Source organism: Cervus elaphus, chromosome X (assembly GCF_910594005.1).
Source record: "Cervus elaphus chromosome X, mCerEla1.1, whole genome shotgun sequence".
Taxonomy (NCBI): domain Eukaryota; kingdom Metazoa; phylum Chordata; class Mammalia; order Artiodactyla; family Cervidae; genus Cervus; species Cervus elaphus.
Genome location: NC_057848.1, coordinates 129,500,065 through 129,572,153, shown reverse-complemented (window position 1 = coordinate 129,572,153; position 72,089 = coordinate 129,500,065). Strand labels below are relative to the sequence as shown.

At 38.8% G+C, this 72,089-nt stretch overlaps 2 protein-coding genes across 3 annotated transcripts; one reads left to right on the top strand and one right to left on the bottom strand.

Moving 5' to 3' along the window:
• Nucleotides 1–26,034: 26,034 nt before the first annotated feature.
• LOC122690701 (5'-AMP-activated protein kinase subunit gamma-1-like) lies at nt 26,035–27,477 on the bottom strand. Its single transcript, XM_043897606.1, has one exon. The coding sequence runs from the start codon at nt 27,447–27,449 to the stop codon at nt 26,661–26,663; it is 789 nt and encodes a 262-aa protein (XP_043753541.1). The 5' UTR covers nt 27,450–27,477; the 3' UTR covers nt 26,035–26,660.
• Nucleotides 27,478–42,061: 14,584 nt separating this feature from the next.
• Nucleotides 42,062–64,564, top strand: LOC122689938 (zinc finger X-linked protein ZXDB-like). Of its 2 annotated transcripts, none has more exons than XM_043896781.1 (2): nt 42,062–44,574; nt 64,507–64,564. In XM_043896781.1, the coding sequence occupies exons 1-2, from the start codon at nt 42,136–42,138 to the stop codon at nt 64,546–64,548; spliced, it is 2,481 nt and encodes an 826-aa protein (XP_043752716.1). In that variant the 5' UTR covers nt 42,062–42,135; the 3' UTR covers nt 64,549–64,564. The 2 variants fall into 2 exon arrangements, with proteins under 2 accessions (XP_043752716.1, XP_043752718.1); XM_043896783.1 differs by lacking the exon at nt 64,507–64,564 and adding an exon at nt 44,684–48,102.
• The last annotated feature ends 7,525 nt before the right edge of the window (nt 64,565–72,089 follow it).

Genomic DNA, 72,089 nt, shown 5'->3' with positions numbered 1-72,089 from the left:
TTCCCTTTCTCCTTTGCCGTTCACTTCTCTCCCCCCCCTCCCCCCGCTATTTGGAAGTCTCCCTCAGACACCCATTTTGCCTTCCTGCATTTCTTTCACTTGGGATCGTTTTGGTCACCGTCTCCTATACAGTTTCACGAACCTCAGTCCACAGTTCTTCAGGCACTCTGTCTACCAGATTTACTCCCTTGAATCTATTTGTCACTTCCACTGTATAATCATAAGGGATTTTCTTGAGGTCATACCTGAATGGTCTACTGGTCTTCCCTACTTTCTTCAATTTAATCCTGAACTTTGCAATATGGAGTGCATGATCTGAGCCACTGTCAGCTCCAGGTCTTGTTTTTGCTGACTTTATAGAGCTTCTCCATGTTTGGCTGCAAAGAATATAATCAATCTGATTTTGGTATTGACCATCTGGTGATGTCCATGTATAGAGTCATCTCTTGTGTTGTTGGAAGAGGGCGTTTGCTATGACCAGTGAGTTCTCTTGGCAAAACCCTGTTAGCCTTTGCCCTGCTTCATTTTGTACTCCAAGCCCAAACTTGCCCTGTTACTCAAGGTATCTCTTGATTGTCTACTTTTGCATTCCAATCCCCTATGATGAAAAGGACAACTTTTTTGGTGTTATTTCTAGAAGGTCTTATAGGTCTTCATAGAACTGTTTGACTTCAGCTCCTTTGGCACTAGTGGTTTGGGATTAAACTTGGATTACTGTAATATTTGAATAGTTTGCCTTCAAAATGAACTGAGATCATTCTGTCATTTTTGCGATTACACACAAGTACTGCATCTCAGACTCTTTCACTGCCTGTGAGGGCTACTCCATTTCTTCTAAGGGATGGTTGCTCACAGTGGTAGATATAATGATCATCTAAAAGCAAAGACATTACTTTCCCGACAAAGGTCCATATAGTCAAAGCTATGGTTTTTCCAGTAGTCATGTATGGATGTGAGAGTTAGGCTATAAAGAAAGCTGAGCACTGAAGAATTGATACTTTTCGACTATGGTGTTGGAGAAGACTTGTGAGAGTCCCTTGGACAGCAAAGAGATCAAACCAGTCCATCCTAAAGGAAATCAGTCCTGAATATTCACTGGAAGGACTTGTGCTGAAGCCCCAGTACTTTGGACACCTGGTGCGAAGAACTGACTCAGTGGAAAAGACCCTGATGCTGGGAAACATTGAAGGCATGAGGAGAAGGGGATGACAGAGGATGATATGGTTGGATGGCGTCACTGACTTAATGGACATGAGTTTGAGCAAGCTCCAGGGTTGGAGATAGATAGGGAAGCCTGGTGTGCTGCAGTTCGTGGGGCCACAGAGTTGGACATGACTGAGTGCCTGAACTGAATTAAATTCGTCCATTCTCATCCATTTTAGTTCACTGATTCCTAAAGTGTCGATATTCACTCTTGCCATCTCCTGCTTGGCCGCATCCAATTTACTTTGATTCACTGATCTAACATTACAGGTTCCTGTGCAATATTGTTATTTACAGCATCCGACTTTACTTTCACCTCCAAACACACACACAAATGTGTGTTGTTTCCTCTTTGACTCAGCCTCTTCATTCATTCTGGAGCTGTTTCTCTGCTCTTCCCCAGTAGTATATTGGACACCTACCAACTTGGGGGGCTCATCTTCTGGTGTCATATCTTTTTGCCTTTTCATGCTGTTCGTGTGGTTCTCAAGGCAAGAATACTGAAGTGGTTTGCCATTCTCTTCTCCAGTGGACCATGTTTTATCAGAACTCTCCACCATGACCTGTCTGTAAGAAGGAAAGAAAGGGGTGGGGGAGAAAGGAAGTGACGATTGATTTTAAAATGATGATTATATAGCTGATTCTCTTCGTTGTACAGCAGTAACTAACACAACATTGTAAAGTAATTATATGCGGTGGTGTGTGTATGCTCAGTTGCGTCCAACTCTGTAACCCCATGACTGTAGCCTGTCAGGCTCTTCTGCTAATGGGATTTTCCATGCAAAATACTGGAGTGGGTTGCTATTTCCTCCTGCAGGGTATCTTCCTGACCCAGGCATGGAACTCAGGTCTCCTGTGTCTTCCGTACTGGCAAGCAGTTTCTTTACCACTAGCACCACCTGGGAAGCCCCAACAAAATAAACACCTTTTTAAAAATACTTGCAGAAATTAAAAAAAAAAAGCAAATAAATGATGATTAAGAAGATAATTGAGGTGACTAAAACACACTTTGCTTAACCCTTCATAAAGTGGACAGTTTCTTTTGGAAGAGCTGCATTCTCAAGAGGAAGGCAGGAAGCTTGTATAGGATACAGAACAAGGAAGAGAAAAATGGAAACTACCTGATTGGCTGGGTCTGTGGGGTCACTGTTGTTTGGGATGCAATGAGCAAGGAAATAAGTTGGGAAGCCAGCGCTGGCTTGGCTTGGGGTTGGCTGACCGCATGGCATGTGGTTCTGGTCAAGAAGAGCATTTTACAAGGACACAAAAGTTTATTATGCTTCAGCTTACTGATATGGCACCCAGGAGGGTGTAGCTCCATGTTGGACCCTCACGATCTGGGGGGCTGACTGGGCTCTCTGGCCACTGCCCAGCATCTCCAGAGAAAATGGGACTATGTTACTGACCTCTCTCCCTCTTCACTTGTTTTCACTCATTTGTTCTGCTTTAGTGTGCTGCATTTTCCTCCCCCCACCCCTCTCCCTCATAAGTTCACTTTACATATATTCTCAGAAAACAAGGGAGAAAGAAAAAGTGATCCCAGGTAAATCCAGCCACTCACGAGCTGGGACCCTGAGTCTCTGGCTCCGGCGGGCGGGGCGGGTGGGTTGGGGTCCCCAAGCTACATCCCACCCATGCGGGAGCCCATGGCTGGCTCCTTGGAGGCAGAGGTGGAGGTAGAGTTGATCGGGCTGACAGTCAGGTGGCTGAGGTAAAACTTGTCAGCTTATTCTCAGGGGATGTGGCATCAGGGCTCCTTGGTACCTGAGTCAGCCTCCTGACCTGGAAGCAGCTGTTGGCCTCTACTCTTCATGGTGGTTGTGGGAGAAGACTCGGAGTCCTTGTGAGATGGGGAGTCAGGGCCTGGGTCCCTGCATGCCACTGGCTCCTCACCCACCCTTGTCACCAGGCCCTGCTTCTGGATGATGGCATATCCTCACAGCCCTTGCCTCTACCCTCCTCCCAATTTCTGTATGTATATATATGTATATATACACAAACACACAGTGGAATATTACCCAGCCACCAAAAAGTAATTACAATTTTGTCATTTGCAACTGCATGGATGGACCCAGAGGGTATTCTGCTTAGTGAAATAAGTCAGAGAAAGACAACTACTCTATGTTATCACTTATATGTAGACTAATAATATTAAAAAGTAAATATTACAAAACAGAAACAGCTTCACTAATATAGAGAAAAACTAGTAATTACCAGTGAGTGAAAGCAGTGCAGATGGGCAAGATAAGGGTAATGAATTGAGGTACACCCTACTATGTATATCTTACAGCATAGGAAATATAGGCAATATTTTATAATCATTTTATAATCACTATAATGAAGTATAAAATGTTTAATCACTATGCTGTACACCTGAAACTAATATAATATTGTAAATCAACTGCACTTCAATAAAATTTTAAAAATCAGAAAGGAAATAGCACATACACGCACAGACACACACACACACACACACACACACACACACACACACAAAGAAACTGTGCATCAAGAAGTGAGTGGAGTCAACTATTTAAAGTGATGAAAAAAATCTATACCAATCTATTCTGGATGAATTTGAATTGTCTTTTAAAACTGATTGAGTTACTTTGCTCACAATCCTATATGCAAGGCAGCAAAAGAGACACAGATGTAAAGAACAGACTTTTGGACTATGTGGAAGAAGGTCAGGGTGGGATGATTTGAGAGACTAGCATTGAAACATAAATCAGATGACCAGTGCAAGTTCGATGCATGAAGCAGGGCACTCAAAGTCGGTGCTCTGGGACAATCCAGAGGGATGGGGTGGGGAGTAAGTTGGGAGGGGAGTTCATGATGGGGGGACACATGTGCAACCGTGGCTGATTCATGTCAATGTATGGCAAAAACCACCACAATATTCTAATTATCCTCCAGTTAAAAGAAATAGATTAATTAAAAAAGTGATTGAGATACAGATTTTCTTAAACAAACAAAAATTGAGAGCTCTAGTTATCAGTGGTCTTGCATTTTAAGAATTAGTTTTGTACATCTGTGTCTCTTTTTCTGTTTTGCATATAGGGTTATCATTACCATCTTTCTAAATTCCATATATATGTGTTAGTATGCTTAAAATCTTCAGAAAATTTGGAATGTTATATGTCAGAAAGTATGTTATACATAAATAAAAGAAAGGTGCTAGAGAAGAAATATATGAGGGCAAAGAAAAATAATATTTTCCTTATTCTTAACAGACAACTGTGTATTCAAAATCATAGTAGTAGCCTTGTAGGAAGTGATTATGTCTTTCAGATAAGTGAAATGAATGATAAAAACTTCATAAGGGAAAATGAGGAACTGAGAATACTCTGTTTTAAGGCCCTTCAATTACATGTGGAGTAATATAATGCTACTTGAAAAATGTGTTTGAATTAGCTTTAAATGTATATTGCAAACACAAGGGAAACAAAAATATGTCTTAAATAAAGTACAATGATATGCCAAGAAAGGAGAAAAATGAGATGACATAAAATGCTGAATTAAAACAAAAGAAGGCAGATAAATTGTGTAAGACCAAAATGAAAAGAAAGAGCAAAGCTATAAATAGAAAAGAGTTACACATAGTACTTATTTTTCCTCTTTCTGACTTACTTCACTCTGTATGTCAGACTCTAGGCCCATCCACGAATGACCCAATATCATCCAAGAATACCCAATATGGCTGATTGATATTTCATTGTATTTATTTACCACATCTTCTGCACTGTCATGTGTAAAACAAATAGCTAGTGGGAACCTGATTTACAGTGCAGGGAACTCAGCTAGGTGCTCTGTGATGACCTAGATGGTTGGGAGTGGGGTGTGGGAGGGAGACCCAAGAGAGAGGGGATATATATATACATATAACAGATTCACTTTGTTGTACAGCAGAAACTAACATTGTAAAGCAATTATACCCCAATTTAAAAAATAAAGTAACAAAATTGGTACATATCAATCCAGCTATATCAATATTACTTCAAAAGTTAATGGCCTACATCATCAAAAAAATCTACAAACAATAAATACTGGAGAGGGTTTGGAGAAAAGGGAGCCCTCTTGCACTGTTGGTGTGAATATAAATTGATCCAGCCACTGTGGAAGATAGTATGGATATTCTTAAAAAACTAAGAACAGAACTACCATGTGACCCAGTAATCCCACTACTAGGCATATACCCTGAGAACACCAAAATTGAAAAAGACACATGCACCCTAATGTTCACTGCAACACTATTGGCAATAGCTAGGACATGGAAGCAACCTAGATGTTCATCGACTGATGGAATGGATAAAGAAGCTTGTATATACAATGGAATATTACCCGGCCATAAAAAGGAATGCACTTGAGTCTGTTCTAATGAGGTGGATGAACCTAGAGGCTATTACACAGAGTGAAGTAAGTCAGATAGAGCAAAACAAACATCGCATATTAATGCATATATATGGAATCTAGAAAGACGGTACTGGTGAACCTATTTGCAGGGCAGCAATGGAAATGTGGACATAAAGAACAGACTTGTGGACACGGGGATGGGTGGAGGAAGGAGAGTGTGGAATGAATGGAGAGAGTAACATGGAAACATACACTACCATATATAAAATAGATATCCAATGGAAATTTCCTGTATGACTCAGAGAACTCAAACTGGGGTTCTGTAACAACCTAGAGGTGTGGGATGGGGTGGGAAATGGGAGGGACATTCAAAAGGGAGGGGACATATGTATACTTATGGCTGATTCATGTTAATTCATGGATGAAACCAACACAATATCATAAAGCAATTATCCTTCAATCAAAATAAATAAATTTTAGAAAATTTAATGGCCTAAATACACCAGTCTAAACACCGAGACCGAGAGTGGACCATAAAAACACCAAGCCATATGCTTTCTATTAAAAAAAAAATCACATTAAATGTAGAAACACATAAATGTTGAAAGTAAAGGAATGGGTCAAGATGGTGGAGTAGGAGATAGCAGCTTCTCTTCTTTGACAAATAACAGTAGTTACCCAGGAATAAAAAAAATAGTTCTGTGATAGCTCATGAGATCACTTATGTTTTATTTTCTTTTATTTTGTTCCAAAGTGGGAAAAAAACCTGAGAATAACTGCCACTTTCAAATTCCTGCATTATCCCATCCCCCAGGCTGGTACTACTCAATACCAGGAGGTAACTTCCCAGCCTGAGAGAGTTTGGAAAAGGAGAGTGAGCAGCTAGCCTTCCCAGCCATTCTGTGCACTACACTAAGAACCTGCTTTGGGTTGACCTCACATATAAATGGGACTTCCCTGATGGCTAAGTGGTAAAGAATCTGCCTGCAGTGCTGGAGACAGAGGAGACATGGGTTCGATCCCTGGGTCAGTAAGATCTTCTGGAGGAGGAAATAGCAACCCACTCCAGTATTCTTGCTTGTAAAATTCCATGGACAGAGGACCCTGGTGGGTTACAGTCCATAGGTTTGCAAAGAGTTGGACACAACTGACCATGCACACACCTATAAATAAAAACTGAGGTGTACAGAGATGGGTAGGAACAAGGAAGAAGGGCAGGGGCTACCTGTATCAGGCCCAGGGCAGGAGTGACTGTGGTTCCCAGTGGTTTGTTCTGTGGTTCCCATCAGCCATTGCTACTGACGTCCTCAATGAAAAGTGAAAGTGAAAGTCACTGAGTCATGTCCGACTCTTTGTGACCCCATGGACTATACAGTCCATGGAATTCTCCAGGCTAGAATACTGGAGTGGGTAGCCTTCCCCTTTTCCAGGGGATCTTCCCAACTCAGGGATCGAACCCAGGTCTCCTGCATTGCAGGTGGATTCTTTACCAGCTGAGCCACAAGGGAAGCCTGATGACCTCAATAGCCTTACCATATGCTGCAGATATACCGAGCTTACATCAGTCAGGACCTCATCAGAGGATCAGAGAGAACTGATCCATAGAGGACCTCAGGATCTTTTACCACTGAGGATCCCCAAACTTTTCACATTCACAAAAGCTTGTTGCCTGAGTCCCTCCCTGCTCACTTCTTTTTCCTCAGCTGCCCAGTCCAGCACCTCCACAAAAGCCCTTGGCCCTGGGATTTGTACTGGTAGTCAACTCTAGCCTCTAAAGCTGTGCCTTGGCCAAATCCCACTATGAGAGGATCTGCAGCTAGCACTTCTAGATGAACAAGGACATGACAATAGCACAGGGTCTTGCAGTTTCTCATGTGCCCAGATCTGGCATGATTCTTGTCACTGGATTTTACTGCTGTGCATGTACCTTTGACTATCCCCTGCAGCAGCACACTGATATCAAAGGCCTCTAAGATGCTCATGGGCCTATATCTGGCCCTGTCTACTGTCACTGGCCTGTATCACTGTATACATGCACAGCTAGCAACTACAGCCTTGCATCTGCATGCCCTACGTTCTGTCACCAACCTCTACAGCTTTGTATACATTTGACTAGCTCCTCTGGTACATGAGTGCACACTGACAGCCCAGGCCTGCACAGCTGTTTGTGCATCCAGATCTAGCCCCAACTGCTGTCACTGCACCACCAGGCACGCCCACAGCTAGCACTTACAGTTCTACACTTTCCTAATACTAGCTCCAACTCCTGTCCACATCCTTCACTGACATGTGTGTGCTCATGGTAAGCCCCTGCAACCACACAAGGACATGAAGGACATGCCAAGAGGCAAGATACAGATGCCTCTGTATCAGGAGCTAGTCCTAATCCCTGTTGCAGGCCTGCACCTCACATGAGCCAACACCTAAAGGTATGGGCATGCCCCTGCACTGTTAGCTTCTATTCCCTTCACTGGCCACTGCCATTATTCACATGCCTGTGGGTAGCCCCTGTAGCCACATGAGTTCATGTCAACAGCCCAGGTCTTTACAGCTGCTCAGGTGCCCTGAGTCAGCACAGACTCCTGTCACTGGCCTATGCCACCATACCTGAACAGAAGTAACTCCTGCAGACATACAGCTGCACAAAATCTTCCCCAACTACCTTCAGTGGAGCACTGGCCATACAGGATATCTGTGTATAGCCCCTGAAACCATAGAAGTGCACATTGACAGATTGGGACATCACAGTTGCTCATTTACCTGTAGTTGGCCCCAGCCCCTGCCACTGACCCTGGGCCTCACCACAGCTCATGTGCCTATAGCCAGACCCTGCTACTATGCAGGAACCCACAGCTCATCCACATAGCCAAGCATGTGCACTGGAGCCATTGGTTCTGGCCACCACCACCACCTGCCCACATTCTTCACTGCTGTATCTGGAGGAAATGATGAGGACTCCATCAGTCTTTGCAGCCACAATGAACCCTTCACTGACTTTCACTGTCAAAGATCACATAACTGTCCACATTTTGGACACCACCTTCACAAACTGAGAAGACATCACATCCCACTTGGCATAACATTTCATTAGATCCAGGGCCACAGCACATTCTAGCATTCCACCCAAGGACAGCTGAGTGACCTTCCTTACTAAAGACAATCTGTAAAGTTTAGACTAGTTTGCTGCCACTTCAAATTTTCAGACACCTATGAAGGCTACAGGGATCACAAAGAAATAGGGAAACATGATTCCCCCACAGGAATACAATAAACCTCCAATAACTGGCCTAAAAAAAGTGGAGAGCCATGAACTGCCTGAGAAAGAATTAAAAATAATTGTTCCAAAGAAGCTCAGAAAGCTACAGGAGAAGAGATATACACAATTTAACAAAATCAGAAATACAACGCAAGACAAAAAATTAGAAATTCAACTTTTGTTTTTATATCAATTTGTTTTAAGAACAAAATTTTGGAGCTAAATAATAGAATGAACTAAAAATGGAATGTGCATGCATGCTAAGTCGCTTCAGCTGTGTCTGACTCTCGTGACCCTATGGACTGTAGTCCTCCGGACTCCTCTGTCCATGGGCTTCTCCAGGCAAGAATACTGGAGTGGGTTGCCATGCATTCCTCCAGGGCATCTTCCCTATACAGGGATTGAACCCATGTCTATTATGTCTCCTGCATTGGCAGGTGGGTTCCTTACCACTAGAACAACTTGGAAAGCCCAAAAATGTAATAGACAACTCCAATACCGACTCAGTCAAGCAGAAGAATCAGCGAATGTGAAGACAGATCATTTGAAATTAACCAGGTAGAATGAAAAGAGGAAATAGTAGAAAGAAATGAAAAAAACTGATGGGACTTAGGTAACACCAACTAACTAAACGTCATTTGTATTGCAGGAATCCCAGAAGTAGAAAAGAGAGAGAGAGAAAGGGAAGATAGATTATTTAAAAAATAATGAAATGAAAACTTTCCAAATCTGGGGCTTTGCCCAGATGAACATCCAGGCACATAAAATATAAAGATCTTAAATTAGATTCAACTCAAGGAAGACTTCACTAAGGCATTAAAGTAAAACTGTCAAAAAATTGAAGACAAAGGACAGAATCTTGAGACAGTAAGATAAAAGAAGCTTGTTACACAAAAAGGAACCCCCCATAAGGTTATAAGAGGGTTTCTCAGAAGAAACCTTGCAGGTCAGGTGAGAGTGGGATAATATATTCTGACCGAGCTGAAAGAAAAAATAAACTGCCAGCCAATAATACTTTACCTGGCAAAGTTACCTTTCTGAAATGAAGGTGAGAAAAAGATGCCTCCAAATAAAAAGCAGAAGATTATTACCCCTAGAACTGCCATATTGGAAATATTAAAGGGAGTTCTTCAAGTATAAAAGAAGGAATAATAACTAGTAACATGAAATCATGTAATGGTATAACACTGGCGAGTAAAGGCAAACATACAATCAAATTCAAAATACATTAATATTCAATCAGTTCAATTCAGTTGCTCAGTCCTGTCCGACTCTTTGAGACACCATGGACTGCAGTACTCCAGGTCTCCCTGTCCATCACCAACTCCCGGAGTTTACACAACTCATGTCCATTGAGTCAGTGTTGCCATCCAACCATCTCATCCTCTGTCGTCCTATTCTCCACCCTCCTTCAATCTTTCCCAGCATCAGAGTCTTTTCAAATGAGTCAGCTCTTCACATCAGATGGCCAAAGTCTTGGAGTTTCAGCTTCAACATCAGTCCTTCCAATGAACACTCAGGACTGATGTCCTTTAGGATGGACTGGTTGGACCTCCTTGCAGTTCAAGGGACTCTCAAGAGTCTTCTCCAACACCACAGTTCAAAAACATCAATTCTTCGGCTCTCAGCTTTCTTTATAGACCAACTCTCACATCCATATATGACAACTGGAAAAACCATAGCTTTGACTAGATGGACCTTTGTTGGCAAAGTAATGTCTCTGCTTTTTAATATGCTGTCTAGATTAGTCATAACTTTCCTTCCAAGGTGTACGTGTCTTTTAATTTCATGGCTGCAGTCACCATCTGCAGTGATTTTGGAGCCCCTCAAAATAAACTCTGCCACTGTTTCCACTGTTTTCCCATCTATTTGCCATGAAGTGATGGGGTCATACACCATGATATTAGTTTCCTGAATGTTGAGTTTTAAGCCAACATTTTCACTCTCCTCTTTCACTTTCATCAAGAGGCTCTTTAGTTCTTCTTCACTTTCTGCCACAAGGGTGGTGTCACCTGCATATCTGAGGTTATTGATATTTCTCCTGGAAATCTTGATTCCAGCTTGTGCTTCATCCAGCCCAGCGTTTCTCATGATGTACTCTGCATATAACTTAAATAAGCAGGGTGACAATATACAGCCTTGAGGTACTCCTTTTCCTATTTGGAATCAGTCTATTGTTCCATGTCCAGTTCTAACTGTTGCTTCCTGACCTGCATACAGATTTCTCAAGAGGTAAGTCAGGTGGTCTGGTATTCCCATCTCTTTCAGAATTTTCCAGTTTATTGTGATCCACACAGTCAAAGGTTTTGGTATGGTCAATAAAGCAGAAATAGATGTTTTTCTGGAACTCTCTTGCTTTTTTGATGATCCAGCGGATATTGGCAATTTGATCTCTGGTTCCTTGGCCTTTTCTAAAACCAGCTTGAACATCAGGAACTTCACGGTTCAAGTAGTTTTGAAGCCTGGATTGTAGAATTTTGAGCATTACTTTACTAGTGTGAGATGAGTGCAATTGTGTGGTAGTTTGAGCTTTCTTTGGCATTGCCTTTCTTAGGGATTGGAATGAAAACGGACCTTTTCCAGTCCTGTGGCCACTGGTGAGTTTTCCAAATTTGCTGGCATATTGAGTGCAGCACTTTCACAGCATAATCTTTTAGGATTTGAAATAGCTTAGCTGGAATTCCATCATCTCCACTAGCTTTGCTCATAGTGATGCTTCCTAAGGCCCACTTGACTTTACATTGCAGGATGTCTGGCTCTAGGTGAGTGATCACACCATCGTGATTATCTGGGTCGTTAAGATCTTTTTTGTACAGTTCTTCTGTGTATCTGGAGAGGGAAATGGCAACCCGCTTCAGTGCTCTTGCCTGGAGGATCCCATGGACGGAGGAGCCTGGTGTCCATGGGGTCACACGGAGTCGGACACAGCTGAGCGACTTCACTTTCACTTCTGTGTATACTTGCTACCTCTTCTTAATACCTTCTGCTTCCGTTATGTCTATAACACTTCTGTCCTTTAATGTGCCCATCTTTGCATGAAATGTCCTCTTGGTATCTCTAATTTTCTTGAAGAGATCTCTAGTCTTTCCCATTCTATTGTTTTCCCCTATTTCTTTGCATTGTCCATTGAAGAAGCCTTTCTTATCTTTCCTTGCTATTCTTTGGAAGTCTGCATTCAAATGGGTATATCTTTCCTTTTCTCCTTTGCTTTTGGCCTCTCTTCTTTTCACAGCTATTTGTAAGGCCTCCTCAGACAGCCATTTGCTTTTTTGCATATCTTTTTCTTGGGAATGGTCTTGATTCCTGTCTCCTGTACAATGTCATGAACCTCCATTCATAGTTCATCAGGCACTCTATCAGATCTAGTCCCTTAAATCTATTTCTCACTTGCACTGTATAGTCATAAGGGATTTGATTTAGGTCATACCTGAATGGTCTAGTGGTTTTCCCTAGTTTCTTCAATTTAAGTCTGAATTTGGCAATAAGGAGCTCATGATATGAGCCACAGTCAGCTCCCGGTCTTGTTTCTGCTGACTGTATAGAGCTTCTCCCTCGTTGGCTACAAAAATATAATCAACTTGATTTCAGTGTTGACCATCTGGTGATGTCCATGTGTAGAGTCTTCTCTTGTGTTGTTGGAAGAAGGTGTTGTCTATGACCTGTGCATTCTCTTGGTAAAACTCTATTAGCCTTTCCCCTGCTGCATTGTATACTCCAAGGCCAAATTTGCCTGTTACTCCAGGTGTTTCTTGACTTCCTACTTTTGCATTCCAGTCCCCTATAATGAAAAGGACATCTTTTTTGGGTGTTAGTTCTAAAAGGTCTTGTATGTCTTCAAAGAACCACTCAACTTCAGCTTCTCTGGAATTACTGGTTGGGGCATAGACTTGGATTACTCTCTCTCTCTTTTTTTCATTTATTTTTATTAGTTGGAGGCTAATTATTTTACAGTATTGTAGTGGTTTTTGCCATACATTGACATGAATCAGCCATAGGTTTACATGTGTTCCCCATCTTGAACCCCCTCCCACCTCCCTCCCCATCCCATCCCTCTGGGTCATCCCAGTGCACCAGCCCCGAGCACTTGTCTCTTGCATCCAAGCTGGACTGGCGATCTCTTTCACACTTGATAATACACATGTTTCAATGCTGTTCTCTCAGATCATCCCACCCTCACCTTCTCCCATAGAGTCCAAAAGTCTGTTGTATACATCCATGTCTCTTTTTCTGTCTTGCATATAGGGTTATTGTTACCATCTTTCTTTATTTTCCAATTATTTTTATTAGTTGGAGGCTAATTAAAATATTGTAGTGGTTTTTGCCATACACTGACATGAATCAGCCATGGATTTACATGTGTTCCCCATCCCGATCCCTCCTCCTGCCTCCCTCTACATCCCATCCCTCTGGGTCTTCCCAGTGCACCAGCCCTGAGCACTTGTCTCATGCATCCAACCTGGGCTGGTGGTCTGTTTCACCCTTGATAGTATACTTGTTTCAATGCTATTCTCTCAGAACATCCCACCCTCGCCTTCTCCCACAGAGTCCCAAAGTATGTTCTGTACATCTGTGTCTCTTTTTCTGTTTTGTATATTGGGTTATCATTACCATCTTTCTAAATTCCATATATATGCGTTAGTATACTGTATTGGTGTTTGTCTTTCTGGCTTACTTCACTCTGTATAATGGGCTCCAGTTTCATCCATCTCATTAGAACTGATTCAAATATATGCTTTTTAATGGCTGAGTAATATTCCATTGTGTATGTACCACAGCTTTCTTATCCATTCGCCTGCTGATGAGCATCTAGGTTGCTTTTATGTCCTGGCTATTATAAACAGTGCTGCGATGAACATTGGGATGCACGTGTCTCTTTCAGTTCTGGTTTCCTCAGTGTGTATACCCAGGAGTGGGATTGCTGGGTCATATGGCAGTTCTATTTCCAGTTTTTTAAGGAATCTCAACACTGTTCTCCATAGTGGCTGTACTACTTTGCATTCCCACCAATAGTGTAAGAGGGTTCCCTTTTCTCCACAGCCTCTCCAGCATTTATTGCTTGTAGACTTTTGGATAGCAGCCATTCTGACTGGTGTGTAATGGTACCTCATTGTGGATTTGATTTGCATTTCTCTGATAATGAGTGATATTGAGCATCTTTTCATGTGTTTGTTAGCCATCTGTATGTCTTCTTTGGATAAATGTCTGTTTAGTTCTTTGGCCCATTTTTTGATTGAGTCATTTATTTTTCTGGAATTGAGCTGCAGGAATTGCTTTTATATTTTTGAGGTTAATCCTTTGTCTGTTGCTTCATTTGCTGTTATTTTCTCCCATTTTGAAGGCTGTCTTTTCACCTTGCTTATAGTTTCCTTCGTTGTGCAAAAGCTTAGGTCCCATTTGTTTATTCTTGCTTTTATTTCCAATTATTCTGGGAGGTGGGTCATAGAGGATCTTGCTGTGATTTATGTCGGAGAGTGTTTTGCCTATGTTCTCCTCTAGGAGTTTTATAGTTTCTGGTCTTACATTTAGATCTTTAATCCATTTTGAGTTTGTTTTTTGTGTATGGTGTTAGAAAGTGTTCTAGTTTCATTCTTTTACAAGTGGTTGACCAGTTTTTCCAGCACCACTTGTTAAAGAGGTTGTCTTTTTTCCATTGTATATTCTTGCCTCCTTTGTCAAAGATAAAGTGTCCATAAGCATGTGGATTTATCTCTGGGCTTTCTATTTTGTTCCATTGATCTATATTTCTCTTTTTGTGCCAGTACCATACTGTCTTGATGACTGGGGCTTTGTAGTAGAGTCTGAAGTCAGGCAGGTTGATTCCTCCAGTTCCCTTCTTCTTTTTCAAGAAAATTGGCTATTCGAGGTTTTTTTTTATTTCCATACAAAATGTGAAATTATTTGTTCTAGTTCTGTGAATAATACTGTTGGTAGCTTTATAGGGATTGCATTGAATCTATAGATTGCTTTTGGTAGTATACTCATTTTCACAATGTTGATTCTTCCAATCCATGAACACGGTATATTTCTCCATCTATTTGTGTCCTCTTTGATTTCTTTCATCAGTGTTCTATAGCTTTCTATGTATAAGTCTTTTGTTTCTTTAGGTAGATATACTCCTAAGTATTTTATTCTTTTTGTTGCAATGGTGAATGGAATTGTTTCCTTAATTTCTCTGTTTTCTCATTGTTAGTGTGTAGGAAGGCAAGGGATTTCTGTGTGTTAATTTTATATCCTGCAACTTTACTATATTCATTGATTAGCTCTAGTAATTTTCTGGTAGAGTCTTTAGGGTTTTCTATGTAGAGGATCATGTCATTTGCAATCAGTGAGAGTTTTACTTCTTCTTTTCCTATCTGCACCTCTTTTATTTATTTTTCTGCTCTGATTGCTGCGGCCAAAACTTCCAAAACTATGTTGGATAGTAGTGGTGAGAGTGGGCACCTTTGTCATGTTCCTGATTTTAGCGAAAATGCTTTCAATTTTTCACCATTGAGGATAATGTTTGCTGTGGGTTTGTCATATATAGCTTTTATTATGTTGAGGTATGTTCCTTCTATTCCTGCTTTCTGGAGAGTTTTTATCATAAATGGTTGTTGAATTTTGTCAAAGGCTTTTTCTGCATCTATTAAGATAATCATATGGTTTTTATCTTTCAATTTGTTAATGTGGTATGTTTCATTGATTGACTTGCGGATATTAAAGAATCCTTGCATTCCTGGGATAAAGCCCACTTGGTCATGATGTATGATCTTTTTAATATGTTGTTGGATTCTGTTTGATAGAATTTTGTGATTACTCTTATATTGAATGGTTTGCCTTGGAAATGAACAGAGTCATTCTGTCTTTTTTGAGATTGCATCCAAGTACTGCATCTCGGACTCTTTTGTTGACTATGATGGTTATTCCATTTCTTCTAAGGGATTCTTGCCCACAGTAGTAGGTATATTGGTCATCTGAGTTAAATTCACCCATTCCAGTCCATCTTAGTTCACTGATTCCTAGAATGTCAATGTTCAGTCTTGCCATCTCCTGTTTGACCACTTCCAATTTGTGTTGATTCATGAACCTAACATTTCAGGTTCCTATGCAATATTGCTCTTTACAGCATCAGACCTTGCTTCCATCACCAGTCACATCCACAGCTGGGCGTTGTTATTGCTTTGGCTCCGTCTCTTCATTCTTTTTGAGGTTATTTCTTCACTGATCTCCAGTAGCAAAGTGGGCACCTACCGACCTGGGGATTTCATCTTTCAGTGTCCTATCTTTAGCCTTTTCATACTGTTCATGGGGTTCTCAAGGCAAGAATACTGAAGTGGTTTGCCATTCCCTTCTCCAGTGGACCACATTTTATCAGAACTCTCCACCATGACTCATCCATCTTGGGTGGCCCTACACAGCATGGCTCATAGTTTCATTGAGTTAGACAAGGCTGTGGTGCATGTGATTAGTTTGGTTAGTTTTCTGTGATTGTGGTTTTCAGTCTGTCTGCCCTGGAATGGAGAAGGATAAGAGACTTATGGAAGCTTCCTGATGGGAGAGAGGGACTGAGAGGGAAACTGGGTCTTGTTCTGATGGGCGGGGCTATGCTCAGTAAATCTTTAATCCAATTTTCTGTTGATGTGTGGAGCTGTGTTCCCTCCCTGCTATTTACCTGTGGCCAAACTATGGTGGAGGTAATATTCAACGATGTATGTAAATCATATAGGTCATGTAAAGGTTAAAAACAAAATAATTAAAAAATATAAAGCTACTATAATTTGCTAATGGATATACAGTATAAAAAGATGCAAACTGTGATACCAAAAATATAAAATGTGTTTGGGGAAAAAAATGTTGATATTTTCTATGTTAACAAATTTATGTTGTTATCAGGTTAAATCAGACTGTTATAAATTATTTTATGTAAGCCTCATTGTAACCACAAAGTGAAAACCTATAGTCAATACACAAAAGTGAAATAAATCAACGTATATTACTACAGACAATTACTAAATCACAAAGACATAAAGAAAGAAAAAAAAACGTAACAAAGAATCTATAATACTCTCAGAAAACAGTTAAGAAGTGGCAAAAGTCCTTAAAAGTGAAATTGTTAGTCACTCAGTCATGTCTTACTCTTGCAACTCCATGGAATGTAGCCTGCCAGGCTCCTCTGTCTCTGGAATTCTCCAGGTAAGAATACTGGAGTAGGTTGCCATTCCCTTCTTTGGGGAATCTTCCTGACCCAGGGATTGATTGAACCCCGGGTCTCCTGCATTGCAGGCAGATTCTTCACTGCTTGAGTCACTAGGGTAGCCCCCAGTAAGTTTTACTAACTAAAAATTATTTTAAATGTAAATAGACTAAATTGTCCAATGAAAGGACATGGTGGTTAAATGGAATTTTTTAAAAAGACTCAACCATAAGCTGCCTACAGTGAACTTGTTACAGATTTAAGGGCATACATATGCTCAAAGTAAATGGCTGAAGAAGATATTCCATGTACACACAAACCAAAAGAGATCAGGGTTAGTTATATTTATTTCGGAGAAAATAGATTTTAGGACAAAAACTGTAATAAGAGAGAAAGAAAATATGTGGTCAAAATATGTGGCCAGTTCCTCAAGAGAAAATATCTCCAGTATTAGACTATCTAAATAAATAAGGCAATTCATAACAGATCCAAAGGTAGAAATAGGCAACAATACAATAATAGTAGGGGAAATCAGTAACCCGCTATGAGCAAAGAATAAGTAACACAGACAGAAAAAATCACTAAAGAAACATTGGACTTGAACAACAACTTAGATCAAATGAACCTGACAGATATATGGAGAACTTTCCATCCAAAGCAGCAATTCATATTCATAAGAGCTTGTGAAATATTCTCTAAGATGAATAATATGTTTGGCACAAAATAAATCTTAACAAATTCAAGAAGACTGAATATATATCAAATATATATATATATATATATACATATATATATATATATATATAAAATATATCAAGTATCTTTCCTGACTCCAATGGTATGAAACTGAACAGAAATTAATAACAGGCAGAAAACCTGAAAAATCACAAATATGTGGAAATTGAACAAAACACTACTGAAAACCCAATGGGGTGGGAAGTGAGAGGGAGGTTAAGGCGGGAGGGGGCATATGTCTACCTATGACTGATTGATGTTGCTGTATGGCAGAAACCAACACAATATTGTAAAGCAATTAGCCTCCAATAAAAAAATAAATAAAGTAAAACAAAAATAGGCACAACCTAAAACAAATGTAGACACACTCTGGGATGCAATGATGTATCAATATATACAAATCAATAAATGTGATATACCACAATAATAAAAGTAAAGGACTAAAAAGTAGAAATTAATATTAGACTTAATTTTAAGAGCTAACACCATGACAGGTCTAGAAGAAATGATAAGAAAAAAAACTAAGGGAACTTGGATTGGGCAAAAATAAATAGGTAGCCAAAACTATGAAGTATAATAGACAAAATCAGTAAGTAGGATATCATCCAAATTAAAACAATTCATTCCAATAAGGACACTATTAGGAAAATGACAGGTAAAACAAAATGGGAGATGATACCTGCAAATATATAACCATCAAAGGTCTTGTAATTAGAATATATAAAGAACTGTTAAAAATCAGTAAGAAGTAAACTAAACAAATAAAATGGGAAAACATTTGAACAGACACTTCACCAAATAAGATAAATTGGTGGCAATTAAGCATATGAAAAGATGCTCAACAATATGAACAATTGAGATATTCATTAAAACTAAAATTATATATCACAACACACCTATTAGAATGGTTCAAATAAAAAAAAAACTCATCATATGAGTAAGTGGTGAGGTTATATGTTACAGATATTTGGAAACAGTTTGGTGGTTTCTTAAAATGTTAAACATACAGTTAACATAGTGCTGCTCTTAGATATCATCTAAGTGAAATGAAAGCATAGGTCTCTCAAAGACTTGTACATGAATATCCATAGCAGTTTATTTGTAGTATTCAAAACTGAAAACAGCCCAAATAGTCATATGATGAAACATCATGCAACAACAACAAGAAATAACTTATTGTTCAAAATAACAGCATTGGAAAACAACTCAAAATAATTATGCTGAATTAAAAAAGACAAAAAAGAGAATATAGTATATTATTACATTTATGTAAAATTCAATAAAATGCAAAAGGCATTCAGTGAAATGAAGACAATAATGAAAGAAAGCAGATCAGTGGTTGCCTAGGGACAGGGATGGGCTAAGTAGAGAGGAAAGCAATACAAAGGGGAAAAAAGTTTTTGGAGGTGACGGGTATGGTAACCATTTTGATTGTGGTAAGGTGTTCAGGAAAATTTAAACATGGATTTACTTTCTAATTTAAGGAATGGAAAAGCAGGTTTGGAGTGGAAGCATCCTCAAATAATTTAAGGTCTGGAAAGTGCTTGTCAACTTATTAGCCAAGTAGCTTTTCTTTAAAATGAATACTAAATCAAAATGTTCAAGATTTTTTTTCTATTTAATGTGGTATTGTCTTTTTTGCATTCTTGATCATATTTTACAACTATTTATTTGTATTCTACAAATATGCTTTTTTCTATACTATTAGTAATGTGCATCTCCAGTAAGCTTTTCAGTTTGCCAGTCTAGAAGCCTGTCTGATTCTGATGTGAACCACTTCTAGGCACAAGTATGTGTCAGAAGTCTTAAATTTAAGGAACATTCTGAACTAGGCACCTGCTGTTGGGAAAACAAAAAAGCGATGAGCAGTTATTGCAAATTTCAGTTGGTAAGTCAAGGACTCAAATGTACAAACTGAGTTTGTACAGACTGTTCTGTTACCAAAAAGTTTCAACCAATTCCTGTCTTCAGTTCTTTTTCCCCAATACCTCTTCATCCCTCAAGATCCCAGTCTAAAGTTGCATTCCAGCCCACGGTTGACTTTGACGAAACTGCTTCCTTTCTGGAAAGGTAAGTCATGTGCGAAACAGGCTGAAGAAAATGCAGCAGTGGTTTGGAATAATCTTTGGCCTGGTCCTGGAGGGTTTAGGAGATGCTGAGGAAGAAAAAAAAGGTTTTAAAGTAATATTTAGCAATGAAGTATTAATATTTTTTATTTAAGGTAGGTGCATTTTTTTAACTGAATAGACAACAGTATAGGGTAAACATAACTTTTATAAGCACTGGGAAACTAACAAATTCATGTGACTCACTTTATTGGTATTTGTTTTATTGTGGCAATCTGGAACCAAACTTGCAATACCTTCAGGGTACACCTGTATGTGGTCAGGTAGGTTTGCTCTCTGTTGTGTCAAAGATGGTCAATGGCAGCTCTAGCCTCAGTAAAATTGTCATATATTACTCTAGAGATTTACTCTCTGAGTCCACTAGGCTTTTAAACAAGCATGTTGCATCTGCATGTGTGGGATAAATGATGTGAAAACTAATAGATCCTGCCGAGCAGTCTGCAAGGAAAAGGTTTTCTTTTGACCAAAGTAGTCATCTTGCTTGTGAACCTCTTTTCACTCTAGGCCTCGCCCTCTGTGCTGAGCCTGAGTCCAAAGTTTACCTCACAGAAAACTCAAAGCCAAAGCTCAGATCCATGTGAGGTTGTCTAATTGTGGCATGGGGCCCTGGGGAACAAACTCCTAGAAGAGTGAGGAGGGAGGTGAGGACAACAGTGAAATGAACAGAAGTTGAAAATAAATGTGGATAGATGGTGGTTTCTATGGTCACCAGATCTTGAGTGGAATATACCATGTGTCCTTCTGAGAAGTTAAACCATCTTCAGGATATGAAGGGGGTTAAACTTCCAACAGCTATGGAAGGCAGAGGGTCAAGTTATGCAAAGTTCCCTGCTTAGTAGATAGTCCCTCTCAGCCATGCCCTCTGTTGGCAGATGGTGAAAAAATTTTCCAGAGGAGGGCTCAGGCCATCAGTCCCTGGTTCATTTTCTGGTCCTAGAGAGATATTCTTTAGGGAGAGGATTGACCCCATGAGTTCTTTTCTTGAGATCAAATTCCCCTGAGCCAGTCAGAGTGCACCAAGTTTGCAGATGGCAGAGAACCCAGGCCTAGGCCAAGTCTTGCAGTGGCCATGCAATCCCTGAGTGTGGTTTGGGGTGTTTATAGTAAGAAGAAAGGGAGAATGAATGAAAACTCTCTCACCCATATAATCCCTAGGGGGAAACTGGAGCTTATGTAAGGAAGCCTGGGCATCCTCAGATATTATTATTGATATATTCTGAGGAGCAAATGCAGGGATGGGGAGGTTTCTGTGGTGCTATAGTTAAGTGAACACGAAGCACAGCTAGCTGGTCCCCAGAAGTAAACACAGAGTTTACCCTGGCCCCATCACTTCTTCTCTCAGTTGAACCAGAGAGAAACAACTACATGAACTTTCAGCATTCTTGCTCTGCATCCTCTGCCAGAGCACAGCAGGTTGGAGTGAGAGACACAGGGAATAAGACTGTACCTTTCTGCCATTGACACAACAGGGGGACTTTCACTGTTTTGCCACGGTTCAGGAGTGACAGAACAAGGGTCATTCTAGTCGACTCCGTTAATCCCAGTCTATGTCTCATGTTACTGTTCACTCCCTAAGTCGTATCTGACTCTTTGCGACCCCATGGAATGCAGCATGCCAGGATTCTCAAATTCCTGTCCATTGAGTTGGTGATGCTAACCAACCATCTCTCCTGTTGTCCCATTCTCCTCTCACCCTCAATCTTTTCCAGCATCAGGAACTTTTCCAATGAGTCAGCTCTTCACATCTGGTGGCCAAGGTATCGAAGCTTCAGCTTCAGCTTCCAATGAATATTCAGGGATGATTTCCTTTAGGATTGACTGCCTTGATGTGCTTGCTATCCAAGAGACTCTCAAGTGTCTTCTCCAGGACCAAAATTCAAAAGCATCAATTCTTCACAACTCAGCCTTCCTTTTGGTCCAACTGTCATATCCATACATAACTAATGGAAAACACCATAGCCTTCACTATACAGACATTTGTTGGCAAAGTGATGTCTCTGCTTTTTAATACCCTCTCTAGATTTGTCACAGCTTTATTGTCAAGGAACAGGAGCTTTTAAATTCGTGGCTGCAGTCAACATCTGTTGTGATTTTGGAGCACAAGAAAATAAAATCTACCACAGTTTCCAATGTTTCCCCATCTGTTTGCCATGAAGTGCATCATGGGACCAGATGCCATGACCTTAGTATATTGAATGTTGAGTTTTAAGACAGTTTTTCACTCTCCTCTTTCACCCTTATCAGGAGGCTCTTCAGTTCTTTTAGTTCACGCTTATTACCATCAGAGTGAAATCATCTGCATATCTGAGGTCGCTGATATTTCTTCTGGCAATCTTGATTACAGCTTGTGATTCATCCAGCCTGGAATTTCACATGATGTACACTGCATATAAGTTAAATAAGCAGGGTAACAAGCCTTTCCCAATTTTGAAGAAGTCCACTGTTCCATATCTGGTTCTAATTGTTGCTTATTGACCTGCATACATCTTTCTAAGGAGTCAGATAAGGCGGTGTGGTATCGCCATCCCTTTAAGTATTTTCCATAGGTTTTGTGTGTGTGTGTGTGTGTGTGTGTGTGTGTGATCCTCACAGTTGAAGGCTTTAACATAGTCAATGAAGCAGAGGTAGATGTTTTTCTGGAATTCCTTTGCTTTTTATATGATTCAGTGGATGTCGGCAATGTGATGTCTGGTTTCTCTGCCTTTTCTAAATCCAGCTTGTACATCTGGAATTTCTTGGTTCACCTACTGATGAAGCCTAACCTGATGGATTTTTAAAAATTTATTTATTTTAATTGCAGGCTAATTACTTTACAATATTGTAGTGGTTTTTGCCATACATTGACGTGAATCAGCCTTGGGTGTACATGTGTTCCCCATCCTGAACCCCTCTCCCACCTCCCTCCCCATCCCATCCCTCTGGGTCATCCTAATGCACCATCCGTGAGCACCCTGTCTCATGCATCGAACCTGGACTGGCGATCTATTTCACATATGATAACATATATGTTTCAGAGATATTCTCTCAGATCATCCAACACTTGACTTCTCCCACAGAGGCCAAAAAAACTGTTCTATACACCTGTGTCTCTTTTGCTGCTTGCATATAGGGTTATCATCACCATCTTTCTAAATTCCATATATATGTGTTAGTATACTAACTTTTTCTTCCTGACTTACTTCACTCTGTATAATAGGCTCCAGTTTCATCCATCTCATTAGAACTGATTCAAATGTATTCTTTTTAATGGCTGAGTAATATTTCATTTTGTATATGTACCACAGCTTTCTTATTCATTCATCTGCAGATGGACATCTAGGTTGCTTCCATGTCCTGGCTATTATAAACAGTGCTGCGATGAACATTGGGGTACATGAGTCTCTTTCAATTCTAGTTTCCTTGGTGTGTATGCCCAGCAGTGGGATTGCTGGGTCATATGGCAGTTCTATTTCCAGTTTTTTAAGGAATCTCCACACTGCTCTCCATAGTGGCTGTACTAGTTTGCATTTCCACCAACAGTGTAAGAGGGTTCCCTTTTCTCCACACCCTCTCCAGCATTTATTGTTTGTAGACTTTGGATAATAGCCATTCTGACCGGTGTGAGATGGTACCACACTGTGGTTTTGATTTGCATTTCTCTGATAATGAGTGATGTTGAGCATCTTTTCATGTTTGTTAGCCATCTGGATGTCTTCTTCGGATAAATGTCTGTTTAGTTCTTTGGCCCATTTTTTCATTGGGTCATTTATTTTTCTGGAATTGAGCTGCAGGAGTGCTTCTATATTTTTGAGATTAATTCTTTGTCAGTTGCTTCGTTTGCTATTATTTTCTCACATTCTGAAGGCTGTCTTTTCAACCTGCTTATAGTTTCCTTTGTTGTGCAAAAGTTTAAGTTTAATTAGGTCCCCCCTTTTTTTAAAATTTTTGCTTTTATTTCCATTACTCTGCAAGGTGAGCCATAGAGGATCCCACTGTGACTTATGTCCGAGAGTGTTTTGCCTACGTTTTCCTCTAGGAGTTTTATAGTTTCTGGTCCTACATAAAGATCTTTGATCCATTTTGAGCTTATTTTTGTGTATGGTGTTAGAAAGTTTTCTAGTTTCATTCTTTTACAAGTGGTTGACCAGTTTTCCCAGCACCATCTGTTACAGAGATTGTCTTTTCTTCATTGTATATTCTTGCCTCCTTTGTCAAAGATAAGGTGTTCATAGGTGCATGGATTTATCTCTGGGCTTTCTATTTTGTTTCATTGATCTATATTTCTCTCTTTGTGATGGTACCATACTGTCTTGATGACTGTAGCTTTGCAGTATAGCCTGAAGTCAGGCAGGTTGATTCCTCCAGTTCCATTATTCTTTCTCAAGATTGCTTTGGTATTCAAGTTTTTTGTATTTCCATACAAATTGTGAAATTATTTGTTCTAGTTCTCTGAAAAATACTGTTGGTAACTTGATAGGGGTTGCATTGAATCTATATATTGCTTTGGGTAGTATACTCATTTTCACTATATTGATTCTTCCAATCCATGAACATGGTATATTTCTCCATCTATTTGTGTCATCTTTGATTTCTTTCATCAATGTTTTATAGTATTCTATATATAGGTCTTTTGTTTCTTTAGGTAGATATATTCCTAAGTATTTTATTCTTTTCATTGCAATGGTGAATGGAATTGTTTCCTTAATTTCTCTTTCTGTTTTCTCGTTGGTAGTGTATAGGAATGCAAGGGAATTCTGTGGGTTGATTTTATATCCTGCAACATTACTGTATTTATTGATTAGCTGTAGTAATTTTCTGGTGGAGTCTTTAGGGTTTTCTATGTAGAGGATCATGTCATCTGCAATCAGTGAGAGTTTTACTTCTTTTTTTTCTGATCTGGATTCCTTTTATTTCTTTTTCTGCTCTGACTGCTGTGGCCAAAACTTCCAAAACTATGTTGAATAGTAGTGGTGAGAGTGGGCACCCTTTTCATGTTCCTGACTTTAGGGGAAATGCTTTCAATTTTTCACCATTGAGGATAATGTTTGCTGTGGGTTGTCATATATGGCTTTTACTAAGTTGATGTATGTTCCTTCTATGCCTGTTTTCCAGAGGGTTTTTATCATAAATGGATGTTGAATTTTGTATAAGGCTTTCTCTGCATCTATTGAGATAATCATATGGTTTTTATCTTTCAATTTGTTAATGTGGTGTATTACATTGATTGATTTGTGGATATTAAAGAATCCTTGCATCCCTGGGATAAAGCGCACTTGGTCATGATGTATGATCTTTTAAATTTGTTGTTGGATTCTGTTTTCTAGAATTTTGTTAAGGGTTATTGCATCTATGTTTATCAGTGATATTGGCCTGTAGTTTTCTATTTTTGTGGCATCTTTGTCTGGTTTTGGTATTAGGGTGATGTTGGCCTCATAGAATGAGTTTGGAATTTCACCTTCCTCTGCAATTTTTTGGAAGAGTTTGAGTAGGATAGGTGTTGCTAGTAAGTCACTTCAGTCGTGTCTGACTCTGTGCAACCCCATAGACGGCAGCCCACCAGGCTCCCCCGTCCCTGGGATTCTCTAGGCAAGAACACTGGAGTGGGCTGCCATTTCTTTCTCCGATGTGTGAAAGTGAAAAGTGAAAGTGAAGTCGCTCAGTCGTGTCCAGCTCTTAGCGACCCCATGGACCGCAGGCTACCAGGCTCCTCCATCCATGGGATTTTCCAGGCAAGAGTACTGGAGTGGGGTGCCATTGCATTCTCTGAGGATAGGTGTTAGCTCTTCTCTAAATTTTTGGTAGAATTCAGCTGTGAAGACGTCTGGTCCTGGGATTTTGTTTGCTGGAAGATTTCTGATTACAGTTTCAATTTCCATGCTTGTGATGGGTCTGTTAAGGTTTTCTATTTCTTCCTGGTTCAGTTCGAAAGTTATACTTTTCTAAGAATTTGTCCATTTCTTCCAAGTTGTCCATTTATTGGCATATAGTTGCTGATAGTAGCCTCTTATGATCTTTTGTATTTCTGTTGTTTGTTGTGATTTCTCCTTTTTCATTTCTAATTTTATTGATTTGATTCTTCTCCCTTTGTTTCTTGATGAGCCTGGCTAATAGTTTGTCAATTTAATTTATCTTCTCAAAGAACCAGCTTTTAGCTTTATTGATTTTTGCTATGGTCTCCTTTGTTTCTTTTGCATTTATTTCTGCCCTAATTTTTTTTTTAAGAGGCTCCTGTCATTTTAATTAGGTTTGCCAGGAAAAGCAATAACCTCAGCTAACCACTCTGCCCTCCCCCTCCCTGCAACTCTCATCTCCTTTCATGTGCATACAGCACAGGAAGCCAAGGGCCCTCCTCCCCATGATCCTCCTCACTCCCATTAGAGGAAGAAATGCCACTACATGGACTCAGCCTCCTCCATACAGCATGAAACATGATGAATAAAAACATCTTTATGCAGAGTTCTGTTGTGCCTATTATCTTAGGGTGGAGTCAGGGACAGAGGCAAAGGCTGGGTGAGGTCTGAGGATCTCTTAGAGATCAGGATTTGCCTGAGGATCACAGAGTCCATAGGTCACCCAGAAAAGGGGCTATGTCTAAAAGGAAAGGGGCTAGGATGGGCTAGGCTGAAAGTTTTCCTCAAGGGTGAGGATAAGGAGAGCTAAAAATCCATTTTCCTTCCTCCCCTACACGATCCCTCCTCCCATGTAGAAGGGTAGGGGGCTCCTGGGCAGGGAACAGAGTCACAATTCTCTAAGGGTCTCATCTGTGGTTCCCAGAGCTTTGGGCAGGCAGTGAGTAGGGCATATGCCCTGGTGCTGCACCACCCCTTCCCCCGGCTCAGGGCTTCTCTCCGCCTGTGAGCACCAGCGCCTGCAAGATGTCAGACAGGGATACAATCCCCTTGACCACATCATTCTCATCCACCACTACAAGTCGGTGAACCTCTGCTTCTACCAGCCTGTTGATGATGGTTTCCAGAGTCTCATGCAGGTAGCACTTGAGAACACCCTCAAAGTAATGTGATCGATGTTGCAGGGCTTTGGTCACCGACACATCTAGGTTGTTGTAGGTCTTTTCTGCTGCCAGGTTAAATAACTTGAGGAACTTGAGGATGCGCTTGTGGGTGAGGATGTACAAGGTGTTGCCTGATTCCGGGTCAGTAACTGGCAGCCTGTGGATCTTGTTTCGAATTAATGAAGAGACAGCATCAAACAAGCTGGCATTAGGAGAAATGCAGACAAGTGGTTTAAAGGAGTCCTGTAGGTACACCTCTCTCCAAGTTTCTATCTTGTGTTCTTCCAGCTCATAGATCTGCACCAAGGCTGATTTATAGTAGCGGTGCAGGATATTGATGAAATCAGTGATGGTCAGCATGCCCACAAAACTCTGCTTCTTACTATCCCACAAAGGGGCAGCCCGGACACCATTAGTCACCAAAGCAAAGAAAGCTTTCTTCACCTGAAGGGAAGTATCAAATACAACCAGTTTTGAGCTTGTGGGAATCAGGTCATAGCAGCGATGAGACCTCATGAAGGAAGTATACACGCTATTGTTGGATTCCGGAGTCTCTTGAAGATGCTCATTTTCCACAGCTGGGTAGCTCTCTGAAAAAGAGACTGCCTCCATTGCGAGAGACGCCGGCTGGGTTCTTTCACTTTAGGCTTATTTCTGCCCTAATTTTTAAGATTTCTTTCCTTTCACTAAATCTGGGGTTCTTCATTTCTTCCTTTTCTAGTTGCTTTAGGTGTAGAGTTAGGTTATTTATTTAACTTTTTTCTTGTTTATTGAGGTAAGCCTATATTGCTATGAACGTTCCCCTTAGCATTGCTTTTACAGTGTCTCATAGGTTTTGGATTGTTGTGTTTTCATTTTTATTCGTTTCTATGCATATTTTTATTTCTTTTTTGATTTCTTCTGTGATTTGTTGGTTATTCAGAAGCGTGTTGTTTAGCCTCCATATGTTGGAATAGTTTTTTTTTTTTTTTTTCCCCTGTAACTGACGTCTAATCTTACTGCATTGTGGTCAGAAAAGATGCTTGGAATGATTTCAATTTGTTTGAACTTATTAAGGCTAGATTTATGGCCCAGGATGTGATGTCTCCTGGAGAAGTTTCCATGTGAACTTGAGAAAAAGGTGAAACTCATTGTTTTGGGGTGAAATGTCCTATAGATATCAATTAGGTCTAACTGGTCCATTGTGTCATTCATTTATTTTTTTCAAAATTTATTGTAAAATTTATGCAGTTAAAAAATATTCAAAATAAAAGTATACTCTTTTGATTTTTTTTTTTTAGTGTACTAATCATGACACAAGTCCTTTTACTCTTTTCAGGCAGCAACATTCTAAGAATCCATTGTGTACTAGTTGTTATGTCGAGAGAAAAATGAACCCTATATTTAAGGAATTTAAAATACAAATGAGAACACAAGTGAGAACTGTTCTTTATGGGAAGAAAGCAAATATATTCTTGTAGATTTTGGTATGAAGAAAGATACCAGAGATAAATGCCACAAAAGCAGCTCAACTTGAATCAGGTAAATTTAGTGATCAGAACAAAACAAGATTAACTAAGATAAACTTCCATAAAGAAGTGCTGTACAGAGTAACATATCCTTTTCATGCTGATTATCTTAACAAGGTTTAATACATGTGATTATTTTTCAGTCTTCAGAGTTTAAATTGTTCAGGTAGCCATAAGGTCTGAAAACAGACAAATATACATAAGCAGTTTATTCATCTTCTGTGATATGTTCAGTGTCCCTTACTAGCAGTTCATGGTTCAATAAGCAAATTTGCAATGAACAACATGCACTACCGAAAGGCACTCCCATCAGTCCTTGTACATGCATTTATAATGCATTGTCCCAGATGATTCTGGTCTAATTTTCACTGAATGAGCTTGCACCTTTTCTCCTTTTCCTTTTGCTTCTCTTCTCTTCTCAGCTATTTGTAAGGTCTCCTCAGACAACCACTTTGCCTTCTTGCATTTCTTTTCCTTGGGAATGGTTTTGATTATCACCTCCTGTACAATGTCACAAACCTCTGTCCATAGTTCTTCAGGCACTCTATCAGATCTAATCCATCGAATCTATTTGTCACTGCCACTGTATAATCATAAGGGATTTGATTTAGGTCATACCTGAATGGCCTAGTGGGTTTCCCTACTTTCTTCAATTTAAATATGAACTTTGCAATAAGGAGTTCATGATCTGAGCCACAGTCAGCTCCTGGTCTTGTTTTTGCTGACTGTATAGAGGTTCTCCACCTTTGCCTGCAAAAACTATAATCAATCTGATTTCAGTATTGACCATCTGGTGGTAACCATGTTTAGGGTCATCTCTTGTCTTGTTGGAAAAGGGTGTTCATTATAACCGGTGTATTCTCTTGGCAAATCTCTGTTAGCATTTGCCCTGTTTCATTTTGTATTCCAAAGACTAATTTGTCTATTACTCCAGGTATCTCATAACCTCCTACTTTTGCATTCCAGTCCCCTATGATGAAAAGGACATCTTTTTTTGGTGTTAGTTCTAGGTCTTATAGGTCTTCATGGAACCATTCAACTTCAGCTTCTTCAGCATTAGTGGTTGGGGCATAGACTTGGATTACTGATATTGTAATGAATTTTGATACTAATTGGTTTGCCTTGGAAATGATCAGAGATCATTTTGTCATTTTTGAGATTGCACCCAAGTACTGCATTTCAGGCTCTTTTGTTGACTGTGAGAGCTACTCCATTTCTTCTAAGGGATTCTTGTCCACAGTAGTAGATATAATGGTCATCTGAATTAAATTAGCCCTTTACAGTCCATTTTAGTTCACTGATTCCTAAAATGCCGATGTTCACTCTTGCCATCTCCTGTTTGACCACTTCCAGTTTACCTTGATTCATGGACCTAACATTCCAGGTTCCTATGCAATATTGTTCTTTACAGCATTGGACTTTACTTTCACCACCAGACACATCCACAGCTGGGTGTTGTTTTCACTTTGGCTCAGCCTCTTCATTCCTTCTGGAACTATTTCTCCACTCTTCTCCAGCAGCATATTGGGCACCTACCGACCTGGGGATTTCATCTTTCTGTGTCATATCTTTTGCCTTTTCATACTGTTCATGGGGTTCTCAAGGCAAGAATGCTGAAGTGCTTTGCCATTCCTTTTTCCAGTGGAACATGTTTAGCATATCCTAGAAGAAGTAATCAAGGGAGCTCAATCTACTAGAAATATTATGTAGTCTCTGTTTCCAGACTTTGTGGTCACTGATATTTTTTATAAGATTCACCTACTGTCTGTCTTATAAACATTTTTGCCATTTATATTGTACCAAGAAAAAAATGAATATGAAAAATGAGATAATGGAAAAACAAACAAACAAAAAAAACAACCCAGATTTCTTTTGCTCCAAATGATTCTACACCAGAATATTTTGGTGAAGTGATTTTAATCTATAGTTGAAAGACTCTTTAAATGATACTCAGAATACATTACAAATTTGGTTTTATTTTTTTCCATTTATTTTTATTAGTTGGAGGCTAATTACTTTACAACAAATTTGGTTTTAAAATAGATTTGAGTCTAGAACAGGACTCACTCACAATGATTCCAGAACACAATGTAGAAGTGCAACAGTTAGGTGCTGACTTGTTCATTGTTCAAGGGGATAAAGATCTTCTTCAAATATGGATGGAAATTAATCTCTGAGAGTTATTCTCCTTTATAGACTACAATATTATTGTTGGTTTCATGTACTTTTAATTTATAAAGAACTCCCACAGGAAGAAATTTCTGGAGGTTTTCCCAGATATATATGGCTACATTTTCTGTTGTGCTTACAATGTCTGTAAAATATGGCACATCTAGATCCAGATACTTATGATCAAGGGGCTTCATAATTGCCTCCTCCATATACTCTTTGAGATCAGTAAAATTCATGACCATTCCTGTAACAGGATCAATCTCTCCATGTACTGTCACCACTTTATAATTGTGCCCATGGCCATTTGGGTTGTTGCATTTACCAAATAATTTCAGGTTTTCTTCATTACAAAGAAATTTGCTGTGGAGGCGATGGGTCGCACTGGAGATGAGGCGGGACACTCACACCCGCTGGCGAGGGCCTGATCCTGCCCTGTAATGGCTCCATAAGCCCAGGGCCCAGCTGGCGTCTTAACCCCTCAGCCCACCGCCAGCCTGGGGTGGGCCCCACTGTATATCATTTAAAGCTTGTGTTTCCTTGTTAATTTTCTGTTTAGTTGATCTAGCCATAGGTATAAGTGGGGTATTAAAGTCTCCCACTATTATTGTGTTATTGTTAATTTCCCCTGTCATACTTGTTAGCATTTGCCTTTCATATTGTGGTGCTTCTATGTTGGGTGCATGGATATTTATAATTTGTTCTATCTTCTTCTTGGATTAATCCTTTGATCATGATGTAGTGTCCTTTAAAAAGTACATTTTATCTGATGTGAGTATTGCTATTCCTGCTTTCTTTTGGTCTCCATTTGCATGGAATATCTTTTTCCAGCCCTTCACTTTCAGTCTGTATGTGTCCCTTGTTTTGAGGTGGGTCTCTTTTAGACAGCATATATAGGGGTCTTCTTTTTGTATCCATTCAGCCAGTCTTTGTCTTTTGGTTGGGGCATTCAACCCATTTACATTTAAGGTAATTATTGATAAGTATGATCCCATTGCCATTTACTTTGTTGTTTTGGGTTCAAGTTTATACACCCTTTCTGGGTTTCCTGTCTAGAGAAGATCCTTTAGCATTTGTTGACGAGCTGGTTTGGTGGCACTGAGTTCTCTCAGCTTTTGCTTGTCTGTAAAGCTTTTGATTTCTCCTTCATATCTGAATGATATCCGTGCTGGGAACAGTAAATTGGGTTGTAGGTTTTTCTCCTTCATCACTTTAAGTATGTCCTGCCATTCCCTTCTGGCCTGGAGAGTTTTGATGGAAAGATCACTGTTATCCTTATGGGAATACCCTTGTGTGTTATTTGTTGTTTTTCCCTTGTTGCTTTTAATATTTGTTCTTTGTGTTTGATCTTTGTTAATTTGATTAATATGTGTCTTGGGGTGTTTCACCTTGGGCTTATCCTGTTTGGGACTCTCTGTGTTTCTTGGACTTGGCTGATTATTTCCTTCCCCATTTTAGGGAATTTTCAACTATTGTATACAGATTGCTACAGAACACAACACCTACAGCAAATATTCTTGGAATTACTGAAAGCTTTCTTTTGAGAGTTTCATCAAGTAAGAATGTCCACTATCACCCAGAAAGTATAGTAGGTGGGAAAAGAAGGAACAAAGTGCTTGGACATGAAGACGTGAAAGTGGCATTATTTGCAGATGATATAATTCTGTACACTAAATTCTACAGGTATTTACAAACAAATTAGTAGAATCAATAAAAGAGCTTAGGTGGCTATTTATAGGATAAAATAGTAACATACAGAAGTCAGTTTTATTCTATTTACCAGCAACACATTTACAAAATGAAAATTTCAAAGGCAGTATTTGTAAAATATGAGGTGCCTAGGATAAAATGCTCTCTTAAGGGAAAAAAATGAAATATGACTGGGACATATTAATGAAGTTTTTATTAAAAGGAAAGGCACACTATATCCATTCAATAACATTCTATATTATAGACAAGAAATCAAATCTAAAAGTGCAATGCAGTCCCAATTAGAACCCTAAATGGGATTTTGGTTGAATTTTTTCTGATGAATTGATATTTGAAAAGGATTCGAGAGAGGCAAAAAATAACCTAGACAGTCTTGATGAAGACATTCTTGAAGAACAAGGTAGAGTTGAGTGGCCTTATCCAAATATCAGAATTAGCTGTAGAACTGTAGGGATGAACTTGTGGTATGATGGATTTGTGGTATCAATTGTGACCACCTTTGCCCCCTTGTGTCAGGGAGGAAACTAGACACTGAAGAGACTTGCAAACAGAGGAACCCAAAATAAACAAAGAAGAGGGAACCACTTTGGGAGTGACAGGTGCAACAGATTAAAACCTTGTAGTTAGCATTGACTACATTGGAAGGGTCCTTTAGACCTTGAGAAGTATAAGCTGGAACAAGGAACTATCTGAAACTGAACTGACCCCACACTGCCCTCAACAGCTCCAGAGAAATTCTCAGATATATTTCACTATTATCTTTTTTTAAATAAATTTTTTTTATTTTTAAGTTCTTTGTTACTCCTTTAATTTTCATTTTTATAACCTATTACCTTGCAAAAAAGACCCTATTTTTAAAGCAAATTTCATATGTGTGTGTGTGTGTGTGTGTGTGTGTGTATATATATATATATATATATATATATATATATAATTTTTGTGATTTTGTTTTGTTTTTTTAATATTGTATTTTTGAGAGTCTGACCTCTACTAAAGATTTTTAATCTTTGCTTTCTGGTATTTGTTATCAATTTTGTACCTTTAAGAATTCAATCTTCAGTACCCATTTTTACTTAGGAGTGCGATTACTGGCTTGATTGCTCTCTTCCCCTTTTGACTCTCCTTTTTTTCCCCCAGGTCACCTCTATCTCCTCTCTCCCCCTTCTCTTCTCTACCCAACACTGTGAATCGCTTTGGGTGTTTGAGGCTGTGGAGAACACTTAGGGAACTGATTACTGGCTAGATCTGTCTCTCTCCTTTTGACTCCCTCTCTTCTCCTCCTGGTCATCTCTATCTCCTTCCTCCCTCTTCTCTTCTCTATGTAACTCCGTGAAACTCTCTGAGGGTTCCAGACTGTGGAGAGCATATAGGGAATTTATTACTGGCTAGATTGCTTTCTCCCCTTTTGATTCCCCCTCCCCCTCTTCTCCTTCTGGTCACCTCTATCTTCCTCCTCCCTCTTCTCTTCTCCATGTCACACTGTGAACCTCTCTGGGTATCCCTCACTGTGGAGAATCTTTTCACCATTAACCTAGATGTTTTATAATTAGTGCTGAATGGATGGAGAAGTCTTGAGGCTACTGTAAGAATAAGACTGAAAGCCAGAGGCAGGAGGCCTAAATCCAAAACTTGAGAACACCAGAAAACTCCTGACTCCAGGGAACATAGATAAGAGCTCATCCAAAAGCCTCCATGCCTACACTGAAACCAAGCTCCACCCAAAAGCCAGCAAGTTTCAGAGCAAGACATACCAAGTTAATTTTCCAACAAAAACAGGAACATAACCCTGAACATTAAAATACAGGCGGCCTAAAGTCACACCAAACCCATAGACACCTCAAAACTCATACTGGACACTTCATTGCACTCCAGAGAGAATAAATCCAGCTCCACCCACCAGAACACCGACACAAGCTTCCCTAACTAGGAAACATTGACAAGCCACTCGTCTAACCCTACCCACAGGGAGGAACATCCACAATAAAGAGGAACCAAAAACTTCCAGCATACATAAAGGCCACCCAAAACACAGCAATCTAAACAAGATGAAAAGGAGGAGAAATATTCATCAGGTAAAGGAACATGATAAATGCCCAGCAAACCAAAGAGGAGGAGATAGGGAGTCTACCTGAAAAAGAATTCAGAATAATGATAATAAACATGATCCAAAATCTTGAAAACAAAATGGAATTACAGATAAATATTCTGGAGACAATGACTGAGAAGGTGCAAGAAATGTTTAACAAGGACCTACAAGAAACAAAAGAGTCAATCAATAAGGAATAATGCAATAACTGAGATCAAAAACACTCTGGAGGGAACCAACAGTAGAATAATTCAGGCAGAAGACAGGATAAGTGAGGTGGAAGATAAAATGGTGGAAATAAATGAAGCAGAGAGGAAAAAAGAAAAAAATAATTGAAATGAGGACAACCTCAAAGACCTCTGGGACAATGTTAAACACCCCAACATTCAAATCACAGGAATCCCAGAAGAAGAAGGCAAAAAGAAAGGCCATGAGAGAATATACGAGGGTATAATAGTTGAAAACTTCCCTAAAATGGGGAAGGAAAAAGCCACCCAAGTCCAAGAAACACAGACAGTCCCAAACAGGATAAACTCAAGGCAAAACAACCTAAGACACATATTAATCAAATTAACAAAGATCAAACACAAAGAACAAATATTAAAAGCAGCAAGGGAAATACAACAAATAACACACAAGGGTATTCCCATAAGGGTAACCACTGATCTGTCCACAGAAACTCTTCAGGCCAGAAGGGAATGAAAGGACATAGTTAAAGTGATGAAAGAGAAAAACCTATAACCCAATTTACTGTATCCAGCAAGGATCTCATTCAGATATGAAGGAGAAATCAAAAGCTTTACAGACAAGCAAAAAGCTGAGAGAACTCAGTGCCACCAAACCAGCTCGTCAACAAATGCTAAAGGATCTTCTCTAGACAGGAAACCCAGAAAGGGTGTATAAACTTGAACCCAAAACAACAAAGTAAATGGCAATGGGATCATACTTATCAATAATTACCTTAAATGTAAATGGGTTGAATGCCCCAACCAAAAGACAAAGACTGGCTGAATGGATACAAAAAGAAGACCCCTATATATGCTGTCTAAAAGAGACCCACCTCAAAACAAGGGACACATACAGACTGAAAGTGAAGGGCTGGAAAAAGATATTCCATGCAAATGGAGACCAAAAGAAAGCAGGAGTAGCAATGCTCATATCAGATAAAATGTACTTTTAAAGAAAGACTGTGAAAAGAGACAAAGAAGGACACTACATCATGATCAAAGGATTAATCCAAGAAGAAGATAGAACAAATTATAAATATCCATGCACCCAACATAGAAGCACCACAATATGAAAGGCAAATGTTAATAAGTATGACAGGGGAAATTAACAATAACACAATAATAGTGGGAGACTTTAATACCCCACTTACACCTATGGCTAGATCAACTAAACAGAAAATTAACAAGAAAATACAAACTTTAATTGATACAATGGATTAGTTAGACCTAATTGATATCTATAGGACATTTCAAAACAATGAATTTCACCTTTTTCTCAAGTGCACATGGAACCTTCTTCAGGATAGATCACATCCTGGGCCATATCTAGCCTTGGTAAATTCAACAAATTTGAAATCACTCCAAGCATCTTTGCTGATCACAATGTGGTAAGATTAGATGTCAACTACAGGAAAAACAAAAACTATTAAAAGTACAAACATATGGAGGGTAAACAACACGCTTCAAAATAACCAGCAAATCATAGAAGGAATCAAAAAAGAAACCAAAATATGCATAGAAACGAATGAAAATGAAAACACAACAACCCAAAACCTATGGGATTCAGTAAAAGCAGTACTAAAAGGAAGATTCAAGGCAATACAAGCTTACCTCAAGAAACGAGAAAAATCAAATAAATAACCTAACTGTACACACAAATCAACTAGAAAAAGAACAAATGAAGAACCTCAAGGTTAGTAGAAGGAAAGAAATCTTAAAAATTAGGACAGAAATGCAAAAGAAACAAAGGAGACCATAGCAAAAATCAACAAAGCTAAAAGCTGGTTCTTTGAGAAGATAAATAATATAGACAAACCATCATCCAGACTCATCAAGAAAAAAATTGAGAAGAATCAAATCAACCAAATTAGAAATGAAAATGGAGAAATCACAACAGACAACACAGAAATACAAAGGATCATAAAAGAATACTATCATCAACTATAAGCAAATAAAATGGACAACTTGGAAGAATTGAGCAAATTGTTAGAAAAGTATAACTTTCCAAAACTGAACCAGGAAGAAACAGAAAATCTTAACAGACCCAGCAAAGCACAGAAATTGAAACTGTAATCAGAAATCTTGCAACAAACAAAACCCCAGGACCAGACGGCTTCACAGCTGAATTCTACCAAAAATTTAGAGAAGACCCAACACATATCCTACTCAAACTCAGAAAATTGCAGAGGAAGGTAAACTGTCAAACTCATTGTATGAGGCCATCGTCACCCTAATACCAAAACCAGACAATGATGCCACAAAAAAGGAAACTACAGGCCAATATCACTGATGAACATAGATGCAGAAATTCTGAACAAAATTCTAGCAAAAAGAATTCAACAACATATTAAAAAGATCAGACATCAAGACCAAGTGGGCTTCATCCCAGGGATGCAAGGATTCTTCAATATTTACAAATCAATCAATGTTATACACCACATTAACAAATTGAAAGATAAAACCATATGATATTCTCAATAGATGCAGAAAAAGCCTTTGACATAATTCAACATCCATTTATGATAAAAACCCTCCAGAAAGCAGGCATAGAAGGAACATATCTCAACACATTAAAAGCCATATATGATAAACCCACAGGAAACATTATTTCTCAATGGTGAAAAATTGAAAGCATTTCCCTTAAAGTCAGGAACAAGACAATGGTGCCCACTCTCATCACTACTATTCAACATAGTTTTGGAAGTCTTAACCACAGCAATCAGAGCAGAAAAAGAAATAAAAGGAATCCAGATTGGAAAAGAAGAAGTAAAACTCTCACTGTTTGCAGATGACATGATCCTCTACATAGAAAACCCTAAAGACTCCACCAGACTGTTACTAGAGCTAATCAGTGCATATAGTAAAGTTGCAGCATATAAAATTAACACACAGAAATCCCTTGCATTCCTATACACTACCAATGAGAAAACAGAAAGAAATTAAGGAAACAATTCCATTCACCATTGCAATGAAAAGAATAAAATACTGGGAAAACTGTCAACCACTTGTAAAAGAATGAAACTAGAACACTTTCTAACACCATACACAAAAATAAACTCAAAATGGATTAAAGATCTAAACGTAAGACCAGAAATTATAAAACTCCTAGAGGAAAACATAGGCAAAACACTCTCGGACACAAATCACAGCAGGATCCTCTATGACCCATCTCCGAGAGTAATGGAAATAAAAGAAAAAATAAACAAATAGGACCTAATTATACTTAAAAGCTTTTGCACAATGAAGGAAACTATAAGCAATGTGAAAAGACAGCCTTCAGAATGTGAGAAAATAATAGCAAACGAAGCAACTGAGAAAGAATTAATCTCAAAAATATACAAGCACCCCTGTAGCTCAATTCTAGAAAAATAAATGACCCAATCAAAAATGGGCCAAAGAACTAAATAGACATTTCTCCAAAGCAGACATACAGATGGCTAACAAACACATGAAAAAATGTTCAACATCACTCATTATCAGAGAAATACAATTCAAAACCAAAATGATGTACCATCTCATGCCAGTCAGAATGGCTGCTATCAAAATGTCTACAAACAATAAATGCTGGAGAGGGTTCAGAGATCAGGGAACCTTCTTACACTGTTGGTGGGAATGCAAACCAGTACAGCCACTATGGAGAACAGTGTGGAGATTCCTTAAAAAACTGGAAATAGAACTGCCATAGGACACAGCAATCCCACAGCTGGGCATACACACTGAGGAAACCATAGTTGAAAAAGACACGTGTACCCCACTGTTCATCACAGCACTGTTTACAATGACAAGGACATGGAAGCAACCTAGATGTCCATCGGCAGACGAATGGATAAGAAAGCAGTGGTACATATACACAATGGAATATTACTCAGCTATTAAAAAGAATACATTTGAATCAGTTCTAATGACCTGGGTGAAACTGGAGCGTATTATACAGTGAAGTAACTCAGAAGGAAAAACACCAATACAGTATATTAATGCATATATATGGAATTTAGAAAGATAGTAATGATGACCCTATATGCAAGACAGCAAAAGAGACACAGATGTAAAAAATGGACTTTTGGACTCTATGGGAGAAGGCAAGGGTGGGATGATTTGAGATAACAGCATTAAAACATGTTTATTATATGTGAAATAGATCACCAGTCCAGGATTGATGCATGAGACAGGGTGCTAGGGCTGGTCCACTGGGATGACCCTGGGGGATGGGATGGGGATGGAGGTGGGAGGGGGGTTCAGGATGGGGAACACATGTATACCCATGGCTGATTCATGTCAAATGTATGGCAAAAACCACTACAATATTGTAAAGTAGTTAGTCTTCAATTAAAATTAATTAATTAATTAAAAATTTAAAAATGTAACACATCAAAAAAAAAAAAAGCTGAGACATTACCTTGCCAATAGGGGTCCTTCTAGTCAAAGCCATGGTTTTTCTAGTTGTCATGTATGGACATGAGAGTTTAAATATTAAGAAAGCTGAGTGCTACAAAAGAAACTATAAGTAAGGTGAAAAGACAGCCGTCAGATTGGGAGAAAATAATAGCAAATGAAGAAACAGACAAAGGATTAATCTCAAAAATATACAAGCAACTCCTGCAGCTCAATTCCAGAAAAATAAATGACCCAATCAAAAAATGGGCCAGAGAACTAAACAGACATTTCTCCAAAGAAGACATACAGATGGCTAACAAACACATGAAAAGATGCTCAACATCACTCATTATCAGAGAAATGCAAATCAAAACCACAATGAGGTACCATTACACACCAGTCAGGATGGCTGCTATCCAAAAGTCTACAAGCAATAAATGCTGGAGAGGCTGTGGAGAAAAGGGAACCCTCTTACACTGTTGGTGGGAATGCAAACTAGTACAGCCACTATGGAAAACAGTGTGGAGATTCCTTAAAAAACTGGAAATAGAACTGCCATATGACCCAGCAATACCACTTCTGGGCATACAAACTGAGGAAACCAGATCTGAAAGAGACACATGCACCCCAATGTTCATCGCAGCACTGTTTATAATAGCCAGGACATGGAAGCAACCTAGATGCCCATCAGCAGATGAATGGATAAGGAAGCTGTGGTACATATACACCATGGAATTTTACTCAGCCGTCAAAAAGAATTCATTTGAACCAGTCCTAATGAGATGGATGAAACTGGAGCCCCTTATACAGAGTGAAGTAAGCCAGAAAGATAAAGAACATTACAGCATACTAACACATATATATGGAATTTAGAAAGATGGTAACGATAACCCTATATGCAAAACAGAAAAAGAGACACAGAAATACAGAACAGACTTTTGAACTCTGTGGGAGAAGGTGAGGGTGGGATGTTTCAAAAGAACAGCATGTATACTATCTATGGTGAAACAGATCACCAGCCCAGGTGGGATGCATGAGACAAGTGCTTGGGCCTGGTGCACTGGGAAGACCCAGAGGAATCGGGTGGAGAGGGAGATGGGAGGGGGGATCGGGATGGGGAATAAGTGTAAATCTATGGCTGATTCATATCAATGTATGACAAAACCCACTGAAATGTTGTGAAGTAATTATCCTCCAACTAATAAAAAAATTAAAAAAAAAAAAAAAAAAGAAAGCTGAGTGCTGAAGAATTGATGCTTTTGAACTGTGGTGCTGGAGAAAACTCTTGAGAGTCCCTTGGACAGCAAGGAGATCCAACCAGTCCATCCTAAAGGAAATCATTCCTGAATATTCATTGGAAGGACTGATGTTGAAATTGAAACTCCAATACTTTGGCCACCTGATGCCAAGAACTGACTCATTTGAAAAGACCCTGATGCTGGTAAAGACTGAAGGTGGGAGGAGAAGGGGACTACAGAGAATGAGATGGTTGGATGGCATCACGGACTCAATGGACATGAATTTGTGTAAACTCTGGGAGTTTGCGATGGATAGGGAGGCCTGGCGTGCTGCAGTTCATGAGGTCGAAAAGAGTCGGACTCGACTGAGCGACTGAACTGAACTGAACTGGGCCTCAGATTTTTTTAAAAAAATGCTTCCTCCAAAAACATAATAGAAAAATGTGTGACGTAAAAATTTTGATGAGGTTTGAATTGTTATGGATTGAAAACTTGATCTTTTAATCAAGAGATCAGCAAGTGTCCATTATTAAAAGAGGGGAAAGAAGGGATTATTTAAACTGTCAATTTTTCACCAAGACACGTCCGACTCTTTTCGGACCCCATGGACTGTAGCCAGACAGGCTCTTCTGTTCATAGGATTTCTCAGGTAAGAGTACTGGAGAGGGTTGCCATTTCCTTCTCCAGGGAATCTTCTCGACCCAGGGATGGACCCACGTCTTCTGCATTGGCCGGCGTATTCTTTACCACTGAGCCACCAGGGAAGCCCATTTAAACTACAGGTATCCCATAATCTAGTCAGCCCTTGAAACCTTTCTCTTGCCAGATAATTCACCCTGTGTTTATGTCAATTCTCAACTCACTGATGACTGACAAATTGGAGGATCATCATCAACATTAGTAAGATCATTAGGCATCACAGGCCAAACCCATTACAGTGAGGCTAGGCCACCACAATTAAATGCAAGCAGGCACACCAAGGCTCCTGGGCAGACAAAAGGCATCTGCGCCTTTTTCTCAGGAGAGTCCACTACAGTAATTTAGGATTTAACCTTATCACATTTCACCAGTACTGCTATCCAGAGATCTCCACGTGCTGGAGAATCTAGAGTAAGCTGAGGAATGTCCTCAACATGCTGTGAGATTTGACATGAAATTTACCATGGTGTACCCAAAGCTGGAAGAGCAAAGAGTTGGTTTAGGTTGTGCACCTTATAGGGAGAACCCTATAGGTTCTCTATAGGTTGTGTCTTCCAGATTTCAATATAAATTGCTTCATCCTCCAGGCCTTGCATTTCTAGGCTCAACAGTGCTAATCTGCTTTGACCCCACCTCTTATTCATTCTAGTCTCTGCACCAGCAGGACGAAAAAATTAACTATGGGATAAATTTTCCTGAGGACATTGCTCAAGACAGCTCTGAATATGGAAGTCTCCAGGAAAATTTTTAAAAGACATCCTTTTCCATAGTGTATTCTCTCAGGAATTTTCTGTCACCTATCAATCCAGCCATCCATCCATCCAATACACAGTGTTTAACACATGGTAAGTGCCAACTGCCATGCTTAGCACTGGGAGGGACTGGGGTATGTGTGTTTATTTTGGTACATACCATGAGGTTCCGGTTTCTGTTGCCGTTTAGTAGATAGATACCTAAGGTATTCATTCCAGCACTTTTTACTGAAGTGAACTGCCGTTTCTCTTGTAACTCTGAAGACCTCCTTGATTTCCTACTAATATTAACAGTGGAACTTATATAGGTATACGAGGCTCTGCCCCTGGGCATTCTATTCTGTTCTAGAGACCCTGTACAAGAATATTTAAATCACGGTGGCGTTAAACACGTTTTAATATCTGATAGGGCCAGTTTCTGCGCAGTGCACATTTTTTTTTTTCCTCTTTCAGGAACGTGTTCGGGCCCGCGGTAGGGGGCGGGGTCGCGCCTCCTCCGCGGCTCTGGTTCCAGTGGAGCTTCACGGACGCAGAGATGGAAATCCCGAGGCTGCTCCCGGCTCGCGGGATGCGACAAGGCGGAGGGGCTGGCAGCCCCGAGGGCGGCGGCCGGATCCGCGGAGGTCCTGACCTGCGGGCCGGTCAGGCCCCGGCGCGCCGCCTCCTGCTGCTCCGGGGCCCCCAAGATGGCGGGCCCAGGCGGCGGCGTGAGGAGGCCAGCGCGGCTTCTTCGTGCCCAGGCCCGGGCCCGAGCCCGTTGGCGCTGAGGCCCAATGACGCTAGCGGCTCCGGCAGCGGCGGCGGCAGCAGCGGCGGCGATGACTTCTTCCTGGTGCTGCTGGACCCGGTGGGTGGAGACGTAGATACCGCGGGCGCTGGCCAGGCCGCAGGGCCCGTGTGGAGGGAGGAGGCCGGGCTGGGCCCAAGGCTCCTGGGGGGCGAAAGCGGCGCGAACCCCGAGGGCCGCCCTGCGCTGGGCCCCAGCTGCCTGTCGGCTATCCCCGCCCCAGTCCCGGCCTTGGCCCCGATCCCCGCTCCAGGCCTGGGCCCTGCCGCGGCCTTCGCAGGCACTGTCACCATTCACAACCAAAACCTGCTGTTGAGCTTGGAGAACGGCGTCCTCACTCTGGCCACGCCCCCACCGCCCGCCTGGGCGCCTGGGGTCGCCCCTGCCCCGCAGCCCGGGGGTCTGATAGCCCCGCAAGCTGGGATCCCGCACGCCGCGCAGCCTGGAGACTGTCCGGAGCTGCCGCCCGACCTCCTGCTGGCGGAGCGGGCAGAACCTGCGCCTGCCCCAGCGCCCAAGGAGGAGGCGGAGGGCCCGGCTGCTCTTGAGAGCCCCCGCGGGCCGCCAGGCCCTGGCCAGGGCGTGTTGCTGTACCTGTGTCCTGAGGTGCAATGCGGACAAACCTTCGCCAAGAAGCACCAGCTGAAGGTGCACCTGCTGACACACAGCAGCAGCCAGGGCCAGCGGCCCTTCAAGTGCCCCCTGGGTGGTTGCGGGTGGACCTTCACCACCTCCTACAAGCTCAAGAGGCACCTGCAGTCACACGACAAACTGAGGCCCTTTGGCTGCCCAGCAGAGGGCTGTGGCAAGAGCTTCACCACCGTGTATAACCTCAAAGCACACATGAAGGGCCACGAGCAGGAGAACTCATTCAAATGTGAGGTGTGTGAGGAGACCTTCCCCACGCAGGCCAAACTCAGCGCCCACCAGCGCAGCCACTTCGAGCCTGAGAGGCCCTACCAGTGTGCGTTTTCCGGCTGCAAGAAGACATTTATCACAGTGAGTGCCCTGTTTTCCCATAACCGCGCCCACTTCAGGGAACAGGAACTCTTTTCCTGTTCCTTTCCCGGCTGCAGTAAACAGTATGACAAGGCTTGTAGGCTGAAAATTCACCTTCGGAGCCACACTGGTGAGAGACCGTTCCTTTGTGACTTTGAGGGCTGTGGCTGGAACTTCACTAGCATGTCCAAACTCCTAAGGCACAAACGGAAGCACGACGACGACCGGAGGTTCATGTGCCCCGTGGAAGGGTGTGGTAAATCTTTCACAAGGGCTGAACATCTGAAAGGCCACAGCATAACCCACCTGGGCACGAAGCCTTTTGTGTGCCCGGTGGAAGGTTGCTGTGCCAGGTTCTCTGCTCGCAGTAGTCTCTACATTCACTCCAAGAAACACTTGCAGGATGTGGACACTTGGAAAAGCCGATGCCCAGTCGCCACTTGTAATAAACTCTTCACATCCAAGCACAGCATGAAGACCCACATGGCCAAAAGGCACAACCTGCGCCAGGATCTCTTAGCTCAGCTGGAAGCTGCAAATTCTCTTACACCCAGCAGTGAACTTACCAGCCAGGGGCAGAGTGACCTCAGTGATGCTGAGCTTGTGTCTCTCTTCTCTGATGTGCCTGGTAATAGTTCTGCTGCAGTACTGGACACGGCATTGGTGAACTCTGGGATCTTGACTATTGATGTGGCTTCTGTGAACTCAACTCTGGCAGGAAACCTCCCTGCTAATAATAATAATTCCTTAGGGCAGGTGGTGGACCCTCAGGCCTTGATGGCCACCAGTGACCTTCCTCAAAGTTTGGATACCTCACTCTTCTTTGGAACGACAGCAGCAGGTTTTCAGCAGGGTCCCTTAGATATGGATGATGTCTCAAGTCTAAGTGCGGGGCCATTGGCATCTCTGAGTTCTTTGGCTGTGAAAAATTCGAGTCAGGAGCCCCAAGCTTTGACCCCTAGCAGTAAGCTAACAGTAGACACAGATGCTCTGACTCCTTCAAGCACCCTTTGTGAAAACAGTGTCTCAGAACTTCTGCCACCAACCAAAACTGAATGGAATGTACATCCTGACTCTGACTTCTTTGCACAGGAGGAAGAAACCCAGTTTGGATTCTCCAATCCAGCAGGAAACCATGGGTCTCAGAAAGAAACAGATCTTATCACAGTGACTGGCAGCTCATTTTTGGTATGAACTAAACTCTGTTCATTCCTTGCCACATGGCTTACTTTTATTGATGACACTCAATTTTGAGAATATTCTGGACTGAATGCTTAAATACAGTCATTTCTTACAGGTCTGAAGAAGAACAGAGCCCTGGGCTGCAAGTTTGGAGATTTAAATCTTGATCTTAGAGTCTGGAACTGGCAGGTTGTGTGACCTTGAACAAGTCACTTATCCTATCTGAGCCTTAATTTCCTTATTTATAAGATGAGGTGGTTTGAATAGATTGTTCATGAGGTCATTTTAGCTCTATTTTCTTGAGTTTGTGCTCTTTTGCGAAAATTTTAGGACTTTTTACAATGATTAACAACTGCATGTGCTGCTAATGTAAGGAAAAGTGCACTGAGAGTTAATGATTTGAGAACATGGAACTGGTGTTTAACTTTAAAATTTTAGTCGAAATTTTTTGCAGTGCCAAAATCTCTCTAAAATCTAGTGGTAGTGCTTAAAAAAGAAAGCTGAAAGTCTGGGTTAGCTCTTTTTACATTTTTATCTTTCTAGCCTCTTTTTTTTTTTTTTTTTTGATGGAAAGCTGTGTTGGCGAAAGTGCCAAGTGTTTGATATGACTCAGAGTCAGAAATATTGACTTTGTGGTGTTGAAAAAGTGGCCTTAAATAAGTCATTTTCTCTTACTAACCCTTATTTCCCTAGGTGTCATGACTTCATTGTAATTTACACATACCTGATGCATTGTAGACTTCCTTTTCTATCCTATTAGTTAGGTTTGGAGGGAAAATGTTTTGTACTTTGGCATGCTTTAGTGAAATTTTATGACCTTTTCTGCCCTCTCATTCCCTTCTTCAAAGAGAAACAAGTAGCATAAATTAACATCATGTTGTGCAGACAATAATGTTTGATGCAGGTTAACAAACAGAAAAGGGAATCTCTGTCGCCCACAGATTAAGGAATTTTTACCACACAATTCTGTGACTTTGCCAACCTGTTCATTAGACCAGGACAGTGTTTTTGCTCTGCCTTCAAAGCTGTCTTGTAGAGTGACGGGAGAGCCTGTGGTTCCAAGAAAATCTGGAAATGGACCAGAAGATTTTCTTCCCTCTGTGCTCCAGAGAGTTCACTGTTTGCCTTCTTCCAGAGTTGGAATGAGAGATTTACTTTGCATTTTGAGTAAATATTATGTCTTACCTGAGCATAGCATTTTATAGTTTATGTAGCACTTTCACAACTGTTATATTTGATCCTCACGATATTTTGAGATAATTGTGGCAAAGTTGCAACTATAAGTCATATTAATATTTACCTAACTCGTGTCTGTGTTTGTGTGTGTGTATGTGTGTGTGTGTGTATGCACATCAACTTTCATTCTACTCTTCAGAGTTTCATGGTAACTTTTGTTTATAACCACTTGTTCTGTTCCACCATAATTGATGTCTGTTACCTTCTGCCAGCTCTGCCCCCTCTCTAAACTATTCTCTCACATGTGCATTACATTCCTTGCCATGATCTCTGTTTTTTTAAATAGGTAAGTTTTTTTCATGGTCACCATCTCTCAGCCATTCAGGACATGGCCCATTTTTTCAGTCCCAATATTTACTGCAAGTCTGAATTAAGAAATTATTTTCTGGAATTAGAGGTCAGAGTGTTTGTAATATGAATCAAATAATAGTGAACATATTTTATGTAAGGTTTTAGTCAGACATGTAGTTTTTTATTTTTCTAATTTTTTTTTTTTACCATGTAATTCTGCTAGCAAACACTATTGCTCTGAAGCATTCTAATCCAGTACTGTTTGTATGTACGTTTGTCGATAACAATTATCGTAGCACTTTGGCAGTGCACTTTATAATTTGCCATCTTGAAATGCATCTGTACTGTCTAATTTTTAAATTGGTTGTACTCATTCAGTGAAAAAGCAAAAAGTATACATCAGTTTGTAACCCAAAGAAATGGTCAGAGTGTAATTGTTTCTAACCGTTTAACAGTTCTCCCTCAGCACTTTCAAAATATTTTAAGCCCATTTTAGAAATGTGTTGTCATCACTTAAGTCCAAGAGGAAGGTCTTAAGCATCTGTTAATATATATAACCATAAAGATATTTTAAAATCCTGTCATTTTGTTTCTTTTATCCCTCATTAAAAATGATCTTAAAATATGCTTTTGTTATATTCTATGGCATTGTCAAAGGACAGGCTCTATTTTTCTTGAAGATAAAAATCTTGTATTTATGGGCCCATATGGTTTCTTTCAATACCTTTTTTCCAAACTGACAGTGAACATAGCATGAAACTACAGTCAGAAATATCACTGCAAACATTATGGTTAATTTTTGTTAGTGTTGGCATAAATTTGCCATTCAGAAGAAAACAATGGGGTATGATTTAATATTATCTCATTTGCTTTTTGTGCTTTTTCAGTCTTTGATTTATTAAAATTTTACCAATTGAAATCCTAATAACAAAATACTTTGTAGAAAGGTTTGCATCCCCAGGGTGTTCATCATGAGTTAAAATACTTTTATCTTGACATTTTTACCTTGATCTCACTATAGTATTACATAATTGAAAGCCTTGAGTAATAGAAGTGAAACTTGATATAAGAGTCATTTTTCTCTGGATCAAATACTTCATATTCCTATCCAGGAAAAATTAAAAAAGGGTGTTTATGACTATTCCTTGATTCCAGATAAAGCATTAATTCCCTGTTTGTGAATATCCATAATCCCTTAGTAATTACTGACATCAAACAGATCCACTTGATGATTTGGTAATAAAACCTAATTTGGTTGCAACTCACTCAAACTATTGATAACAGTGATGATTGAAATATAAGACTGAGCTGAAATTTATGTAATTCATGGTTCTGAACAAAAGATTTGCTTAACAGTTTTTTAGAAAGTGAAATATATTATGTACGTTTAGAGAACAGGTTATCAAGCACTTTGTCAGAACACAACTATATATTAAAAGCAAAACACTTATTACAAATGAATTTTTTATATTTTTCAAGTCTAAGTTGATTTGGTAACATTATAAACTTATTGTATATTTCATGCTAATTTACTGCCTATATACAAAATACAAGACAGAAGAGTACTAGGGATTCAGCTAAGAGGAATAAAATGTGAGCTACTTCTTAATTTTGGAGAGGAAATGCGAATTTACATTAAATATTTCACATCAAAACAATATCAGCAAGTGTGTTTTCAGACATTAAATTAATGGCTTGAGGGAAGGAGGAGCAATAGCTATGCTTTAATGTATTGTTAGACTTAATTACATAGATAAGAAAATAGATAAATTCCAGTCAGGAAAAAAAAAGCACAAGGAAAGAATTTGAAATGCAATTGGTCACAAAACACTTGGAAAGACAACTAGCTCAAATGCAGGATGCATGTTTGATAAGTGCTAGGTCTTAGGATTAGATTGCAAATATGGAACCAATCTCTGAAGAACTATGAAAACCAGTCACACTGGATAGGACTTTATTCTGGACATGTTTAAGAGTCAGTGAAAATATTAATATTTAAGAAGAGAAGTTAAATGATGAACATATAGAAAGTTTAATATAGTAGACATGTACAATGTGAATTTGGTTAGGGGAAATAGGAAAATCATTTAGGACTCTACTGTAATAATTTCACAGTTCTGTGATGAAGGCTTGGACTGGAGTTGTGGCAGAAAAGGACAGATTGGAGATGTTTCTAAATTGGAGAAACATACAACTTCGTGACTCACTGAATATGTGAGACATCTATGAGAAAACAGAAGATCAGAAATGATACTTTAAGGATTTTTTTTGAAAACTAAAACTTACATTTCATTAACATAAAACAAAAGGTTGGGTATTGACTTTTTTCAGAAATATATACTGAAAGAAAATTAATTTAGGGCATGTTTAATTTATTGAGAAGTGAAGAATCAGTTTACCCTGAATAAACTATACATATTGTGGGTTATACACACCATTAGACAGGGGCCATTTCATCTCTCTTGGCTCCTTCATATAGTCTCAGATTTACATTTAATGTCTGTACACTGGTTTGCCTTTGAGTGTTAACATCTGCAGTCATCTTCAACCTCATACAATACCCTCCCACAATACTCTGCATCAAAATGTGCTATGTTACCTCATGTGACAATATTTTCTTACAATTCTCTTCCCTACAATGGATATTCAAAAGATGTTTTATGTAGTACTTAGTAATATAATAAATCACTTCTCCAGAATTGAGGGGTGCTGTGTAGTCATTACTTTCAATAGTTCCTCAATATAAACTCTGCTAGATTGAATTTTGCCTATATTTTTCTCATATGAGAAGAGATAGTACCAGAATTGTCCAAAACTAACTTCCATGTGATCCTTGGGGCTCCTTATTCATGATTCCCTCTGTGACTAACAATGTGGTGTAGGAACTCAGTCACAGGGATCACATCTTCTCTTATTTATATATCCTAGCATATTTTCCCATTTTTTTGTTACCCTTACCATTAATGGTGATAACTCAGATGGAATGGAATTCAAAGAAAGAGAGAACAAAAAAGTAGCATAAATAATTACATAGCAATTATGTTTTGTTTGATGGTGAATTTTTCCATCTGATGTTCTGTCATCAACAGAACACTTCATCTCATTCTGATTTTCTGCTAACATTTCAGTCAGTTCAGTTCAGTCGCTCAGTCATGTCCAACTCTTTGTGACCCCACAGACTGTAGCATGCCAGGCTTCCCTGTCCACCACCAAGTCCTGGAGCTTGCTCAAACTCATGTCCATCAAGTTGGTGATGCCATTCAATTATCTCATCCTCTGTTGTCCCCTTCTCCTCCTGCCTTCAGTCTTTCCCAGCATCAGGGTCTTTTCTAAGGAGTCAGGTCTCCGCATCAGGTGGGCAAAGTACTGGAGCTTCAGCTTCAGCATCAGTCCTGCCAATTAACATTCAGGGCTGATTTCCTTTTCAATTGACTGACTTGATCTCCTTGCAGCCCAAGGGACTCTCAACAGTCTTCGCCAACACCACAGTTCAAAAGCATCAATTCTTCGGCACTCAGCTTTCTTAATATTCAAATTCTCACATCCATACGTGACCACTAGAAAAACCATAGCTTTGAGTAGATGGACCTTTGTTGGCAAAGTAATGTCTCTGCTTTTTAATATGCTGTCTAGGTTAGTCATAGCTTTTCTTCCAAGGAGCAAGTGTCTTAATTTCATGGCTGCAGTCACCATCTGCAGTGATTTTGGAGCCCCAAAAAATAAAGTCTGTCACTGTTTCTATTGTTTCCTCTGTCTATTTGCCATGAAAATGATGGGACTGGATGCCATGATCTTAGTGTTTTGAATGTTGAGTTTTAAGCCAGCTTTTTCACTCTCCTCTTTCCCTTTCATCAAGTGACTCTTTAGTTCCTCTTCACTCTCTGCCATAAGGGTGGTGTCATCTGTATATCTGAGGTTATTGGTATTTCTCCTGGCAATCCTGATTCCAGCTTGCACTTCATCTAGCCTGGCATTTCACATGGTGTACTCTGCATAGAAGTTAAATAAGCAGGGTGACAGTATACAGCCTTGATGTACTACTTTACCAATTTGAAGAAAACTCAAGCAATGAAAAATAATATATAGTCAAGTTCTAAATAGTTATACTTTAGAATGATAAAGATTTAAATAGCAGCTGGTCATTCTTAGAGTATGGACTAAAAATTGTGATAAGAAAAAAATTCAATACACAGATTATCAAAGGTACTTCAAAAATTTTTAAGAATCTAAACTTTAATTTGGGATACAGCAATTACATTAAACTATCCTAAATTAAAATTTAAACAAAATTGTGAGTGGTACTTAAATAATTATAGCAAAATCCTTTGGCAAATACATTTTAAATTATGCTTTATTTTTATTTATTCTATACTGGAATCCTGAATGTAGTATTATATATGAAAGTGATCTTCTGGAAATCATATAAAATAAATGTCATTTTCAAAGAGAGAACTATAGATAACAGTACTAAGATAAATAAAAGTTCTTAACACATTTGGAAAAGGGAACAAAGTCCACCATAGCAAAGCAGGACTCTCTTTAAAGACAAGCAACACTGTGTTTCTGAGATGAAAAACAATTACAAATGGTAGCAAAAACAAAGACATTTCAGCTCTAGGCATTCTCCCTTTGGAATGAAGCCAAAAAATTGTTAATCTTTAGCAGGCTCTATTTCCCTTTCTTGTTTACCTGATACAGTGGAGGGATAACTGTGGTATAAAACAACATTATGCTGGATGTGGAAGAAAGAAGCTGGTTACATATCTGTTTGTGGGGAATTAGCCAAAACAGAGAGCTGAAGTGGAAATTCCTCAGGCAATGACTCAGTGAATAGAGTAAAAGTTCATTCCAGGATAGTTCCAATTTTAGATTGTGTACTGCTGGACAGATGTTTTTTCCTCTTTATTCATGTTGGAATTAATTAATACCAAACATAGCATTTGATGTTTCTAAGGAAATGCAACATTTTTTCTCCCTTAAAGTCACCTTATGTTCCTGTGCTTCTTGGAGTTTATTATTATTATTTTATTGTTAATTATCAATAATATAAATAAGAACTCTTATCAGATGCCATTACATACTAGTAGAAAAAAGGGGACGTCATATTTATTATTTTTGCATCACTTACCAGAATGTTGATTAAGTAAAGCTTATTTTTCTATTTCTTTTCCTTTGAAGATTCACTTTCCCATGGCTATGTCATTGTTTATGTACTTAGAAAGCAATAGGACTTTGGAGCATTGTTAAAATATTAATGTTTTTGTAATTATAACCTTAGTAATTTGGCTACCTTGAAAATAGAGAAACCTAGGCCAGATGTAAAACTACTTGCCTGGAGAGGGCATATGGAAAGGAATGAAGGAGAAATTCACTGGGGAAAAAAAAGAAATTTCTTTCTGTTATTAAATCAGACTTTGTTTAATCAATCCTTGTGATTAATCTTGTATATTTTACAGCATATTATAGTCTGATTTCAGAAGACTCTATATACAGGATTGAGTCTTTCTTTAGAAGAGACTTTAAAAATTTGGTGACATTTATATATTTAATTTTTATTGAATTATAATTGGCATACAATATAATGTTAGTTTCAAGTGTACAACATAGGGATTTAACAATCTTTTTTTTAACTTTTAATTAGTTCAGTTCAGTCACTCAGTTGTGTCTGACTCTTTGCGACCCCATGAACCATGGCACATCAGGCCTCCTGTCCATCACCAACTCCCGGAGTCCACCCAAGCCCATGTCCATTGAGTTGGTGATGCCATGCTACGATCTCATCCTCTGTCCTCCCCTTCTCCTCCTGCCTCGATCTTTCCCAGCATCAGGGTCTTTTCCAAAGAGTCAGCTCTTCGCATCAGTTGGCCAAAGTATTGGAGTTTCAGCCTCAACATCAGTCCTACCAATGAACACCCAGGACTGATCTCCTTTAGGATGGACTGGTTGGATCTCCTTGCAGTCCAAGGGACTCTCAAGAGTCTTCTCCAACACCACAGTTCAAAAGCATCGATTCTTTGGCGCTCAGCTTTCACCATAGTCCAACTCTCACATCCATACATGACCACTGGAAAAACCATAGCCTTGACCAGACGGAACTTTGTTGACAAAATACTGTCTCTGCTTTTTAATATACTGTCTAGGTTGGTCATAACTTTCCTTCCAAGGAGTAAGCATCTTTTAATTTCATGGCTTCAATCACCATCTGCAGTGATTTTGGAGCCCAGAGAAATAAAATCAGCCATAGTTTCCACTGTTTCCCCATCTATTTGCCATGAAATAGTGGGACCGGAAGCCATGATCTTAGTTTTCTGAATGTTGAGCTTTAAGCCAACTTTTTCACTCTCCTCTTTCACTTTCATCAAGGCTCTTCAGTTCTTCTTCACTTTCTGCCAAAGGGTGGTGTTATATGCATATCTGATGTTATTGATATTTCTCCTGGCAATCTTGATTCCAGCTTGTGCTTCCTCCAGCCCAGCATTTCTCATGATGTACTCTGCATATAAGTTAAATAAGCAGGGTGACAGTATACAGCCTTGACATACTCCTTTTCCTATTTGGAACCAGTCTGTTGTTCCATGTCCAGTTCTAACTGTCGCTTCCTGACCTGCATACAGATTTCTCAAGAGACAGGTCACATGGTCTGGTATTCCCATCTCTTTCAGAATTTTCCACAATTTATTGTGATCCACACAGTCAGAGGCTTTGGCATAGTCAATAAAGCAGAAATAGATGTTTTTATGGAATTCTCTTGCTTTTTTGATGATCCAGCATATGTTGGCAATTTGATCTCTGGTTCCTCGGCCTTTTCTAAAACTAGCTTGTACATCTGGAAGTTCACAGTTCATGTATTGCTGAAGTCTGGCTTGGAGAATTTTGAGCATTACTTTACTAGTGTGTGAGATGAGTGCAATTGTGTGGTAGTTTGAGAATTCTTTGGAATTGCCTTTCTTTGGGATTGGAATGAAAACTGACCTTTTCCAGTCCTGTGGCCACTGCCGAGTTTTCCATATTTGCTGGCATATTGAGTGGAGCATTTACAGCATCATCTTTCAGGATTTGAAATAGCTCAACTGGAATTCCATCACCTCCACTAGCTTTGTTCATAGTGATGCTTCCTAAGGCCTACTTGACTTCACATTCCAGGATGTCTGGCTCTAGGTGAGTGATCACACCATCATGATTATCTGGGTCATGAAGAAATTTTCTGTACAGTTCTTTGTATTCTTGCCACCTCTTCTTAATATCTTCTGCTTCTGTTAGGTCCATATCATTTCTGTCCTTTATTGTGCCCATCTTTGCATGAAATGTTCCCTTGGTATCTCTAATTTTCTTCAGGAGATCTCTAGTCTATCCCATTCTATTGGTTTCCCCTATTTCTTTGCATTGATCACTGAGGAAGGCTTTCTTATCTCTCCTTGCTATTCTTTGGAACTCTGCATTCAAATGGGAATATCTTTCCTTTTCCCCTTTGCTTTTTGCTTCCTTTCTTTTCACAACTATTTGTAAGGCCTCCTCAGATAGCCATTTTGCTTTTTTTTTGCATTCCTTTTTCTTGGGGATGGTCTTGATTCCTGTCTCCTGTACAATGTCATGAACCTCCATCCATAGTTCATCATTTTCTTTTTAATTTATTTTTTATTGAAGTATAATTGCTTTGCAGAATTTTGTTGTTTTCTGTCAAACCTCAACATGAATCAGCCATTGGTATACATATATCATTTCCATTTTGAAAGTCTGTCCCATCTCCCTCCCCAACCCACCCCTCTAGATTGATACAGAGACCCTGTTTGAGTTTCCTGAGCCATACAGCAAATTCCGGTTGGCTGTTTATTTTACATGTGGTAATGTAAGTTTCCATGTTACTCTTTCCATACATCTCACCCTCTCCTCCCCTCTCCTGATGTCCATAAGTCTATTCTCTGACTGTTACTCCACTGCTGTCTTGTAAATAAGTTCTTTAGTACCATTCTTCTAGATTCTGTATATATGTGGTAGAATACAATATTTATCTCTTTCTTTCTCACTCACTTCACTCTGTATAATAGGTTCTAGGTTCACCCACCTCATCAGAACCGATTTAAATACATTCCTTTTTATGGCTGAGTGACCTGCCTCTTGAGAAACCTGTATGCAGGTCAGGAAGCAACAGTTAGAACTGGACATGGAACAACAGACTGGTTCCAAATAGGAAAAGGAATACGTCAAGGCTGTATATCGTCACCCTGCTTATTTAACTTATATGCAGAGTACATAATGAGAAACGGTGAGCTGGAAGAAGCACAAGCTGGAATCAAGATTGCAGGGAGAAATATCAATAACCTCAGATATGCAGATGACACCACCCTTATGGCAGAAAGTGAAGAGGAACTAAAAAGCCGCCTGATGAAAGTGAAAGAGGAGAGTGAAGAAGTTGGCTTAAAGCTTAACATTCAGAAAACTAAGATCATGGCATCTGGTCCCATCACCTCATGGGAAATAGATGGGGAAACAGTGGAAACAGTGTCAGACTTTATTTTTGGGGGCTCCAAAATCACTGCAGATGGTGACTGCACCCATGAAATTAAAAGATGCTTACTCCTTGTAAGGAAAGTTATGACCAACCTAGATAGCATATTAAAAAGCAGAGACATTACTTTGCCAACACAGGTCCATCTAGTCAAGGCTATGGTTTTTCCAGTGGTCATGTATGGATGTAAGAGTTGGACTGTGAAGAAAGCTGAGTGCTGAAGAATTGATGCTTTTGAACTGTGGTGTTGGAGAAGACTCTTGAGAGTCCCTTGGACTGCAAGGAGATCCAACCAGTCCATCCTAAAGGAGATCAGTCCTGGGTGTTCATTGGAAGGACTGATGCTGAAGCTGAAACTCCAGTACTTTGGCCATCTCATGCGAAGAGTTGACTCATTGGAAAAGACCCTGATGCTGGGAGGGATTGGGGGCAGGAGGAGAAGGGGACGACAGAGGATGAGATGGCTGGATGGCATCACCGACTCTATGGGCTTGAGTTTGAATAATCTCTGGGAGTTGGTGATGGACAGGGAGGCCTGGCGTGCTGCAAATCATGGGGTCACAAAGAGTTGGACTCAACTGAGTGACTGAACTGAACTGAAATGAATATTCCATTGTGTATATGTATCACAACTTCTATATCCATTCATCTGTTGATGGATATCTAGGTTGCTTCCATGTTCTACCTATTGTAAATAGTGCTGCAATGAACAATGGGATTCATGTGTCTTTTTCAATTTTGTTTTCCTCAGGGTATATGCCTAGAAGTGGGATTGCTGGGTCATATGGTGGTTTTATTTCTAGTCTTTTAAGGAATGTCCATACTGTCTTCCATAGTGGCTGTATCAATTTACATTAACCAACAGTGCAAGAGTGTTCCCTTTTCTCCACACCCTCGCCAGCATTTATTGTATGTAGAATTTTTGAGGGTGGCCTTTCTGACCGTTGTGAGATGATATCTCATTGTAGTTTTGATTTGCATTTCTCTAATAATGAGTGATGTTGAGCATCTTTTCATGTGTTTGTTAGCTATATGTATGTCTTCTTTGGAGAAATGTCTGTTTAGGTCTTTTTCCCACTTTTTGATTGGGTTGTTTGTTTTTCTGGCATTGAATTGTATGAGCTGCTTGTATATTTTGAAAATTATTCCTTTGTTAGTTGTTTCATTTGCTATTATTTTTATCCATTCTGAGGGTTTCTTTTTTACCTGGCTTATAGTTTCCTTCTTTGTGCAATAACTTTTAAGTTTAATCAGGTCCCACTTGTTTACTTTTGTTTTTATTTCCGTTACTCTAGGAGGTAGGTCATAGAGGTCTTGCTTTGATCTATGTCATCGAGTGTTCTGCCTATATTTTCCTCTAAGGGTTTTATAGTTTCTGGTCTTACATTTAGGTCTTTAATCCATTTTGAGTTTATCTTTGTGTATGGTGTTAGAAGCATTCTAATTTCATTCTTTTACATGTAGCTGTTCAGTTTTCCCAGCACCATTTATTGAAGAGGTTGTCTTTTCCCCATTTTATATTCTTGCCTCCTTTGTAAAAAAATAAGGTACCCATAGGTGCATGGGTTTATTTATGGACTTTCTATCTTGTTCCATTTGTTTACAATTCTGTGTTTGTGCCAGTACCATACTGTTTTGATGACTGTAGCTTTGTAGTATAATCTGAAGTCATGAAGGTTGATTCCTCCAGCTCCATTCTTCTTTCTCAAGACTACTTTGCCTATTTGGGGTCTTCTGTGTTTCCATATGAATAGTGAGATTTTTTGTTTTAGTTCTGTGAAAAATGTCATTGGTAATTTGATAGGGATCACATTGAATCTGTAGATTGCATTTGGTAGTATATTCATTTTCACAATATTGATTCTTCCTACCCAGGAACATGGAATATCCCTCCATCTGTTTTCTTTTGTCTTTTTAGGGAAGTTTATTCCTACAAATTTCATTCTTTTTGTTGAGATTGTGAATGGGATTGATTCCTTAATTTCTCTTTCTGATTTTCCATTTTTGGTCTATGGAAAAGCAAGTGATTTCTCTGTATTGATTTTGTATCTTGCAACTTTGCTAAATTCACTGATTAGCTCTATTAGTTTTCTGGTGGTGTCTTTAGGGTTTTTTTATGTAGAGCATCATATCATCTGCAAACAGTGAGAGCTTTACTTTTCTTTTCTGATCTGTATTCCTTTTATTTATTTTTCTTCTCTGATTTCTGTAGCTAGGACTTCCATAACTATGTTGAATAATAGTGATGAAAGTGGATACCACTGTGTTGTTCCGAATCCTAGAGGGATGATTTCAGTTTTTCACCGTTGAGAATAATGTTTGCTTTAGGCTTATCATATATGGTTTTTTACTATGTTGAGGTAGGTTTTTTCTATGCCCATTTTTTTTGAAGAGTTTTAATCATAAATGTGTGCTGAATTTTTTCAAAGGTTTTTTCTGCATCTATTGATATTGTCATATGATTATTTCTTTCAATTTGTTAGCATGGTGTGTCACATTGATTAATTTGCATATATTGAAGAATCCTTGCATTCCTGGAATAAACGCTACTTGATTATGTGGTATGACCTTTTTGATGTGTTGCTGAATTCTGTTTGCTAAAATTTTGTTGAGGATTTTTGCATCTATGTTCATCAGTGATATTGACCTGCTGTTGCTTTCTTTTTGTGTTGTCTTTGTCTGATTTTCGTATGAGGGTGATGGTGGCCTCGTGGAATGTGTTTGGAAGTGTTCCTTCCTCTCCATTTTTTTGAAAGAGTTTTGAAGGATAGGCATTAGCTCTTCTATAAATGTTTGATAGAATTCTCCTGTGAAAGCATCTCATCCTGGGCTTTTGTTTTTGGGGAGATTTTTTATCACAACTTCAATTTCAATGCTTGTAATCAGGTTGTTCATAATTTCTATTTCTTCCTGGCTCAGTCTTGGAATATTGAACTTTTCTAAGAATCTGTCCATTTCAACCAGGTCATCTATTTGATTGCCATATAGTTGTTCAAAATAGTCTCTTATAATCCTTTGTATTTCTGCATTGTCTGTTGTAACCTCTGCTTTTCATTTCTAATTTTGATTTGATTATTCTCTCTTTTTTTCTTGATGAGTCTGGCTAAAATTTGTCAATTTGGTTTATCTTCTCAAAGAAACAGCTTTTAGTTTCATTAATCTTTAATATTGTTTCTTTCATTTTTTTTCATTAATTTCTGCTCATATCTTTATGATTTCTTTCCTTCTACTTATTTTGGGGTTTTTTGTTGTTCTTTATCCAGTTGCCTTAGGTGTAAAATTAGGTTGTCTATTCGATGTTTTTCTTTTTTCTTGAGGTAGGATTGTATTGCAATAAATTTCCCTCTTAGAACTGCTTTTGCTGCATCCCACAGGTTTTGAGTTGTCATGTTCTCATTGTCATTTGTTTCTAGAAATTTTTTGATTTCCCTTTTGACTTCTTCAGTAACCTGTTGGTTATTTAGAAATGCATTGTTTAATCTCCATGTGTTTCTTACAGGTTTTTCTTGTAATTGATGTCTAGTCTCATAGCATTGTGGTTGGAGAAGATCCTTGATATGATTTCAACTTTCTTAAATTTACTGAGGTTTGACTTGTGACCCAAGATGTGATCTATCCTGGAGGGTGTTCTATGTGCACTTGAGAGGAAGGTATATTCTTCTGCATTTGGCTGGAACGTCCCCAAGATATCAATGAGATCCATCTCATCTAATATATCATTTAAGACTTGTGTTTCCTTATTAAATTTTCTGTTTTGATGATCTGTCCATTGGTGCGAGTGGGATGTTAAAAGTCTCCTGCTATGATTGTGTTACTTTCAGTTTCTCCTTTTGCGTCTGTTAGTGTTTGTGTTTTTGTATTGAGGTGCTCCTATGTTGGGTGCATAGATAGTTACAATTGTTATGTCTTCCTCATGGATTGATCCCTTGATCATTATGTAGTGTCCTTCCTAATCTCTTGTAATCTTCTTTATTTTAATGTCTCTTTTGTCTGATACGGGGATTGCTACTCCAGCTTTCTTTTGCTTCCCATTTGCATGGAATATATTTTTCCATCCTCTCACTTTAAGTCTATATGTGTCTTGAGGTCTGAAGTGGGTTTCTTGTAGACAGCATATATATGGGTCTTGTTTTTGGATCCATTCAGCCAGTCCGTGTCTTTGGTTGGAGCATTTAATCTATTTACATTTTAAGTAATTATTGATATGTATGTTCCTATTGCCATTTTCTTAATTTTGGGGGGTTGATTTTGTAGATATTTTTTCTTGTCTTATATTTCTTGACTATATAAGTCTGTTTAACATTTGTTGTAAAGCTGGTTTGGTGGTACTGAATTCTCTTAACTTCTGCTTGTCTGAAAAGCTTTTTATTTCTCCATCAGTTTTTAATGAGATCCTTGCCAGGTAAAGTAATCTTGGTTGTAGATGTTTCCCTTTCAGTACTTTAACTATATCCTGCCATTCCCTTCTGGCCTGCAGAGTTTCTGCTGAAAGAACAGCTGTTAAATGTATGGGGTTTCCCTTGTATGTTACTTGTTGCTTTTCCCTTGCTGCTTTTAATATTTTCTTTGTGTTTAGTCTTTGTTAGTGTGATTAGTATGTGTCTTGTCGAATTTCTACTTGGGTTTATCCTGTATGGGATTCTTTGCACATCTTAGACTTTATTGACTATTTCCTTTTCCATGTTGGGGAAATTTTCAACTATAATCTCTTCAAAAATTTTCTCATACCCTTTCTTTTTCTCTTCTTCTGGGACCCCTATAATTCAAATGTTGGTGTGTTTGATATTGCCTCAGAGGTCTCTGAGACTATCCTCAGTTCTTGTCATTCTTTGTACTTTAATCTGGTCTTCAGAATTTATTTCCACCATTTTATCTTCCAGCTCACTGATTCTTTCTTCTGCTTCAGATATTCTGCTATTGATTCCTTCCACAGTATTTTTAATTTCAGTAATTGTGTTGTTTGTCTCTGTATGTTTATCCTTTAATTCTTCTAGTTCTTTGTTAATTGATTCTTGCATTTTCTCCATTTTGTTTTCAAGGTTTTTGGTAATCTTTACTATCATCATTCTGAATTATTTTCCAGGTAGTTTCCATATTCCCTCTTCATTTATTTGGACTTCTGTGTTTCTAGCTTGTTCCTTCATTTGTGTAGTATCTCTCTGCCTTTTCATTATTACTTTTTTTTTTTTTAACTTACTGTGTTTGAGGTCTCCTTTTCTCAAGCTTCAAGGTTGAATTCTTTCTTCCTTTTGGTTTCTTCCCTCCTAAGTTTGGTCCAGTGGTTTGTGTAAGCTTTGTAGAAGGTGAGGTTTGTGCTGAGTATTTTTTGTTGTTTTTGTTTGTTTGTTTTTCCTCTGATGGGCAAGGTTGAGTGAGGTGGTAATCCTGCCTGCTGATGATTGGATTTGTACTTTTGTTTTGTTTGCTGTTTAGATGAGGCATCCTGCCCATGGTGCTACTGGTGGTTGGGTGATGCTGGGTCTTGTATTCAAGTGGTTTCCTTTGTATGAGTTCTCAATATTTGATAGTTCCAGGGTTAGTTCTCTGATAGAATAGGGTCTTGGAGTCAGTGTTCCCACTCCAAAGGCTCAGAGCTTGATCTCTGGACAGGAACAAAGATTCCACAATGGTTTCTTATGGCATTAAGTGATATTGATACAAATATCCAAAAATGAGAAAACAAAGATGAACCCCATACAAATGGCAGTTGCAAAATCAGGCAAATAATTAAAGTAATGGAATATAAACTTATACATATACACCCATAAGGAAAGTCAAAACAGTCCAACAAAAATAAAGTACAGTAGACTGACACAATGCACAAAGAAAATAAAAAATTATATTTACCAGTTAAGAACAAAACTAACTAAAGCACAACTGGAAAACAAAACTAACAAATATGTTGACAGGAAAGGAAAGAAAGAAAAGAAAGAAGGAATAGATATGCAAAGTTAAGTGTAGGTAGGTGAAGAAGATTTATATCCATTAATGATTAACTCAAGGGGCAAAGACCAATAGGAAAGGCAAACAAAGGGATAAATTTAGAAAAATATAATAGGTTTAAAAAATTAAAAATTGAAATTATAAAAAATAGAAAAAAAAGAAAAAAATGGAAGAAGAAAGAAAAAAAAAAAAAAAACTCCACAGAACTGCAAAATCCCAATGTAGAGGCAGAGGTTTATAACAACAATAAAAAGTGTGACTGAATATACACAAATACATATACATCCTTAAGCAAAATCAAAACAGTCCAACAAAAGTAAAGTATAATAGATTGACCCAGCAAACAAAGGAAACCAAAAATTATTTCTACCAGTTAAAAACAAAACTAACTAAAGCACAAACTGGAAAACAAAACTAAAGCAAGATGCCAATTGGGGAATAAAGCAATGAAAATAAAACTAACAAATATGCTGAGAGGAAAGGAAAGAAAGAAATAATACATATGCAAATTTAAATAGAGGTATATAAAGCAGATTTATATACATCAAAGTTTAACTACAAGGGAAAAAGTACAGTAGGAAATGCACCTAAAGAAACAAAAGACCTATACATAGAAAACTATAAAACACTGATGAAAGAAATCAAAGAGGACACAAACAGATGGAGAAACATACCGTGTTCATGGATTGGAAGAATCAATATTGTCAAAATGGCTATTCTACCCAAAGCAATCTATAGATTCAATGCAATCCCTATCAAGCTACCAACGGTATTTTTCACAGAACTAGACCAAAGAATTTCACAATTTGTATGGAAATACAAAAAACCTCGAATAGCCAAAGCAATCTTGAAAAAGAAGAATGGAACTGGAGGAATCAACCTGCCTGACTTCAGACTCTACTACAAAGCCACAGTCATCAAGACAGTGTGGTACTGGCACAAAGACAGAAATATAGATCAATGGAACAGAATAGAAAGCCCAGAGATAAATCCACGAACCTATGGACACCTTATCTTTGACAAAGGAGGCAAGGATATACAATGGAAAAAAGACAACCTCTTTAATAAGTGGTGCTGGGAAAACTGGTCAACCACTTGCAAAAGAATGAAACTAGAACACTTTCTAACACCATACACAAAAATAAACTCAAAATGGATTAAAGATCTAAATGTAAGACCAGAAACTATAAAACTCCTAGAGGAGAACATAGGTGAAACACTCTCCGACATAAATCACAGCAAGATCCTCTATGACCCACCTCCCAGAATACTGGAAATAAAAGCAAAAATAAACAAATGGGACCTAATGAAACTTAAAAGCTTTTGCACTACAAAGGAAACTATAAGTAAGGTGAAAAGACAGCCGTCAGATTGGGAGAAAATAATAGCAAATGAAGAAACAGACAAAGGATTAATCTCAAAAATATACAAGCAACTCCTGCAGCTCAATTCCAGAAAAATAAATGACCCAATCAAAAAATGGGCCAGAGAACTAAACAGACATTTCTCCAAAGAAGACATACAGATGGCTAACAAACACATGAAAAGATGCTCAACATCACTCATTATCAGAGAAATGCAAATCAAAACCACAATGAGGTACCATTACACACCAGTCAGGATGGCTGCTATCCAAAAGTCTACAAGCAATAAATGCTGGAGAGGCTGTGGAGAAAAGGGAACCCTCTTACACTGTTGGTGGGAATGCAAACTAGTACAGCCACTATGGAAAACAGTGTGGAGATTCCTTAAAAAACTGGAAATAGAACTGCCATATGACCCAGCAATACCACTTCTGGGCATACACACCAAGGAAACCAGATCTGAAAGAGACACGTGCACCCCAATGTTCATCGCAGCACTGTTTATAATAGCCAGGACATGGAAGCAACCTAGATGCCCATCAGCAGATGAATGGATAAGGAAGCTGTGGTACATATACACCATGGAATTTTACTCAGCCGTCAAAAAGAATTCATTTGAACCAGTCCTAATGAGATGGATGAAACTGGAGCCCCTTATACAGAGTGAAGTAAGCCAGAAAGATAAAGAACATTACAGCATACTAACACATATATATGGAATTTAGAAAGATGGTAACGATAACCCTATATGCAAAACAGAAAAAGAGACACAGAAATACAGAACAGACTTTTGAACTCTGTGGGAGAAGGTGAGGGTGGGATGTTTCAAAAGAACAGCATGTATACTATCTATGGTGAAACAGATCACCAGCCCAGGTGGGATGCATGAGACAAGTGCTTGGGCCTGGTGCACTGGGAAGACCCAGAGGAATCGGGTGGAGAGGGAGATGGGAGGGGGGATCGGGATGGGGAATAAGTGTAAATCTATGGCTGATTCATATCAATATATGACAAAACCCACTGAAATGTTGTGAAGTAATTATCCTCCAACTAATAAAAAAATTAAAAAAAAAGAAAGAAATAAATGTAAAAAATAATAGTAGGTTTAAAAAATTAAATATTAAAATTTAAAAAAGAGTAAAGAAAAAAAAAAAGGAAAAACTTCACAGAACTGCAAAAGTCTAACTGCAAAAAGTAGAGGCAGAGGTTTATAACAACAATAAAAAAAGTGACTGAGAAAAGAAAAGCTCAAAAGCTTAATTAGATTTCATAGTGCTGATAAAATCGACAACTACAACGGCGGAGGTGGGGGGTGGGCGGGGAGAGGGGAAGAAAAGAAAAGAAAAACAAAATCCAACAGAATCTACAGAGCAAGTGAAAACATAAGACTAATAAAAGTTTTTCTTGAGTCACTGCTGTCAGATTCCTTTCCATTGCTGGGAGTCACAGTCCACCTTACCTCCCTAGGATGCCCTCCAACACTGTACTGCTCTCTGGACCTGCTGTGGGGGCTGCTCATATTCTAATCTGGTCCTACTCCTGTGTGTTCTTGCCTCCAATGTCCACAGCTATCAGAACTAGTGCTTTTTCTTTTGTGGGGGCTCTCAATGTCTTTTTATATATTCCATAGACACAGAGTCTGCCTAGTTGAACATGTGGATTTAATCTTCAGCTTGTACAGCTGGTGGGAAGGTTTTGGGTCTTCTTCCTTAGTCACACTGCCCATGGGTTTCAATTGTGGTTTTATTTTCACCTCTGCATTTGGGTCATCCACTGGGGTTTGCTCCTGGGGCTGCCCTGGAGGACTTGGGTTTGCCCCTCTGAGGGCCACGTGTGGAGGTGAGGCAGCTGCTTGGGTCGCAGGGTTCTGGTAGCACCAGGTACTCAGGGGAGTTGGCTAGGCAGCAGGAAATATAGTGCTCTAGAAGGGTATGGCAACTAGTATTGGCCAATATGCTCCAGTATTCTTGACTGGAGAGCCCCCCTGACAGAGTAGCCTGGCAGGTCACAGTCTACAGGGTCACAGAGAGTTGGACATGACCAAAGCTACCCTGCACACATAGCCTCAAGGCTTTTTTTTTTTTTTTTTTGCCTTTGGTAGCTCTGCACCAGTGAGGGCTGAGCGTGTACATGGCACAGCTGCTTGGCTTGCAGGGACCCTGATGGCGGCAAGTGTGCAGGGACATGAACTGCCTCTGCTGGAGGAGTTATGGCCCTATCAGAGTCTTTTTTTCAAGCCTCTTATAGCTGGTGATCTTTGGCCAGTCTTTCTCCATAGCTCTGCCTGTTCAGGCACTTAGAAGGCTCCCTTGCCTGGGGTCCTTCTCTGTTGTTCCGTGCATCAGGCATTTAAAGTGGCACCCTGGGTGGGGTCCTATTCTGTAGTTCAGTGCTTCAGGCATTTGATGCGCCAGCCTCTCTATTGTTAAGCTGCCTGATGTGATGCTGGCATGTGGGGTGAGAGGCTATGGTGATGGCTCCACCCCCTATGCATGACTCAGCTGTATTGCCTTGCTTCCATGACTGCCTGGCTTTCTTTCACAGGCATTTCCCACCACAATCTCCTCCCTCACACCCTCTCTATCTGTCTCTCTGCAGTCAACAGCAGCCCTCACCCTGGGATTGCTCCACAGTCCCTAAACTCCAGCTCCCAGCCACTGCACCTTCCAGGGGACCTGCATCCCTGTCCAAGGTATGTATGACTGAGTCAAGGACTGTCTGATTCTCATTCCATTTAGGCTGCCACAGATCAGCTGTTTCACTCTCACCCTTAAATGTTTCTCCTCTGACTCAGACAATTTCCCCGATGTGGGGATGGGACCCCTGCTTCATTTAGCCCACCTGCCAAGGGCAGGTCCAGTCCTACTAATACTCCTGTTTTTTCCCCCTAGTTCCTTCCTCCTACTGAGTTTTGAGTGGTTCTATATATTCTTTTCCACTGGTCAGGTCCTCCTGTCTGCTCTCAGCTGGTGCTCTGCATGCACTTCTGTGTCTGAAGGTGTATTCCTGATGTATCTGCGGAGAGAGATGAACTCCACATCTATCTACACCTCCACCATCTTGTTCTCTTGCTCTTGTCACATTTCTTTTTATCAAAAGACTTCGAGAAAGCAAAATGGAAGAGAAGCATTATATTAAATGAGATTTGACAGTTTTATACATTGTGAAATGATCACCACAATAAGTCTAGTTTTATCTGTCACCATCCAAAGTTATTACAATATTATTGACCATATTCCCTATGCTATGCATTACACCCCCAGCCTTGTAGTTGGAAATTTGTATCTCTTAATCCCTGCACCCTTTTCGCCTGCCTCCCACCACCTCCCCTCTGACAACCACCAGTTTGTTTTATATATCTATAGTAGGCATTGGATAGTCCTTTTTATTACTAAATCTGTGTACCAAATCTACTGACTATTATAAAGACTCGCTGCTTAGGATCTTGTTTGCAAAATGATTCTTGTTGTCCTTCACCTCAGATTCTTTTGGGGTAAAAAATTCTTCAAAGATAAAATGTTACCTGAATTTACAAAAATCATTAAGGATTCTTCCCAGAAACAGAAATGAAAATTTAAACAACAAAAAAAGATAAGTTTTCTCTATAGTCAAATGTTTAGTCTTTTCTTCAGTGTCTTTGGTCTGTAACATCTGTATAAAAGCTTAATGGCAATTTTTCAATGCCCAGTATTTTCCAGTTACAGTTAGCGATATGAAACCTTCAAATAGATGTTATTGCAACATAAATCATCTATCTAATACTGTCTAAATTTCAGAATTTTTATAAAGATAAGAAGTGAAGAGAAAAGTTTGTCAAATTTAGGCTTGCCTGTTGAAATGCCAAAATGTGGTCAAATTAGATGCTATTAATTATTTTACATTTTTGGTGTTTTACTGTTTGGTGCTTTCAACTCTTTCTACAACAAAAATTTAAAAAGTATTTTAAACTTAAATGTAAAGTTGATAATTCATTTTTTATTGATTTTCCTTTGCAAGATTGATGCATTCTTGATTCAATAAACATTCAGATAACCTATAGGTTATCTGTTTTGAAACTACATTGTATATTTTAATCATTCCTTGCTTTAATTTTTAAGCTACCAAATATTGAATCTTAACTGGTTCTACAAAGCATTTTATTTGTAAAATTTATTATTTTTTTATATTTTATATGAAACATTACATACATTACAAATAGATCATAATAAATGTATAGCTACATGAATTTTCACAGAGTGGATACATCCAAGTAACTACTACCCAGATCAAGAACTAGAATACTATCAGAATCTAAAGTTCCCTGATGCCCTCTTCCAGTCACTATTCTGAACCAAAAAATATTATCTTGACTTCTAAAACCATAAATTAATGCTTTTGTTGTTTTTTATTATTATTCATTATTACTGAGAGACAATTTACACAACATAAAATCCACTATTTTAACCATTTAAAGTGTACAATTCAATGATTTTTAGTACATTCACAGTGTCGTGGATCCATCATGGCTATTTCCAGAATATTTCATCATTTTAAAAGAAACCCCATACCTATTAAGCAGCAATCCCTCATTCCTCCCATCCACTAGAAACTACTAATTTACTTTCCGTATCTATGGATTTGGCTATTCTTCATATTACATATGAATGGAATTATGCAATATGTGGCCTATTATGTCTGGATTATTTTGCTTAATATAATACTATTTTCAATGTTCATCTATGTTATAGGACATATCAGTACTTCATTCACTTTATAGCTGAATAATGTTCCATTGTATGGGTATACCACATTTTGTTTATTTATTAATTAATTAATGGATATTTGAATTGTCTCCACTTTGGGGCTATTATGAATAATGCTGCTATGGACATTTGTGTACAGGTTTTTGTTTGAATATACTAAAATCATAGATTGCTTAGTCCTTCAGTTGTGTCTGACTCTTTGTGACCCCATGGACTGTAGCCCACCAGGCTCCTCTGTCCATTCTTGCCTGGATTTTCCAGGCAAGAATACTGGAGTGGGCTGCCATTTCCTCCTCCAGGGGATCTTCCAGACCCGGGGATTGAACTCATGTCTCCTGTGCCTCCTGCATTGCAGGCAGATTCTTTACCGACTGGGCTACTTGGGAATTTGTTTTTGCTCATTTTTAAGCTTTATAATATGTATTCCTTTTGTCTCTGAATAGTAAGTCAAAATAAGTGAAATATTACTCAGCAGCTTGTAAGGTTCAGCCACACTTTTGCATGTAGAAATAGTTCATTTTTCCTTGTACAGAGTTCTATTATATGCCTATATCATAATTACTCTCATATTCTGTTTATGGACATTAATGTTGTTTTCAGGTTTGGGCAAGTATTAATTAAGGACATATAATCATTCCTATGAGCTATAGGAGTGCAGCTTGATATGTCTAGTTTTAGTAACTACTCTCAAACAGTTTTCAAAGGTTCTTTTACTAATTTACACTCCTCCTAGCAGTTATGAAAGGTTTAGTTATTTCTCAGACTCACCATGACCTGTTAATGTTTGACTTTTTCACTTAGCCATTCTAGAGGGTGTTTACTGGAATAGCATTTTAGTTTTGTTTTACATTTCTCAACTAAAATCAGAAATTGTTGCATAGATAATTATAAAATAAATCTTAAGCTTATTTTTAAAATTTAGATATAACTAACAACTTATTTGAAATCTGCTTTATAGTGAATTTTTTTGAGGTTTCTGTTTGATGGAAATAGAATACCAAAGAAGTGCATATTATGTACCTTTGGTAATTAATAAAAATCACAGTGTAAATTGACATAGTGACTTGTAAACTGTATCTCTATATACTACTGCTGCTATTAATTCATATTGATAAATAATTTAAATATCAATTATTGGAAAAATATGGAGATCAAATTGAATTTGGCTTATGGTTTTAAATGTACTTCTCAAATTAGGAGAAAAACAGCAATTCTATATAGAATGGTTGAAATATGCACATGGGTCACATATGTTTCTATGTGATGGAAATGTTTCTATATTAGTATACAGCACATAGATTGCCTAAAATATTCCATGCCATCTGTAGATGAAAGCCCCTAAAAAATACAGCAAGGTAGAAACAAAACAGTCATAAATTATAAGATGTGAAACATTTTCAGATGTCAACTTAAAAGCACAACCTAAAAGTTGAGAATTATGCTTTATTCAGTGACCTCATTGAGGACTATAGCCCAGGATACAACTGCTCAGATATTTCTGAGAAGCTGTTCCAAAGAGTTCTAGAAGGAGTCAGAATATATAGGATATTTTCCTGAAAAACAAACAAATATGTAGACAAAGATCAAAAGATTACTGCTATTCACGGAAAACAGATACACCTCAAGTTAATGACTTTAGTGCCTATCTATCTATGGTAAGATGGGAGAATCTGGGATCATTGAAAATATTCCTTTCATATGCATCCTTACTATCGAGGGCCATCATGAATTCCTCTCAGATCACACCTTGGAGGATGATTGCAGTAGCTGATGGCTTAATGACAGGCAACATTTATTGTTTACCAGAATGACAGGCAGCATTCTTTGTTTAGTGAGAGAACAGCAAAACATTCTTGTTTAGTGAAAGGCAACACTTTTTTGGCCCACAGAACCTCCTCTTGGTCATAAATTCAGCCAAGGTTTGAGGCATTTCCAGACCAATTTTCCTCACAACACTAGGAAGTCTCATCCTAGATTAGGTGAGGCTTCTCTTGATAGACACAATGTGCTAATTTTTGAATTAGTCCATACTGATAACCTAAAATTCTCTGGGTTGCCTGTTTTATTAGTCTATTATGATCCAGAAAATGTTTTCCCTTGTTGCTTCTTCCCATATCTAGAATTGCACTATTATAATTATTCTGTGTAGAGATTTATACATATATACATACACACACACATATATGTAATATGTATGTATACATGATCGACTACTTCAAGATGTTTAGCCATCAGTGATTTTGTTGGAAGCCAGGTCACACACTGGGTAATGCAAGAGATAATAATCTTATAAAATATACAGGATATAAGTAATATAGCTGGTAACATTAATAAAGCCATAGTACATCAGAGAGAGACACAAAGCATAAATAATTTGAAAACAAGAGACAGCAAACTAAAACAATGATTAATATAACTAGTTGTAATCTGGTCACAATAAACCATTAAGTCCACAAAGGAGCCAGCTGCAGAAACCAAATTATTGAGGGATCAGGTCAAGAGAAAAAGATAAGTGTTTCATCTTCATTTACAAAGTATACTTTATCAACTTGTTGCAGGTTATAGTGTAAAAGATAAGTTTTTTTGGGAAACAAAGATGAAAAAACAGCATATTTCAGGAAAAAAAAATACATTCAGTCCCATGGTGGCTCAGACAGTGAAGAGTCTGCCTGCAATGCAGGAGACCCAGGTTATATCCTTGGGTTCAGAATATCCTCTGGAGAAGGGAATGACAACCCACTCCAGTATTCTTGCCTGGAAAATTCCATGGACATAGGAGCCTGGTGGGCCCCATATAGTCACAAAGAGTCAGACATGACTGAGCGACTAACACTTCAGTCCCATGTAATTAATTCCTGTTGACCTGAATGAAGTTATTAGGTTTTCCATTAGAGTTTTATAATTTCTTACCCAGTTTAGTGGTATTATCTGAAAGTTATCAGACATTTATATTTGTCAAAATTCTTTTTTATGAATCTCTTTGAAGATATTCATTTTATAAAACATCAGAGTAAAATAATGATTATCTATAAACTAAAACATTTAAAATGCTGTGGCTAAAGATCTGATTATAATGAAATTGACAAGAAATTTGGTTATTTCTGTAACATAAAACATTTTAAGTTACTAATAACTGAAAATATTATACCTGAAAATATTATACATTTATATTTATATATATATTTATAACTGAAAATATTATACATTTCAGATTTGTGTGTGTGTGCACTCAGTGGCTCAGTAGTGTCCAACTCTTTGTGACCCCATGGACTGTAGCCCACCAGGTTCCTCTGTCCATGAAATTTTCCAGGCAAGAATATTGGAGTGTGTTGTCTTTTCCTCATCCTGGGGACCTTCCCAACCCAGGGATCAAAACTGCATCTCTTGCATCTCCTGCATTGCCAGGCTGATTCTTTACCACTAGCAACACCTGGGCAGATACTTAAATTTTAGGGGTTTCATATAACTTTTGGAGTATGTGTATTAATGATACCCATAGAATATAACCTAAGAAGCTTTTATCAACATTTATATGACAATGTTTCCCATATAATTTAACATATCTAAGCCTAATTAGTTTAATATTTCTCTTTGTGTAGTTTCAGGGGCTGTTTGATGCATTCAGAAGTTGGCTGGAGGTCAAAAGACTTCATTAACTTTTGATTTAGGAAATTATGTCAATAAATATCAAAAGGTTTAGAACACTGAGAATTTTATTTTTGGGAAATTTGCCAAAGATAAATAAATATTTTAAACACTTGGTCAAATAGGATCATGAGTCTCTGTGAAATAATACAGTACTTATTCATTCAATCAAAGTGACAATAAAATATTTTGAAGGTACATGCAGATCATTTAGAAAGAAAAGAAACTCATAATCTGTTATTAAATGTAGATTACCATTCCAAGAATACTTTGTTCTCATAACAGAGAAAACAAAACTCTGATCCTGTACCAGCCTACCCTCAATAACAAAATTCATTTATCTAATTAAATTCAATCCAATCCCAGCTTGATGTTGCAGAAAACTTTTCTCAAAATTTCCTTTTACAAACCTCCTGTAACTTTCTGTATCTGTATTCTTTCATCTCTTATTTTCCTTTCCATCCAGAAAACAACAAGCTTTAGGACAAAGTCACTTTCCTTTAATAAAGTGCATTTCAATTCTTTATACCTAGACAGCATATTAAAAAGCAGAGACATCGCTTTGGCAGTCAAAGCTGTGGTTTTTCCAGTAGTCATGTATGGATGTGAGAGTTGGACCATAAAGAAGGCTGAATGCCAAAGAATTGATGCTTTTGAACTGTGGTGTTGGAGAAGACTCTTGAGAGCCCCTTGGACTGTAAGGAGATCAAGCCAGTCAATCTTAAAGGAAATCAACCCAGAATATTCATTGGAAGGACTGATGCTGAAGCTGAAATTCCAATACTTTGGCCTCCCGATGCAAAGAGCTGATTTGTTAGAAAAGACCCTGATTCTGGGAAAGATAGAAGGTAGGAGGAGAAGGGGACAACAGAGCATGAGATGGTTGGAGAGCATCACCGACTCAATGGACTTGAGTTTGAGCAAGCTCCGGGACTTGGTGTTGGACAGGGAAGCCTGGTGTGCTGCAGTCCATGGGGTTGCAGAGTCAGATACGACTGAGCAACTGAACAACAAATACCTTCTTTTGCTAAAAATATACATCCTACATTCCTTGAACACTTAAATGTTTTCCTTGTTATCCCAGTAGCTTAATTATGTATTTCACAATTTGAATTCTTAAAAACCTTAACCTCTAATGAAAACCGATTAATAATAATTTTTGAACTCTTTGCCATATCAGCATTTCCTGATAGGCAAACATAGGAATATTCCACAACTTCTAAAAAGGTATATCTTCTCATAGCACATTTTTCCCCCTCAATGTGTGGCAAAACATGTTTATTAAATCCTAAAATCTTTAGTTTCCCTCTTGTAAGGAGGCAAAAGTAAGTAAATATAGACCTAATTAGCAATGATCCAGCATCTTATTTTATTGGAAATGAACTGATATTTAACAAATTTCATAATTTAGGTTAGCAAAACTGTAAAGTTTCAATTACCAAAAATCTTGAGAAACTATTTTAAATAGATGTACCCAAAACATAATTATTCCTAAAGAGTTCACTTGAAAACTATCTCACTTAACCTTTATTTCATAACTTATGAAAATATCATCATACCAAGTTGATTTTCCTTGCTGACAAAGTCTACAAGACAAATAACAAACTTATTGACCTTCAGTAAACCTAGTTGCAATAAAAAAAAAGGTCTGTTTGATAAAGCAAATAGCTTAAGTTAGCTTTAGTACCAGATATTAATGTTGAATATTTCTAGATCATGTGAATCTGGAATTAATTCTTGCCAGTTTTCTTTATATTTAGAAATATTTGATTTGTAAGGTCTTAAAATCAACAG

What these genes read in the sequence shown, in the direction of transcription:
- LOC122689938 (XM_043896781.1), top strand. Translation starts at nt 42,136, where the DNA reads ATGGAAATCCCGAGGCTGCTCCCGGCTCGCGGGATGCGACAAGGCGGA. An exon ending in TGACTGGCAGCTCATTTTTG is followed by an intron (nt 44,575 to 64,506) that starts GTATGAACTAAA and finishes GTCTCTCTGCAG; the next exon opens with TCAACAGCAGCCCTCACCCT.
- LOC122690701 (XM_043897606.1), bottom strand. Translation starts at nt 27,449, where the DNA reads ATGGAGGCAGTCTCTTTTTCAGAGAGCTACCCAGCTGTGGAAAATGAG.